The sequence below is a fragment of the Natator depressus genome, chromosome 4, assembly GCF_965152275.1.
Source record: "Natator depressus isolate rNatDep1 chromosome 4, rNatDep2.hap1, whole genome shotgun sequence".
NCBI classification, from domain to species: Eukaryota; Metazoa; Chordata; order Testudines; family Cheloniidae; genus Natator; species Natator depressus.
In genome coordinates, this window is record NC_134237.1 from 83518704 (window position 1) to 83590792 (window position 72089).

A 72089-nucleotide genomic window follows, 5' to 3' on the forward strand; every position below is an offset into this window, starting at 1 on the left:
AGTGTGGCTGATGTGATTAGGCCCTGTGATGGTGTCCCCTGAATAGATATGTGGGCACAGTTGGCAACGGGCTTTGTTGCAAGGATAGGTTCCTGGGTTAGTGGTTCTGTTGTGTGGTGTGTGGTTGCTGGTGAGTATTTGCTTCAGGTTGGGGGGGCTGTCTGTAGGCAAGGACTGGCCTGTCTCCCAAGATTTGAGAGAGTGTTGGGTCATCCTTCAGGATAGGTTGTAAATCCTTAATAATGCGTTGGAGGGATTTTAGTTGGAGGCTGAAGGAGACGGCTAGTGGCATTCTGTTATTTTCTTTGTTAGGCCTGTCCTGTAGTAGGTGACTTCTGGTGAAAGTAACTTTTTCACACTGACTCATTTGAAATCAGTCGAAAGGAAATGACTGACAGCTGAAACCATCTTATGCAAGCTGGATGCTCCAGAAGTGATATAGATATATATATGCCTTTCTTAGTGCACAAGTCAAGTTTCACATTGACTGGCAAGATACTGTAAGCAGTGGAGGGAAAACGTTAATAAAAACTTCTATTTTCATTTCTTAATCCCCTGCTCTTCTGTACGCTGAAAAAAGATAAATGAAAAGGGTAAACACAAATCTTTCACTAATTTAGGAAGCCTGTATTATAAGGAGATTTTTTAATGAAGAACACTTCAGTTTTACACTGTTAATTGTATGTTATCATGCTGTATTGTAGCAAAACTTTCTGAGTTATGCCATATGGGGTCTCTAATTATATGGATTCTCTGGCCCTACCACCTTAAGTTGCACATCCCTGGCCTAGAGTATGGAACACACATAAGTAGTTAACACATTCCATTTAAAAAAAATTGTGCTTTAATAAGACATTTGTTGAAAGTAGACAAAAGCAAACCAAGTACTGCACTATTAATTTAATTTTACAGGACTCAAAACAGCACCAGACTCCTCACAATTCAAATAAATAGCACATGCTCCCTGCCCTAAAAAGTTTACAATCTAAATTATATGTGATGCTATATAAAATCCCATCCTCTCCCCTTAGATCAGAGGTGGGCAAACTATGGCCCACGGGCCACATCTGGCCCGTGGGCCCCTCCTGCCCGGCCCCTGAGCTCCTGGCCCAAGATGCTAGCCCCTTCCCCACTTCTCCCCCTCCCCCACAGCCTCAGATCACTGTGCCACCGGCGCAATGCTCTGGGTGGCGGGGCTGCGAGCTCTTGCCAGGCAGGGCAGCTGCAGAGCCATGGCCTGACCCAGTGCTCTATGCTGTGCAGTGGTGTGGCTGGCTCCAGCCAGGCAGCACGGCTGCCTGTCCTGGTGCTCTGGGCAGCGCCGCCAGCCACCGGTGCTCCAGGCAGCGCGGTAAGGAGGCAGGGATGGTTGGATAGAGGGCAGAGGATTTTGGGGTGGTGGTCAGGGGTGTTGATAGGGGTTGGGGCAGTCAGAAGATGGGGAACAGGGGGGTTGGATGGGGCAGGGATCCCAGGGGGGCAGTCAGGAATGAGAGGAGGGGTTGTATGGGGTGGCGGGGGCAGTCAGGGTCTGGGGGTAGTCAGGGGACGGGGGGGTTGGATGGGGCAGGAGTCCCAGGGGGACCGTCAGGAGGCAAGAAGCGGGAGGGGGGTCAGATACAGGGTGGGGACTGGGCCACGCCTGGCTGTTGGGGAGGCACAGCCTCCCCTAACTGGCCCTCCATACAATTTCAGAAACTTGATGTCGCCCTCAGGCCAAAAAGTTTACCTGCTCCTGCCTTAGAGGCTTAGCACCTTTCTATTTCCTACACTGCTAACTGAGGAGAACTTGCTTCGTCGGTGAGGACAAAAGCTCAAGGGAAAAACTCCACAAGCCAGATTCTGATCTCACAGCAGTATGACAGATGAGACTTTCTTCCCCATGTGAGTTCTCCTGAATGGAGTTCTATTTTTCTGGTCCTGGTCTGTGGTTCTGGCTTCCTTGGGTTTCCATTTTTTGTTGTTGTTGCTGCTGCTGTTGTTGTTGTTATGCACTTTTGGTGTGTCACTTCTGGTGTGGCAAGGATAGCCCCATTCATTCAGTTAACAAATACCCAATATGAACAGCATATTCCCTACCATCCTAATTAGCATGGCACAATACTCTTCAGGAGACAGGAGTACTTTACAACATTCTAGAACTCAAAGACGCTAAATAGCTGGTGAGGACTTGTGGATATTTATACAAATTGCATGGCATTCAGGACTCAAATTTGACCACGCGGAACAGATGGGAAGAAAATAGGGGCACCTATTTTAGTGCCACTGAAATAAATAGGACTGATGTTTCCAAATGACAGAATCGGAAAATGTTTCTCTCTTGAGAGAAACAGGTTTTGGATTCATGCTTTTGTATTGCTTGATGGTTGACTTCATTGTGGAAGGGGACAGAAAATACTGTTAAATAATTCTGGTGCTTAGGAAAGTTAAAAGCACATGTAAATAATGTACTGGCTAGAAGACACTGTGGGAGCCGGAGGAGTGCAAAGACCCCTCTTCTCTGCTGATGTATTTGAATGACATGCACCAAAACCTTTGCTATTCCAGACCTGCAGCTCTCTCCTAATTAGAGACAGCAAATCGTACTGTCCACTACCAAATTGTTCATTTGTGATCTGGCTTTGTGGATACATGCCCACTAATATGCCAACTTATTTGGATATTGATTAAATCTGGATTTAAACTAGAGATGGCGAAGTTCAGGTCTAGATTCTAGCTTCTTTAATGTCAAGGGATTTTCAGACCCAGGATTTTGGTTCAGCCCATTATCCAGATGGAAAGTTCAGTTCTGAACAGGATCCAAATGGGGAGGAGGGGAGCACAGGGGGACAGGGATAGGAGAGGGAGGGCTGGATCCAGGGTTTGGGGTTCAGGCCATTGCTAATTTAAACCGGTGAATGGTAAGTGGTTAGAATGTTAATGCACTACATTTTTTAGCCTGTTTTTGAATGGTTTTATTTAAAATGTATGCTTTAAAGTGTGTTTCAGGTGTGGTGGTGGTGGTGATGGAAATGGACCCAAGGTTCTTAAAATAGCGTGTGAGAAAATGCAACCTTCAAAATACATTATTTTTCCTGTCTCAGTCTTACTGCTGTACTGTTTAAAACCAAAATTACTGAACCTCTAAACACCGTGAAGTCTCATTAAGTCACTTTTGTATCTTCGGGGCATTCAAATATCCTCATTACTGTTTAAAGGCCACATTCAAATAAATATGGATTTTTAAAGAGCTGCTTACCTACTTCCATTTTACTCACTTCTGAAAGGCTGTTTAAGTTAAAAATGAACTAATTAGAAAGCAAAATTAGACGTCAATGATTGTAGGTGGCAATTATACCCCATTACCCTGCTAAATGCTAAGGTGAAACCAATTAAATTAAGGGTGACTTAATTCCTTTTTATCACTATTCATTTTATGTGTTTTGTGTTGTTTTAATTAATGCTTACAAACTGTGTAGAGGATGAAAGGAAGGTAGTCTCAACACATTCACAAAATGTAAAATTTCGTTTTAGGGCCTGATATGCTAATTGTGTACTGCTGTTTTTAAAAAAAACTTTTAACCCTGTAATTACTTACACTCACGGACTGAAAAAAGACTATCTGCAAGAAGTCAAACCCTTTGCAATGCCACAGCTGGACATCAGAGATATGAGGGTAACTGGAGTCCAGATTCTCAGAGGTACTTAGGCTCCTACATTCAATGGCCTACAATGTACAGACCATACTGTTGTTCTCACATATATTATAAAATGAAGTATGGAAGGGCAAGCACCTCTTGGATAAATTTTATAAATTTCTGTAAGGCTTTTGGCAGTGTACACAGAGACAGTCTTTGGGAAATCATGGCATATTATGGAATACCAGAAAAAAATAAATTAGAGTCATCGGAGATGTGATCATGCTGAATGTGCAGTCAGACAGTGACAGACAATGGTCTGCAGTGACAACTGGAGTAAGGTAAGAGCGTATTATGTCCCCACAGTTGTTTGGATTGGTCTTTGACTATGTCACAAGGAAAAGTAACTGCAGAAGGCATTTTATGGACAAATGACAAAGCACACTTGGATGACCTTGTTTTTGTTGTTGACATTGGCCTCCTTAGTTCCACTAAGTGATGTGTTAAAGAAGAAACCCAGCTTTTGGCAGACACAGCAAAACAAGTTGGTTTGTTTATCCACAAAGGGAAGACAAAATATATGGCTATCAATGTCCCCAAAACAAGTCGAATAACACCAGAAGTCACTTTACCACTCCAGGGAGCGTGATGTGTAATGATGACACCCTACTAGAGGTCAAGCAACAAGTATCAAAAGCAGCAAACAACTTTCATAAACTCGAAAAGGTTTGGAAGAGTAGCATGATAAAAATTTGTATTTTTGTGTCAGTATCTAACACCCGCATCATGTCTATCCTCCTTTATGGAGCATGGAGATTATGGAAATCTACAACAGAAATCGATAAGTTCAGCTCATTCCAAAGTAAATATCTGCAGATCTTCTGAGTTCATTAGAAAAAAAAAGTGTTTCTTGCAAGACCAGAAATTCTAAAGAAAGTAAAGACATCTAATGTGTCCAACATGGTAAGATGATGACCATGAACATATGTAGGACACACTATAGGATGCCACCAACACTACTTCCACATCAAATGAGAATACGGACACTTGCTAGGAAGAGAAAGAAAGGGTGACCTCGAGAAACATTACACAGAACAGAGAAAGAAGCCAGATCCATCAGCAAACCACTCAGGAGACTAAACAGACCGGCACAAGACCAAAAGAAAATGGCAGAAACTGATAGTTGCCCCTGTGGACCTGTAACTGGGAATTGCCCCTGTGGACCAGTAACTGGGGTCCAGATCCTCAGAGATACTTAAACTTCTAATTTCAATGACCTACAATGTTCAGACCATGCTATTGTTCTCACATATATTATAGAATGAAATGTGGAGAAATAAATTTTACTTGTTGGCATATTTCATGCTGCTTCCGTGTTCTATTATGGCTACTAAATATGTTGGGTCAAACACACCCCTTAACATTAGTCAATGGAGTTACCCTGGAAATTTTAACCCTTTTACCTCATTTTGTAATAGTGATGAGAATGGTTTCATGCTTTGTGTTCTGCTTATTTTTAAAACACAACATAAAATAAGTGTGACCATATCCCAGAATTGTCCTTATTAGTAGGTCCCTACCAAATTCACAGCCATGAAAAATCTGGTCTTGTGTGCTTTTACCCTATATTGTATAGATTTCATGGGGAGACCAGCATTTTTCAAATTGGGGGTCCTGACCTAGAAGGAAATTGCAGGGGGATTGCAAGGTTATCTGGGGAGGGGCGTGTTATGGTATTGCCACCCTTACTTCTGCGCTGCCTTCATAGCTGGGCGGCCAGAGAGTGGCAGCTGTTGGCCCGGCGCCCAGCTCTGAAGGCAGCACCCCATCAGCAGCAGCACAGAAGTAAGGGTGGCAATGCCACACCATGTCATCCTTACTTCTGTGCTGCTGCTAACAGCAGCTCTGCCTCGAGTTGGGCTCCTAGCTAGCAGCTGCCACTCCCCAGCTCGGAAGGCGGCACAGCCCCCAGCAGCAGTACAGAATTCAGGGTAGCAGTACCACAGCCCCCACCCCCTACAATAACCTTGTGATCCCCTTGCGACTTCCCACAACTCCTTTTTGGGTCAGGACCCCTACAATTACAACACTGTGAAGTTTTAGATTTAAATAGCTGAAATCATGAAATTTACGATTTTTAAAAATCCTATCACTGTGAAATTGACCAAAATGGACCATGAATTTGGCAGGGCCCTACTTATAAGACTCTGATAATTGGGACAACTGCTGTAATTGTCACATTTCTGTTTCTACTGGTGTATCACATTATCTATCTAATGTATATTTTGCTCAAGAACAAATATGGCAACCACCAGTTTCTGCATACTGAAAAATACTCTTACCAAACAAACAAAAAAGAATATTAGGACATGAGAGAGAGAGCTAGAAGATTGCATGAGCTACTGTAATTAATTTTGACAGCTACAAAATACACCTAAAGCATATTCCCAAACTAGGTCCACTCTGCTAATCACGGAATAAAAAAATAGAAACTGGATCCTGCAGCCCTTACTTACGTTGGGCAGCATTTGTTGTACAAATGGTTCCATTCAAGTGAAGTACTACTCAACAAAGTAAGAGTTGCAGAATCTAGCCCATAATAATTTATACATTTCAGGCGACAAGAGCACCATTCAGTGAGCATTCTAGATAGCAGGCAAACCTATATTCATGAAATATACCCTAAAGTCAAAGTCAAGGCTATTAATTTGTGCAATGGACAGTCCTATTGGAGCATTACAAAGCTCACACTTTAGAGGATTACTACAGGATTAGCTGTTTTTTCAAAAGTCAGTCTTTAGGCCACGAAGGCACTAAGGCTGTAAATCTGACAAGGTACATAGCACATTTACAGTCAGTTAATTCTCAGCTGAGAGACCGAGTCAGCTATCAATTTAGCATGTTATATCAGAGAGAAATGTGTAATCATGCTTTTTGTTATTTCCTTCTGGAAGCCCTCCTCAAAAAAAGATAATTCTTGCATCTAGAACGTTTCTTTATTAGCCTTGATCCAACCCACTAGAACTGCAGCATTGATGTGCAATGTAATTCAAAGCACCCAGGTTAACACTCTGGGCTTTGGAACAATAGAGGTCTGGCTGTACTGGAAAGGCAGCGTACTCATTCTAGAGAGAACATTCATTAGCTGGCAGAGTTAATGAATGACTAAAACAACATTGGCAGCAGCTCACAAGACAATTTATCTGCAGGATCATGGTGGTGCAGATGAAGAGGGGAAGGAAAGACTACATAGTACCCATCCGGAACTATTCTCTATTCCTAAACAGCTACGACAAAATATAAACAGGAGCATTCAAGCTGTGCAGTACTAACATGGTTTGCTTTAGTACAAACATGCCAAACAATAACTCCACATGGTGGAAGAAGAGAATTCATCTATAATAAAGCAAGACCGGGATTTAAAACAGTAGAATCTCTTGCAGGAAAGCATAGGTTCCAGGACCTTGCTATGGAGCAATTTCCAGTTATGTAAAAGTACACCCAAACATTCAATGCTGGAGGATGTCAAGAAAAACTATAATGTTGAATTTGTGTGTCAGATTTCTTAACATATCAGTTAGGGAGGCTGTATGACCTTGACATGGGAACAACAAAAATGTTTGTGAAATCTATAGACACGCTGAAAAGACCGCCTCAGAGAAATATGTCAATCATGTAGTCAAGGTTGCTCTAAGACACCCAAAAAAAACTAATTTTTAAAAAAGGTCATCCTGAAAGGGTGATTAAATATGGATGTCTTTTCTCAGCTTCTCGTTAGCACTTCAGAAAGTTTGCAAAAGATACATTTTACTTTGAGTCTAAAAAAGTTACCAATAAACATTATTAAAATACTTCGCACTTCTATAGCACTTTGAGGATCTCAGAGCACTTACAGCAACTAATCAATTTTAGCCTAGCAACATCCCTGTGAAGTAGGCAAGCATGATTATGTCCCTCTTATAGATGGAGGCCGAAGGTTCTGAGATTCACAAATTTAACAAGCTCACACAAGTGTGGAAGAGCTTCAAGTAGAATCCAAGACTGACTCATAAGGCCACCCCTCTCAGAGGGCCATGCCATTTCCTCTGAGTGGTCTCTTCCAGGGGCAGCTTTAACTACAGTCCATGAGTTAAATTGTACCCACAGAACTCAGGCCAAATTTGAGTGGTCTTGTGACCTGGCACTACTCAAATTTCATGGTGAACTATCACAAATGGAAGGGATAAAATATTAGCAGCATCACATAATATAAGTAACAGATTCTATCTACTTCGTTTTTCAATATTTAAAATGAGCCCATTATTCCCACCGGGTGCATGTGCAAATATTTCAGTTAGAGTCACAAAATCCAAAAGTTCCTGGAATAATTTAAAGGAATAGATCATAAGTAACTGGAGATGAAAAACCTCTTTGTTCAATAAAGCAGTGTCCCCTTCATTCCTAAATAAAATTTGGACATACACTGGGAAGGGGTATGTTGGCGTCAAAATTCATTGAATCATCTATGCTGGATTAGCAGTCACCAGATAATAGCGTTCATACTTAGACTTCAAACGAACTGGGAGTATAAGTGACAGCCCCTTAGGAGGAAGGGATTGGAAAAAAAAGTCTCACCGACAGTTATGACCTCAGGCACTGGGATATAAGGATAAGGAGTAGTTTCTTATTTACCAGGGTTGTAACTATGAGGTTTACTTTACCTACCTTGGCTGTTGCCTAAGCTATGTACTAGATACAATGTTATAGAAACTTTAAGGTATCTATCTTGGCCCATGTCCAACTATGCTGGGACAGTCACCATGGACCATTCTTGAACACACAATTCTAATCTCTGGTAAAATAAGAGCAGGTTAAGAGGTACCTGACCTGCAGCATTCACACCAAGGCAAACAGCAAAAGACCATCGCATCCCCAAGAAGCTGCAGACTCTGACTGCAGTCAGTAAGAAGCAAGGGGAAAGACTAATGATAAAGTGGAGCAGGGAAGTCACAGTTACATAGTGTACATATGAAGCAAGATTTTTCCCCCCCTCAAAGATTTTGGATTCTTTTCCTGGCAGAGGAAATTGGCCACCATACTTTGCAATATCATCATGGCTTCCAAATGGTCAGGAAGATGTGGACTCCAAGTGTGAACTATTTACTTGTTTGGGGAGAAATCAGTGATAGTAAGTAAAGATGAGGCTAGATTTCAATATTAGATTACAACTCAAAATCATGTCCAAGATTATATTGGATTCCTTTTGGAAGCAAAAAGTTCTTGAGGATGTTCTACAAACTGTTAACCATCCTAAGAACAGTTTAACACAATGAACAAGCATGAGAAGGAAACATTCCAGAGACATTGACTGCTTCAATTCCTTCAATCACTTCACAAGCTTCAACTCTCTTTCTGTGTGACCTATCTGCTGGTAAGGATGAGAATACTACATCAACTGATACTTCAGAATAGATCATAAGATGACCAGTAAAGTGAAATATTTTAATCCAGCAATGTACAAAAATTTCCCTTTCATTGAATATTCAGTCCAGGCTGGTGCTATCTTCCGTTTGTTGGGGGCACTTCACTCTGTACACAATAAATAAGGTACCTGGTAGAAATTACAACTGGAATTGATAAATTCAAAAAAAAGCATACAGATATATGCAACGGCATGATCTTTCTCCTGCTCATAAAGAGCCTTTTCAGCAGTGGACGGACTGTCTCTCATGGAAAAGCAGAGACAGTGTTACCAACCATAACAAATCAGGGTGGAAAGCACAAATTGAACAAAACGGATTCTTCTTCCAGCACATTGCTGACTGCGCCCCCACTGCAAAAAGGACCTCTGTGTAACTCGAAAGTTTGTCTCTCTCAACAACAGAAGCTGTCGCAGGCAGAGATATTACCTCCCCCACCTGGTCTCTCTAGTGCTCACAATAGACTGTTAAACTTATGGAAAATGACATTCTGTAGGAGGACAAAGGAGGAGTGGCCTGTCTCCATACCTCCCCTCTCAGAAGGCTATGGGGAAGAAGTTTTCTTTAACAGGAGTCCAAGTTTCTGGCACCTTTGGAGGCGAGGGGGGCATGTTCCAATAACAAACAAAAACAAACTACCCCAAGTCATTCACAGAATTCCAAACACCTGAATAAAGGCCTCTCTCTTACCTCAGAGCCTGGGTGAGCAAAAGGGTTCCTTCAGAGTCCTTTTATTAGTTCCTATGAGTTGACCTGCTTTGGGGTTTAGCTTGCAGCTGCCCTGGACAGAACTGGCTCCCTTACAGACTTTCCAGAGTCAGCCACCCCCAGAACTACTTCTGGCTCTTTATATCAAGAATCAGCTGCTTAAGGCACCTACCACTTCCCTTTGCCAGGTGTCTCTGGCTGGCTCATTTAGGAAGCCTACACCAGGCTTCAAGACAAGGCAAGGCAAGGCAGCTTCCTCACTCCCTCTCATTTGCTTGCTCTCCCACTCAGAAAAAAAAAGCCATGAAAATGGAGTATTCATTGCATTATTATGCATCATAATTGTTACTATAAGCAGAGTATCATAAGATTAAGTTTGTTGAAATATGAAATGATCATGCTCTTTGTATTTATTTTTGGTTTTCATACCACAATTACACCGCCAGGGACTTTCCCTGAACAAGCGGCGTCCCAAGTTTGGGAAACACTGCACTAGAGTTTGGTATAGTGCACGCATTGAATTAGGAGGCTGTATCCACTCCTGATCACTTCTACTTCACACCATGGAAACCCCTTTACAGGGTTCAGGCTCCACCTGAAACGAAAAGAGGAAGATAGAAATAGCAACAGTTGTTCCAGCCCCACCTCTTCTATCTACACCATCATACATTACCCATACCACAGAACTTCTACAAGTAAATTCAAGCTTATCAGCATTGATTTACCTGGGCTCCTTCTCAACGCACTGCTATTCATGGGACAGAAGGAGCTGGTAGGCACCATGCTGACAGAGGATCATAGGCAGGGCTGGGAGACAGTGCAGAAAGACAGAGCCTCTGCATGGATGCTTCTGGCCTGTGCAGAATTCTACTGGTTTGAGGCACTGAACTACCTGAGCCACTACTTCTGGTGGGCTACCTTCACACTGACAGAAAAATGCATTGGAAACTTCAAATCCAACTCATAGGGCTGTCCTGCATTGGGAAAAATTTCTCTTCAATTCAACTGGCTGTAAAGCCAAGCCTGTTCAATTCAGTAGATTTTAAACCGGTTTAGATCTAGGGTACATTGCATTCCAGGCATCACAAACCAATTTTACTGAGTACGTTTCAGAACGACCATCATCAGGTTTTGAAACTCATTCAGGCTGCCTGGAGCCTGGGCTACATGATGACTCTCCCAGTTTTGACATTGGTTTAGCTGAACGAGTTTTAAAACTGGGTAGAATTTGGATCATTAATTTCTCCTGAGTAGCAGAAGCCATAAAGTTTCCTGTCATCTACATTGTTGTATCCAGTATAGAGAATTATATGGCCCAGAGCATTGAGAAAAACTAATGTAGATTCCTCAGCACAAGGATTCATAGAGGTGGCAGCTTTAAAATGTCAACCATATTTTGCAATATATATCAGGAGCTCGACTTGCTAATATCTTGTGCTCATCAATTGCCACGACTGCATTATCACCACACGTTTGGGAATGATGGTAGGCCAGAAATAAGTTCATAAAATATCAAGGCTATAAAATGTTCAGAGTATCTCCCTGCATGCATCAGGAAGAATAGATCAGAGTAGTGCTTTGACTGTTTAGTTGAATGTATTCACATTTGCTTCCAAGCTCTTACTAATTGCAAATGAAGAAAGCTGACAGACTGATCCTAATTTTTCAGTATTCAGATCCCAAAAGGGCATTGTTAAATTAAAAATTGCATTTCTGCCTGAAAATTTTGCACCAACAATAATTAGATGACTATAATTCTAAAAATGTAACTAACAATGTATTTCCCAGCTCCCCGTCTCCCATAGGGTTTGATCCAACTCCCATTAAAGGTAATAGGAATCTTTCCACTGAGTTCAACAGCCATTGGATTGGGCCCTTTGCATATTGTCATTCAAGCCCAGATCCTCAAAGGTATTTAGACTCCTAACACCCATTGAACATCAATGAAAATTAGGAGCCTACATACCTTTGAGGATCTGGGCCCCAGGGCTAGATTTTCAGAGGTATTTCTGTGCCTAAAGATGGAGAAAAAAGCACTAGGTGCCTAACAGCTTAAGCACCAAAGTTCTGTTGAAGTCAGTGGGAGTGAGGTGCCTCCCCTGTTTAGGCACTTCTGAAAAAATCCCATTAGGCACCTATCTGAATGTTTAGGCACCTAAATTTGGCCTTCTTTGGGGTAGTCAGGCCCTCATCCTGCATGATGATCCACGATGAAGGGATCCTGCACAGGCATGTAGCCCCTTTGGCTTCCATGAGCTCCACAATGGGTCAGCCTTGCATGATCACCATGTAGGATTGAGGTCTTAGTTTTTCCATTCCTTATAAACAGACAAGGAAAGAAGGGGAAAAAAGCTATATAAACTTTTTTCAATTACTTCTTTTTATTTACACACAAATTCACTACATGCTATTTAAAGGGTGCTCGATTACAAACTGGATTTCTTATGTAAATATACAACAAAAAAATCAAATTGACAGTGTCCTTTTCAAATTAAAAAGTTTAGAGGCGTGGATGATAGTGTCAGTGTAAAACTATCCTCAATTCCCATTCCCAGACTGTATGCAGATACAAGGAGCTTTGGTCAGGTGACATGGTTTTCTCATGGGACTTTAGGAGCATGCCCTGCAGGTTGATTTAATGGAGAAGTTGTAAAATGCAATGGCAAATTATCTATCAGAGTCTTCCTGTAACTGTTCAATTTAGTAATGCAATTCCCCATTTGCTGGCAAAGTTTATGCTTTTAAAAAAAGATGAGACACTTCACCTTATCACTTAATTGTGTACAGGTATTGCAGTGAAAATGTACATTTTTTAATGCTAAGTATAAAGTATTAAAATGCATTTGACTTACATTATTACATAGGGCAACTCTTCCACCTATCCAATATGCTATATGTACATGTCATGACATTATTCTCTACTGGTCACTGTTAACGATCATTTCATTCAATATATTTTATTACAGTAAGTATATTTTGGGTTTTAATTGATTTTTGTTCAGATTTTCATTAATTTATAATATGTTTCCATTTTTGTTTAATCTAATAACTGTCTGATTCACTGTAGCTGCCTTCAATAATTCAATTACTTTAAAAAAGATTTTGTTCCCTTTTACCTCAAATTAATATCCATCAAAGTTAGTCCTGAATAGTAATAAGTTATAGTAAAACAAATAGTTTTCTGTAGAAAGAACAGGAGGACTTGTGGCACTTTAGAGACTAACAAATTTATTAGAGCATAAGCTTACAGTAGGATTCAGTAGGTTTCCATTCAATAATTGGACACTCCCATTCAAATCAGTAAGGCTAACATGACACTGGTCATAGTTCAGTAGCTACAGTACCTCCCAGTAGTTGGTATTAATATCAATCAACTTTATATTAATGAACGCTTTTGTCCACGGTAAAAGAGCAGTTCAGTGGTGAAGCTAGAAACAGAACCCTCCTCTCCTGACTCGCAGCCCAATGCTCTATTTGTTAGATTATTCAGGGACATATTCTGGCCTCAGTTACATAATTATAACATGAGTTGACATCAAGAGGGCTGATCAGTTGTAAATGAGAAGCAAATTCAGTCCAGTACCATGGCGCGGGGCCTAAATTAACAATGATGTGATTCCACTGATTTTGATTGGTTTGCACCAGAGATGAATTTGGAATTTTATGTTTGTATTGAAAATTACAGGCCAGATTGTGGCTTTAAAACAGAGCCTGCTGGTAGGGAGGAGCATGACAGTGAGTGTTTCAGGGAAGAGAGCTTCAATTCACCCCAGGGCCCATGTAGAGCCTTGCATGTTAAATAAGGGGAGGCAACTTGCATTGTTCCTATACTGGTACTACAGAGGACTAGTTCAGTTTCCAACAAAGGTTTGCCCTGGCCAGTGTCATCTCCTCTTTGCTTGGGACACCCTTTTCTAGTTGGTCAATAGCTGAAACTAGGGCAAAGTTATGCAGCCTTCATCGCTCTCAATAGAAGGCAAAGATTAGTTCAAGTGGGTCTGGGCATCAGCCTTCCTTTCATTCTGCTTCCCTAAATTATTCGTATTATTGTAACATCAAAGAGACTCCTCTGACTGATTCAGCTGGAACCACTGTCTACTGGAGCTAGCTTCCTTGCAAGTCTCCAGACAAGAAAGTGTGTGTGTGTAACACACACACACACACGCCCCTTGTTAATGACTATCCAGGTACAAATGCTATCACTGTAAATAGCCCTTATGGGACCCTTATGATAGCTTTTTTGTTTAACCCTTTCTATGGCGAGTTTACAATCAAGTATTTGCATATCAATAATTCATATCATGCATTTTCCATAACCAACACGACCCTGCAAATCATGGTGCACAGAACTCGGCATTGCTGTCCACAAAAATATTCACAAATTAGTTGTTCTTCCTATGTGATCAGCTGTCCTGAAAATACATTCAGTGTTCCAAACAACTCGATGTTTGTTTTAAATGAACTTATGCATATTCAGAATCTGTCTTGAATTCCAACTTGCCACTGTAAAACAAGAGGAATGTTCAGCTATAAACCCTAAGGCAATATATGATTAATCATACTGCAGTCTTATTGGGCACTGAATGTCACCATGGCTTTACACAAATATTGTGCCACTGAGAGTGCAATTATCAGGCTGCAGATAAAGCAAGACATAAAAAGAGAAATCTCACATTTGGCAGCACGTTGTCAAACATGCCCTATTAGGGGAAGGAAATAAAATGTTTATGAACTAATTTATTCAGAACCTGTTTGCAAGTTTCTATCGTTAGCATTGTTCGATCCCAGTAAAGGTTAGATTGATTTGAATAAGAAAGACACAAAGCCTCAAAGACTACATCAAAAATATTACCTGCAGTCAAATCAAATAAATTCATTGTTTTCTAGTGGCCATAAGAAACTCACTGTTTCTCTGCTGATATCATTCAAATAACTGTTGTGTATACTACCTCCCTGTCTTTCTTGGTGTCAAATAATAGTACTGCCAGATAATCCATTGGGTTTGGTTTGTTTATTTAAATCAGTGTTTATGCTTATGATCACGTCATCAACCTAAACCTAAAGACCTTGCAAAGCTGCACAACATAGGAATGAAAAACTAGGATGACTATAAATAATATACCATCTGAATGGTATTACTGCCCATATTTGACAGAAGCTGTTGGAAGACATCAGACTTAGTAACATCAAGTAATAAAAAAAAAAAGTGCCTAAAACAGCTGCTGAAGTTTAAAGTCATAATGTCGACAGCCACAGAGATGCAAGTCTGGATAATAATAGGGGTAATATACATCTGAACATCCTCTATAAACTGCATCTGACCTCTTTATGAAAAATAAAATGGAGAAGCTAATACTCCCAGTTTAAGTGACAGTCCATTACTTTTGAAAAAGCAATCATGCCTCCCCCACAGTAATTAAAGTTTCTTTCCTCTCCCCGAGTCTGCACAGCTGCCACTGTGTACATCTGATGCTAAGGAGACAGAGCAGGTTTTAAACCATAAGGGCTGCAGGACTAGAGCTACCCAGCAGCTCCAGAAAATATCTTCATTTTACAGGTTATTAAATTAATTATATTCCAGGAAGGATAAGGACACTTTGAGGCTGATCCTGCTCTCACTTGTGCTGGTTTTACACAAGCATAACTCCACTGGAGTCAATGGAGATTAACAAGTGTAAAACCAGTGCAAGTGAGATCTGAAAGAAGTGCACCTCTGATCACAGAGGTGCAGGAACACGTGGCAATAGAATGGGGTATGGTGTCTGGGATGGGCATTTAAAACAATAGACGTTTAGGGCTAAAGTCTGCTCTCAGTTACTGCAATGTAAGTTGGCTTCCATGGCATTACTCAGCATTTACACTGATGTAAACCAGAACAGAATTACACTAGCATATGAAGGAGCAATAAAACATTTTACCAGTATTCTGAGTGAGAAGCAAGCCAAATTAGTAGGGAAGATATCCCTACTAAACCAAAAGCCTTCAATACATTTGAGTAGGGATGTATCTCCCAATTTCTCTTTGCAAGTATTTGCATAAGAAAATAGTTTACACAAGAATTTCTGAACTTTATGCGAGGTTAAAATTTCACCATTTCTACCAATGAACAGCCATTTGGGGCAAAACTGGAGCATTTCCATTCTGGGAAAACTCCATAATTTGATCTAGAGAGATTTGCCACCATTTTCTGCCTTTCTTCAGAAAAATAGCTGCTCTGTTGGCAAAAACTACCTTTTATTGTTCTGCCAATTTGCAAAATATTTGAATTGAGACCAGAACACAGATTCTTACCATGAAATAATTGTTTTTCTTGTATGCAATGAAGCTGTGGCATGTTGGTTCCAGAATATTAGAAAGACAAGGTGTGTGAGGTAATATCTTTTATTGGACCAACTTCTGTTGATGAGAGAAACAACGGGAGTTGGTCCAATAAAAGATATTACCTCACTATCTTGTCTCTCTATTTCTTTTCTTGGTGATTAACTTTTTCCTCTGAAGGGGCAGCTCATTATATTTTTGAGGTCTCCCATTCTTCACTTTCAAAATATTGATATCGCATATGAAAAAATATTAACAGTTTAATTTAGCCCAAATGGAACCACCAGACACATCCAATTTTATTTCCAGAGGGTTCAGGCTCACTTGTACAGGCCATTGTAGCATTCAAGTTTCTTTTATAGGAACTTGCTCATTGTTTCACAGCAGATTAAACACAGAACATCATGGTGGCACAGTAATCACTGCTAGATCATTTAAAAGTATATTTCAAATACTGAAAAATACTATCTTTTTAGATACCCTGTTCTAATTGCAACAGGCTGCTTTTATTCCAGGCTCCAGCACCCATAGCTATTGAGTTATAAGCCAGATATGTGAGATTACATTCCACTCAGATCACACAACTCCCATTGCAGTGAGTTATCAGGTGGAAAAGAGCCCTCAGCGGTGGGGAATATTGCTTAAACAGGACATACATTATCTCCAAAGCAGAAATGATTTCCCAGGATACCTAGTGAAAATTGACGAACTGCATTATCTTCTAGCTCAGTGACATGCTCCTCCACTCAAAAGAGTAGTAAATGGATATGGTCAGGAAGTTTGGCATTGGAAATGAAGTTCCAAAAGCAATTGAGACTAAAGAGAAAAATCAGGAGCCTGAGGAAGAGAGAATTATATAGGAGGAGAGAGACTGTGTGATTAGGGAAAGATATTGGGATCTGCAGATAAGAAATTAGAACTAAATAAAGATATGAGAAAGCATACTGCTTCTAACAGAAGGATATTTTTTAAAGAAAGTAGGCTTGAGGGGGGAAGAGGAGAAAAATCTTAAGTATTTTCTGCTGTAATAACTCCCATTTGAGACCAAAACAGCAACATTTTTATTGGCATGCTACTATAGAATCTCTCACTGGACATTTTATGTGGCCTTTGATTATTTGACAGCTTGCGTTTTCAGCAAATGTGATGGCTTTCCCTTATTTCCTGAGTGATTGGCATACTAAGCCTTCCTTTGCAGAATACCCATCCCTATATTACCTGTTCTTCATATACAAAGGGGTTCGAGCTCACCTAACATTCTACACAGAGTTTGGCTATTTATTCTGGGCCTGCGCCTGCAAGAACTCTATTCCTGAAATTCCCACCATCTTGAAATGTGAGCAAGCCATTTGTTGAAGAATTGGGACTTTCGTTGGAAGATCTTCCATCCTTTTTTAAACAATTTTTACAACACTGGCCTCTTCCAAACAGCAAGGCAAAATGATGCTTAGAAAGATGTTCACAGTCAATTATTTATACACTATGATTAATGAAAGTACATGGGTAAAACTTTAAGCAGGTGAGTAATCCTGTTGACTTCAATGAACTACTCAAGCACTTAAAATTACATAAAAGTTTAGGTACCTGCTGAATCAAGACCTTTACAACTAGTGCTTATCTGCACTTAAACATACGTGCTGGACAAAGTCAGGTTCAACTACTGCAAAATGTAAACAGAGGAAAGTGAAAGTGTGTGTGTGTGTAGGAACACAGGCCCCATCCTGAAAGCTCTCCACTTGTGGAACTTCAGCTGTACTCAGTGCAAGTTCTTCACACAGACAGCTTGCAAGATTAGTATAAATAATGGCAGCAAGCTATAAGCCACATCAATAAAACTCACTGTGGAATGTTAGAAGAGATGGAATTCTATTATTAATCAGGATAAGCCAAATGGGTTAAAGCTCATTTATGCCATTTCCATATTCTCTGTTAAAATGCTGTTTTACAAAAAAAAGTGAAAGAAAATCTTTCACACTGTATACCCTTTTCTTTTCTGCAGGTACAAAGATTGCAAGAGAGAATTAGGTCACAAATTAAATGTCATTTTTAAAAAAACTGTGCCTAAAATTAATGGTTCGAAACAATCTACCCAGTTTCATTGAAATTAAGTTCTTTTTGGATGGTGTGTGAATTACTAATGTATAATACAGAATTCACCTCATAATGCTTAACATCAGAATCACCCCTCTTTCTTTTAAGCTCTTCTCATACTTAGTTATGATATATAAAAGAAAAATGACTTTCCATTTACTATTCCCACACTTTAAAATGTAGGGACATAGACACAGCACATTAACTACTAATTGTCAGCTTTTAAACTCAGACATAAGGTGCACATGTACACATTTTGAAAATTCCACTAATGCAATGGTGAATATAACTATGGTAAGAAATGTGGAGTTGATAAATGTACAAAAAGAAGTTAGTTACACCTTAGTGAGACAAAGGCAACAATTCTCATTGACTTCAGTAGCAGCAAGATCAGACCCATCTGAGCTGGCTAGATTCAGCGCTTCTGCACATGAGCACAACTGTTGACATCACTGGAAGTTGCACCCACTTTGGCTGGGTCTCAGTTTGGTCTCCACTCTATACTCACTCTCTAGTCTCTCCCCATCTTTCTGATCTCCTCCTGCTGCTGCTAGACCATGAGCAGTATAATATTATGTGAACAAAGGGCTTGATTCTCCTCTCAGTGATTTTACTGTGTAACTCTTGAGTTAAACTGGTATACATGGGAGGAGAATCGGGTCCAAGAGTTTTTATACTAATAATAAAGGACACATACTGTGTAGCCTGTTAACATACTTGGTGAAGGTGAGCCCACCAATTCCAACAGCACTATTGTAGTTCTGCACTATAAGTCGCTGATCCTGTAAGCTGATCTGCCCAGACAGACCCTTCGATAGGGCTCCACATACGCATAAGGGTCTACCTAACACAGATCGAGGACTAAATATCTTACAACTGTGGATGTCATTTTAGATAAAAAAAAATGTAAATACAATTGAGGTAATAATTAAATTAAATATTTATTGGCTTCTCTGAGTGGGCACAGTCCTGTGGACAGAACTAAGTATTAGCAGCAAAGGCAACCTGGGATATTTTGTTCATGGGCACTGTGGCAGAAAACATGGCAACAAAGAGGAATTGAGGACACTTGCCTTTTTGGTAGCTTTCCTAACTCAATGTCTAGGGGCCAGTAAAGATTTTGTTTGTTTTTAATGTGGTAGTAGAAATCACTGCAGATGGGACCTAACAAATATATCATGATGTCAAAATGAATTTAGTCATTCCTATAGCTGCTGAATCTCCGTAAACAGCATGTAATGCATTAATGTCATTTTATCTTTCCAAAAGATCCATCTGGCATTGACTCTTTAATAAAGACATTTAGAAGTACATTTATATATATTTTGTAGGATGCTAGCACCCTTTTTATGGGACCAAATTTTCCAGATACTTTCAAGATATAGAGCACCTACCTTTTCATGACAAGGAGCCTCAAGATACCCGACAGAAGATATACAAAAATAAGTTGTAATCAGCAATGCCAAGCTAACAATTAACAGCAAAAGGGAAAAATAGAAGTGTTATTGGATTTGATTTTAAAAGAGTTGCAGCAAATGTAAGGAGGAGAGCAGATATTGGGATTCATCCAATTTAAAATAATCCTTGTTTAGGACTTCATCTGCAGACAACTATGCACAGATATACAGGCTCCAATTTCAATGAAGCACCTACATACGTAAAATCAACGCAACCTAAGCACATGCTTAAGTGCTTTGCTGAATCAAGACCATGATTACTTCCGCACAGGGCTGGATTAACTCTCCTGTGGGCCCGGGGCTACTAGATTTTGTGGGGCCCCTGTATACAAGTCTTTTTCCTGGGAGGGAGTTTGATGCAGGGATGGTGCTGGGGGCAGCGGCAGCGCATGGAGCTGACTCCCCCCTACCAGGGGCTGCAGAGACGTGCTAGCAGACAGCTGATTCCAGGAGCGGCGTGGGGTCACATCATGTAGGCAGCCTGCCTGAGCGCCCTGCTGTGCTGCAGGACTCTTAGGGGCCTGGAGTTGGAGATTGCTGCCTGTGATTTATTTTTGTGGGGTCCCCCTTGAGCCGGGGCCCTGGGCTGCAGCCCCTTAAGCCCCTACCTTAATCCATCCCTGCTTCTGTAGGGGAGGTCTTTACAGAACACCTAATATCATGACAAATAAAATAAAAGACACATATATATTCCTGACCAGGACCTGGGAAAAACTGTAGAAGATACCACTCGAAAGGAAGCTAAGCCAAATTTTACAATAAATCCAGTGCATGCTAGAACAGAGCTTTGGGCTAAATCCTGGTTACTATACAAAGGCCAGCTAAAATTGGAGAATTTCTTTGTTCTTAGCCCAAGGCTGGAGCAAATGGAATTCTCTCCCTGAGGCTGCTCGGCAGTAGTGGAGCCACACAGCAGTCATTGTAGAAACCCTGGGACTGCAGTAGACAGTCTGCAGACAAAATCATTCAAACTCACCATTCAACAAGACTGATTTTGAGTACTTTTTGTATTCTGTGAATCTGATCAGTTTATACAGGACTCATGGGTACAAGGCATACGATTAAACAAAGTTCTACACAGTATAATTTAAAGTAAAGGCATACTATGTTTGGGGAAGCCCTGTTTGACCACCATCTCTAGGATGGTCCTCCACTGTCAGGAGAGAAGGAGAAGTCCAGTGTCTTACTGTACATAAGTGATGTGTCAGACAATGAATCCTACTTAGTCTACGTTGTCAACAAGACACAAAGGGCCAGGTCCTCAGCTGAGGTAAGTCAGTGTATCTCTACTGGCTTCAATGAAGCTCTGGCGAGTTTTAACCAGATCCTTGGCTGTTGTAAAAGAGCAGTATTGATACTCTGTTCTGTGCTGATTGGCTGTTTGCTCCAACACTCCTCCTCCCTCATAATCTCTTCCCCTCTGCTTCACTCCACACCTGTCCCTTCTACTCCCCCCATCTATCTTCCCTTCCATTTTTATTTTGCTTTAGCTGATCCCTTCCTAAGTAGCCCTTCCCCCAAAATGAAATAAATCATGGAACTAACATGCCATTTGCTGCCATCACATTGTTCACACTGCTTGTCTGTTCTATCTCTTCTCTTATAATCTAAATAGACAAGTCAGACACAGGGTAATTTCTTCAGGGCAGGGACTGTCTGCTACTCTGTTTATACAGTGCCTAGCACAATGGATCCCATTCTTGCTTGGTCCTTAACTACTAACACAATATAATCATGATTAATAAACTATTATATTCACAAAGAGCCCGTCATTTAAGAGCAAAGCACTATATAAACATTTATCCATATAAGAATCATTTACTCATCAGTGAAATTAAACAAGAGGCAGCATTCCTCATAGGGGATAATGGAAAATTAGTGTTCAACAGTGTAGCTCAACTGTCTTCAGGAGCCATGTTGTGATCACTTAGCTTCTGCATTCTGCTTATAAAGTGTACTGGTGATCTCTGAAGTTTCCACGTTTGAGCAAAATCTTTTAAAATGTTCTCTTTGTTTTATACTTTTGAGTAACAAACAGAGCTCCTTTCAGGTAAGGCCACATCTCCATCATTTTTCTAATTAGGTTTTGAGTCACTGTGAATCACAACTTTCCCATGAAATTCTTGCAACATTTTGATATCAACTGTTTATGTAATTTAACTAAACTTTAATACTTAACTATGTTCCAATAGGACAAAATGTGAGTGCATATCTAACCGTATCTCCAGTATCGCTTTTCTCAGCCCCTGCACAGAATGGACAAAATACCAGTTGTAAATGTGGGACTATGAAACATTGACAGAGTTCACTAGCTTGTTAGTAATTTTACCTAGCTAATGATAGAGTTGGGAGAAGTGGGTGTGAACTGGCATAGCTCCACTGCCAGTTTAGACCAGATGAGGAGGTGGCCCAACAGTTGTGAGTTTACCAAAAATCTAACTTTCTATATTATTGAAAGATAATGGGGTTTTTCCTGCAATATTAATATGGTTGATCATGCTTTTCTGTTTTAACACAGAGATGTAAAAGTAATATGTGCAATGACAAGAGTAAGTTACTGTAGAACAGAGCTATTTGCATAAATAAGCAGTCTAATAAGTCTAATAAATAAGTCTAATAAGACTAATTTTTTCCCATAGCAAGCAAAATAATTTGTGTATTACACTCTGACACATCTTCTTATCAACCCCACCCCCAACTACCAGCCCCTGTTACAACAGATTGGAGAAGCATTTAACCTGCAAGAAAGAAGTTAATCTTCTGACCCCACAGCTCAATTTTCTCTCAGATGAGAGGAAAGGATGGTAATGCTCTCAGGTGAGGAAGTGCTACATTCTGCCCAATCCTTCTAGTAAGATGCCAGTTATTGGTAATGACTGTATTATTACCACTTTCACATCACATCCCTGAGGCAAAATAAGTGATGACTGTATGGATTGAACTATCTCAGTAGTCCTGGGGAGTTGAATTGATAGACTCTCCTCCATGACCACTTACTTAATTCACAGGGTCTAATCATCTTCTCACTTACATCAATTTAAAATCAGGAATTAAATCCACTAAATCAAAGGAGAATTGGGCCCTCAGACTGCAGTTCAGATTTCAAGATTGTATGGTGCCAAAAATCCACAGCAAGCAACATTCTGTGACTTTTTTTTATTTTGAAAGAGGACTATAGAACATGTTGTATCCATACTAGGTTTCATTTGTTACTCAAATTTATATGGATCCATAGCTGAAATTCTCCCATTAATCTCTCCAGCACTTAATGCCTCTTTCGGCAGGTGACATTCAATTTGTCTCTTGTGAAGCTCTTTCCAACATTGCTGCATTTTCTCCTATCCAATAATTCAACAGTTTCCCCAACTTCTATTACTTGGAATGTTCTGTGAAGTGACAGGAGACAGTCTATCTAAATCCAATACAGCCTGAAACGGGAAAAGCTGAAGGGAGAGGAATCATTTTATGTCTCTTACACCACCAATTCTTCCTTGTGTATGGCAGTGGGAGAAGTTCCACCTAAAGGGAAAGCTCAGGTTGCCAGATAACAATTTTGATGCTGAAGTGGTTTAGTTTTGAAATATACAGAACTGCAAGAATACAAAGTTACCAACACACACAGTTTGTCTTTCAGAGATAAACTATATTAGAAACTCTAATTTGAGAGATATGATTGACCTGAAAATACTTCTGTTATTTGTGTATTTGACAACTTTTTGTATTTAATCACTTTCACTATCTCCCTGCATGTTCAGTCAGTTTGTCCCTTGCTTATCCCTTATAAAATACTGAAGGGAACAGAAAAAATGTAACACATTTTTGAAATTTCAGGACATTTTCATAAAGCACCCTTTTAACCACATTGACTAAATTCAGAAAATTAGTCAAAAGAAAAGGAAAGAAGCTGACATCTTTAAAGGTTTCAGCCTACTTCCCTTCAGAATAAGAATAGTTTTGATACACATGTTGGCTGGAGTCACTGCTTAGGATCCACTGGTAATAGCCCACAGGACCCATGCAATGAGTCCCATGTAATATTAGTGGATACAGTCCAGAGGGTGGGCAAAGTAGTTCAATCCATCCACAACCCCATTCCACCATGGACTTCAGTACTAGATGGTACAATCCAAGAACTGAGTAGGTGTATACAGGTCAGTCATCACCAACATCTGTCTTATAAACTCTTAAAGCAGTTCACTTGACAGAACCCCCCAACAAAGAATAGTGGTTATTCTACCTTCCTTGCTCTGGAATCCTTCCTCAGGTGCAGCAGACTCCTTCTGTCCAAAAGAGCCTAGTCAAGTCCATTGCTGAGAGCACTATGTTCACGGAGAGACAGTGGCTAGGCATGTAAAGGAGAGTCTCAACTTTAATTTTTCGAAAGTAAAGGCAAAGTTAGATATCCAAAAGAATGATCTGATTTTTAAAAGCTACTGAGCAATGACAATTTCTCTGAGTTCAGTGAAGTTTGGGTGTGTTTAGTGCCTCTTCAAAACTGTTTAATTATTGCGCCTTCATTGTGGCAGATATGGCTAATTAGACTCTGCCCCATATACACAGGAGGTAGGAGCAGCTCTCTGCAGAGGGAGATAGGACTTGGGACAGGTATTTTCTTAGGGAAGGAACCGTAGGAGCAACCAGGGCTGGAATTCATGTGTTGTTTAAAAATTAGTTTTTTGCTAATAAAAACAGAACTTATCTGACTTCACAAGTGTATGGCTTTTTGATTGGACCAGTTTACAGAGTCCCACAAATAGTAAAACTGTGACCCTGATGGAGTCTGCTATCTTCTTCCTCCATCAGTCACTATACAAAGAGTGGAAACATTCACTATACACTGCAGAACCAACCGATTGAATTCCGCAAGAGCGATAAGAAACCTTTCTGCAGAATTACTTGCAGAAATAAAATTTTATGTTTTACTATAAATAAAGTGCAACCATATACTTTGCGTCAAGTTATTAAACAAGAAACAAAAAGTAAAGAATCTCTATGAAAGAGCACAGTGCGGCATGCCAAAAGGAAAGGCATCTCAGTTGTATACTCTATGCACCTCAGATTCAGACGGAAAGAAGTTACAAAACAGGGTGTTATAAATTATTAATTCAATACAGCACTTTGCAGGAGGACAAAATTGACTTGCAAAAATATATATAATGGAAAGCAAATCTAATGAGAATAGGAAATTAGAAACCAGTGATTCAAGAGACAGGTAGCGAGGAATTGATCATCTGGGAAACAAAAACCACATTTTTGCAGTTCAGTTTATAAAAGGCCTTGTTTTGACATCACAGGAGAAAACACTGATATTTCTACAATTTTCATAAAGTGGACTTCTGGACAAGAGGAATAATTTTACAGTAATGTAGCCATTGTCTCATTGCTGCATAACAGACAACTACCTTACAGTTTGGAGAATATGCCCATAAAATTGTGTTACAAATACTTTTTACAGGAGGAAGGGATTTAAATGTCTGAAAAATTAGCACTTTACTTGAAACTTAAAGTTTGTGTTTTACCTGGATTTGAACAGCCTCATGGAACCACATGATCTGCATCTTTCTCCACATAGGGTGAGAGAGTTGGAACAACATATTTAATTGACCTTGTTTGGTCAAAATAATTGTAACAGAGAACATTGAGTTGCTACCCTGGTCAGATGATTATTACTGGAATTGGATGCATCAGCACTGAAACAAAATCAGCACAGAGCAAGCTGCAGGAAAGGCCATTAGAAATTTGTCTCAGCTGATGAAAAAAAGCCAATGGCCAATTAGCTTAGGGTGCTTTCCGCACCTTTTGAGCTACAGCTGTTAGATTGTACATTCCTTGTCATGTGAGCTGGTCTACAGAATAGTAGTTTCATATTCTGCAGGCTGGTATTCCTCATTCGCTGATACACTGAGTTTGAGAGAGATCAAGCACAGACATGTATTAAACTAGAATTGGCATAGATAAGCTAACGAGCTCCATCCTACTTTTTTCTGAAAAATCAATCAGAATCTTGTCAGAATATAATTGCATTTTCGTTTGATTCCAGCTGTGTACAGAAGGTGAATGTGCAGGTGCTAGGACTAGACACATCTCTGATTATGCTGGTAAGCACATTAACAGAAACTTGACAGCAGCACCCACCACATTATCTCCTGCTGCTGCTCCTGTCACACACCCCATTAGGACCAAATCCTAAAGGGACAGAGTGCTGACTGTGATGTGAGTTGTGACTCATGGTGAACATGAAATGGTTCTCCCAGGAGTCACCAGATGCTACTATATAGTGTCTGACATTTGTGTCTCATTTTAGTGAGTCAGCCAGAGAACCTCTTAGTACAAAAGCAGTGCATTTTAAACTCTGAACACATTTTCCAAATGCTTCAGCGGACACTCAAACATTGACTACTGAGAAGGAACAGTGCCCAACATACACACCTTTGCAATTCACAAGTAGTCTCCTCTTACAGAAACTATTCTATGGCATATTTTTTTACAAAAGTATTCGTTGGAAGGCTGATGCCTTTGAGTGCTCTAATACATATACTGTGTAATTTATAGATCCAAAATTGATTGTTTTTCTCTTGGAAAGTAGGTCTGTTGCCTACACTTTCTTTATTTCAGCAAAGTTCTAACAGATACATGTTGCCTTGGAATCAATATTCTACTCTTTTAATGTTGGGAGTAATTAATATTAACTCCTTCTGCACCTCACAATGTGCATCTGTCATCAAGGAATTCATTTCTTCTTGTGACAAGCACCGTATTTCTGCCACTCTGCTCTGCTACATCCCCACAGAAAAAGAATAGCTTACTTTTAAAAGGTCTGGCACAGGCATTGGGACAATGTGGAGCTATGGTCCAGAACAAAACCATTTTGTTACTTTGGTTAAAAGATATTGTTTTAGGTGTACAAGAATGGTCTTAAATTTGAGCTGGTTGAACAACATTTGTCAATAATTTGACTAATTTTCCCATCACTGTTGAACAAATTGCTTTCATTGGAACTCCATAGCATGAAAATATTACTCAAGTTATTCCATTATCTTAAAGATGCTGGTGAAAAGATAAATTAACTATCACTTTAATTTTTCCCCCTCAGAGAGAGAGAGTTGCACTACAGATTTCCCTTCTCAGCTGATGCTCATAATGCAAGTATTTTATTTGCAGACTCCTCAAAGAATATGATTATTTTTCAGCTGTACAGGATACAACTACAGTGCAATTATTGTACTGAATTCTACAAATGCTTTCTGAAAGATCTACTATATATTAACAAAAGGCGTTACTAGTAACACTTCCTTGCTATTCACAGCATTATACATTTAACTCTTCTACACAAAAGTATGGCCATTCCAAAGATATTTAATTCCCAATCTAAAATATTGTAACAAATCCATGGCCTTTTAACACTTCGTGGTTATCATTATTCTGAGCACCACAGAGGACTTCGTAGCCAAATAGTAAGGATAGAACTCAACTCATGAGCCAGAAGCAGATACCTTGACCTACTTGAGCTAAAAGAGAATCTTTATTAGCTATCATAGTTCAATGACTATGACACAAAGTTGAGCAGTTTAGATTACATCCAACTGAGGTAGCAGTACATGCGCGCGTACACACACATTACATATGGATGAAACTTAGCTCAATGAGAGTCAATGGAAGTTTTGCCAATTATTTCAGTGGGCCAGGATTTCATGTATACTTTTCTAGCAGGGCAAAGCTCATCTGGGTTGACAGGAGTTTAAATTTTGCACCTAACACCAATGTAATAAATCCCTGGACATCTAGGATTCTATTTTAAACTATGCTGTAAGTCATAGCCACTCAGAATGCAAGGGCTAGCAGGGTTTTGGGAGGGAGCACATTTCTACCACTTTAGCTAAAAGAGAATCTCTCTTAGCAGTATTAGGCCTATGACACACAATTGAGCAGTTCTGATTCCATCTACTAGAGAGCAATGGTATGTGCCCACATTAATATATACAGAGAGAGAATACTCAGTTAATTGTATTACATAAATAATTCCAATTTTCAGAAAACAAATGGTATTCCTTAAGGACGTAAATCAAAAATACTTCACTATGAGAGCAGGACAGCCCTCATGATTAATTTGAGCATAACAAACCCATGCCATTTAATTAAGTCACAGATGCACCCTCCCTAGGTAAACATGGAAAAAAGCAGCAGAAGAAATATAAGTGAGAAGTCAGTGATCATAGAATTTTCAAAGCTATTAACTTTTTCAACTAGCGCGCTCAGGAGATTTGTTTATATTTTAGATATTTTTCTTGTCAGCTAACATTTGAAAACATATGTATCCTGATGAATCAATTCATTGCATTAGTCTATGGCCAGACATTTTGCCAACAGACTCTGACCTAGCCTTCCATAATTTGCTAAATTCATAAACTCTACACATTCTTTTACTGATCATAAATTTGTGTCCTGACATACTGTGTACTGACATACAGCTGGGTGTGGCCCTACATCTGGGTGTACTGACATACAGCTGGGTGTGGCCCTATGTGCGTGTGCATGCACTGCAAGAGGCCAGAGAGCTTACTTCAGCAAAACAGGGAGTGGGAACCCAGGCTGATGGAGCAGGAGAGGCTCAGTGAAATCCCAGTACATCAGGTGGCATCCCAGAAGGGAGATCCAAACCGTCACACTATGTTGTAGGGTTTAACTTGAAATATAATTTGGCTCACGGGCACTTATGTCAGCATAAACCAAATTCCAATGAAGTCAATAGATTTACAGTCATAAAACTGGTGTGAGCAAGACAAGAATTAAGTTCTATGTATCTATATGAACATGTAGATATATAATATATGCCAGGTTGTGCTGATTCGGGGGTATCTAAAATTTATGAATTATGAACTCTCTTTATATCTCTTTATCAATCTGCAAACTCCAGTTTGTTTGTAAGGATGGTCTTTGCCTTTCCACTGTCCTTTTATTTCCATCTTGAACTAAAATTCCTAGGGTTTGTGGCACAGGACTAACAACAAGGAATAAGTAAACTTAATGACAGCTCTGACTGAATTGGTATGCTAAAGAGGGTTGCCTGGGAGGGAAACCAGTTCCACCAAGTTATCTACAGGGGGCTGGGTTTAGAGAGTGGACAATCCCCAAACAGAACAAAGAAACCAGGTATTATAAACTCAAGGGATCTCAGAAGACTCAGACAAAAGCAGCTTGGGAAAATAGGGGCATGCTTTTGCAGAAGAGAGGTCTTGTTCAACTGCAGGACCAAAGTTGACATGGAGGAGAAACTCTGAATTCTCACTGTCTGAGCTTTTGAAAGCCCTTCTGAGTCCTCAGTCCTGAGTCCCCCTCTTGAGTCCTCCCCGTGGCCTGCTCTAGTTGCAAATTTCTTCTTCTGTACTGCCGGGCGCTCAGTCTTTCCCATTGATTTTCCTGCACTTCCTTGGATATCAGCCCTCTTTTCTTTCATAAATTTGTGCTTCCCAGCGACCTGAGTGTGTGGTTTTTTTCCCCTTCAGAATCACCTCACCACTTTCCAATTTGCCTTTTCTTTCTCAAAGATCCACTGTCTCTCTTTCACTATCATGGAAGCTCTGTATCAGCATTCCTTTCTTAGTCTTACTAGAAGGGCATCATATCCAGAAAAGGTTTCCAGCACTTTAAATGCATATTTTCTAAGATTAGGTTGGTTTAAAGGGGGGACAACAGCATAGAAGTAGACAGAAATCAACAGCAAGAAACCTAAGTGCAGAGGTTTACCCAACCAAGAGGGGGCTGTGCTAATCACAAGTTTTTATTTTTGTGCCAGAAGATAAGATGTTTTCTTAGAGAAACATGGGAGGTTTTACTGCATCATGAATAGACAATGTTCCCCCCAAAAACTATTTTTTGTGAATCCTCCTGCAAATATTTCTAAAGACTCCACAAAATCCTTAGTCTTCCCTAGGCTCTTCTATCCCTAATAAAACTCTGGTGATCCCATTTATGGATCATGCACCATTCAGATGGTTTTGGCTTCTAATCCCATGAAATCTGAATTTTAATCTGCAAACAACTTTGTAATAGACACACATTTTGTACTTCGGTCACTAGAAGGGATGTTGCCCCATTAATCTCAAAGGATCGGCATAGCAATTTTATCACATTTACTAAAAAATCCATACAGATTTAAGGTTGAGTTCTGGATTTAATTGAAGTAACCTTTTGTACAATCTAGCTTTTAATGAAGTGCAATGAAGTTCAACTCCATGGGGGCCATTAATCTGAAACACTCCATTAAAAACAACTACAAGGGGAGTTTTTAATAAACAGTGTGAACTAATGCCCATGTGGAAAGGTAATTGAGAGGGAACTGGTGTCTGGGCCAGATTGTTATTAAATCCTGATCACAGGTAAAGCTGAAACCCCAAATGGCAAGCTGCCGTGTGATTTATAGAGCCCTTCTCTTCCCAGCCTTAAAGAAAAGACTAAGTTTAATAATAAAAAAAAATCTTGTGACTAAGCTATAAAATAACTGAGCAATTACTTAGAATAATTTATACAGCGCAATACACTGACCTTGCTCTAAGCATAAAATCTACAAAATAACTTCTGTAATAAAACTGCGAACTACTAAAAGGACTAAAGGTTTTAACCCTTTTTATTGTGCAGAGCCTGAGGGAACTATAAATACACATTACACTCTAATAGGCGGGCTTAAGAAAATTCATAATTTTTTTATCTTTAAAAAAAAAAGTCTCTCCGAAGTCTGATAGAGCTGGTCAAATTACAAAGCAGCAGTTCACATTGTCATATTTTAAAAGCTCTTAAAATGATACAAAGCTCCACGCTTTCTAAGATGATTTGTATTTAATGTCTGAACCCCTCTTGCCTCTGGTCTTATTCTTCCAGGGAACAATTAAAAATGGACAGAAAATTCTAATGTCAAAATCCATGACCAGTCTGGCTTGTATTTTTATAGATTATACTTTTAGGAATGAAGAAAATGGTACAATTAAGCTCTTGAAAGGTACAGTGGTGAAAGAGCATTAACTTAAGTTATCTAAGCAATTTCAGCTGGGCTAAGAATGGTTACATGTTATGTTTTTTGCTATAGCTGTAGCTTGTTGGCAAACTAGTACGACTATACAATGGTCATTTCACTATCTCTCAGACACCTGTCGTCAACTGTTAATGGTACATGGATCAGGGAGAAATAGATATGAGAGGGCTGGAAGTAGTAGGAGCTAAAAATCATGGGGTTGTTTCAATGCCTGTTGAAGTCAATAGGAGTTTTTCCATTGTTTTCAATGGATAATGAATCAGTCCCTAGGTCAGTGTCAGTTTGTCTCTGAATGTGTATCGATGGTTTTGTCTAAAATAGATTTTAAAGCCTTCCAACATCTACTATTATTTACATGACCCGTCAATGTGTATAATGATGTACAAATGGGAAGGAAAAAGTCTCTGCCCTAAAGATCCTAAATGACATGCTGAATAAGATGATTAACATAATAAATTATGAACGACAGTGAAGGGGAGGAGAATGGGAAGGAAAAGAGAGGAGACAACAGAAAAAGAAGAGGTAATCTGCTCCAGGGAGAATGTTATCACAAAGATGTCAGATTATTTCATTTGTTTTGCTTTCAGGCTTATCTTGACTCTAAGTTTATTAGGGTTTTTTTTTGTTTTGGGTTTTTTAATATTATAACGAGCCATGGGAAAGAGAGAAGATGGTGCTAAACTGAGATTAGTGGCAGGATGCTGGTCAAAGGACATATATTTTGGGAATGGATTTGGAGGAGGATAGGTAGGTCATTTGATACACAAGAAGAGGAAGCCTGTTCCATATCTTGGGAGCAATATTAAGAAATAAAGGCTTGAAGTCAACAATGAGAGAAGAAAAAAAGTGTTCAGGACAGAGGGTGGGCAGAGCACAGAGAAGGGCTGGGGGTGGGGCATTGCTTGCACTGTTTCAGGAGAAATGATCTTTGGATTCTAAACCCACAATTATGTTTTAAAAATGCTTCCAAACCATGACTTCCTGTGGAAATGGCGGTTTGAGATTACCTCAAATTGACATGACAAAGTGCACAACATTATACAGACAACAGTGCTTGCCAGGAGTAGAATCCAGGACCTCACTGACGGTGGGCATACATCGCTTCTATGCTATGGATTTATAAACTCTGTTCTAAACTAAAGGCAGTATTTTTGGAGTGTTCTGTGACTTGGCACACAGGAAGTAGAAGTTTGGAAAGGAGTGCAGCAATAGTGACCTTTTGTGAAAGCTTGCTCGAGTTAACCCTACCAAAAGGAGGGCAGTATAGCTCAGCAAAAAAAGAAAAGTAAACTCCTTTATTATCAATGTGGTGATAATTCAGTTTTACAGCAGATGCCATCCAGAAGGCTCTAGTCTGTATGCAGCATAAATGAAAGTCATAAATGATCAACCATTTTGCATTCAACAGAAGGACTGTATCTTGATACACACTAACTTGGAAGGGTGCCTAGGTGTATGTGACCCTCTGCTTGCATATCAACAACACTCTCCCTACCACTGTCGCCAGTCACTGCTTTTATAATCATACAGATGTGATGCCAAAAGAAAGAATTGTAATATGTCTGGTTACTATTTCAAAAAGGAAATATCATCCCAAAATAGGCTAATTATAGTATACCGACTAAGCTACTCAGAAAACCTATGCATGTCAGCACATTCGTAAGCACCAGTCATTTCAACTGCATACTTTTTAGTTTTCCCCCATATGTACACCTTCAGCTGTACACCATTATCATAAAAATGAAGGGCTGGAAGGGCCCTTGAAAAGTCATCCAGTCCAGCCCCTTGCACTGAGGCAGGACCAAGTAAATCTAAACTAACCTGTTCTTTCAAAACCTCCAGTGACAGGGATTCCACTACCTCCCTTGAAAGCCTATTCCAAAGCTTAACTATCCCTTATAGTTAACAAGTTTTTCCTAATATTGAACCTAAATCTCCCTTGCTGCAAATTAAGCCCATTACTTTTTGTCCTACCTTCAGTGGACATGGAGAAAAATTGATCAACAGTTCTCTTTATAACAGCCTTTAACATATTTGGAGACTGTCCCCCCTCACGTCTTCTTTTCTCATGCCCAGTTTTTTTAAAACTTTCCTTATAGGTCAGGTTTTCTAAACTTTTTGTCTTTTTTTACTAAATGGAGGTGGGGGGATGGTATCCTATAAGAAATAATTAATAGAAATAGAGGAACATTCTAAGACATCAGTAGACTATCCCAGAGTCCAAAGGAGAGCATTGTGAGGAATAGCACGCATTTCACTCAAATTTACCTTGTTACTATTGTATTGTACACACGTATATTCAAAACAATGTATGTAAATTTATGCAAACCTGTTCTCATTCTTTACTACAGGGATTTGTTGGCAACTGAAATATTCAGTCTTAAAACTGGAGTTTACTGGAAGTTTTATTCGTTTTTAAAAAGTGAGTTCTCATTGGTTTATGCAGTAAAAAAATAATCTGTAAAAAAGGGATAAACAATAAAGTGGCAAAGTTTGCAGATTATACAAAATTACTCAAGATAGTCTAAAGCAGACTGAAGAGATTCAAAGGGATCTTACAAAACTGGGTGACTGGGCAAGAAAATGGCAGATGAAATTTTAAAAGTTGATACATGCAAACTAATGGCCCTGCAGGTGTGGCTCGGTGGGGCCACTTGGGCCGACAGCTACTCCTTAACCCCTTGCTCACCACTGTGGGGTTTGTATACCCCATCACAAATTCACTATACGTACAAAGTGATGGTGTCCAAATTAGCTGTTACTACTCAGGAAAGAGATCTTGGAGTCATTGTGGATAGTTCACTGAAAACATCTGTTCAATGTGAAAATGTCATGCCACTATAGAAATCCATGGTATGTCCACACCTTGAATACTGAGAGAAGTTCTTGCTACCCCACCTCAAAAAAGACACATTAGAATTGAAAAATACAGAGAAGGGCACCAAAAACTTTTAGGGGTATGAAACAGCTTCCATATGAGGAGAGAAAAAAGATTAGGACTGTTCAGCTTGGAAAAGAGACAACTGAGCGAGGATATGATAGAGGACTATAAAAATCATGAATGATGTGGAGGAAATAACACATCACAGAACACAAGAATCAGGGGTTGCCCACTGAAATTAATAGGAAGCAAGTTTAAAACAAACAAAATGAAGCATTTCTTCATATCATGCACAGTCAACCTGTGGAACTCACTGCCAGGGGATGTTGTGAAGGCCAAAAGTATAACAGGTTCAAAAAATAATTACCTAAGTTGATGGAGTATAAGTCCATCAATGGCTATTAGCCAAAATGGTCTGGGATGCAATCCCATTCTCTTTTTGTCCCTAAATCTCAGACTGCTAGAAACTGATGGTGGAAAACAGGGGAGGGATCGCTTGGTAAATTACTCTGTTCGGTTCTCTCACTCTGAAGCACTGGGAACCGACCACCGTCAGACGACAGGATACTGCGCTAGATGGACCATTGGTCTGGCCCAGTATGGTCATTCTTGTGTTTTGTTTGTCCTTCATTTATAGTGCTTTGCCATTCATTTTTAAGATAGGATGTATATTGTACTTTTTGCTCTTAGTAGGACGGTCACTGTGTCATTCTAATAATAAACATATAACTAAGTCAAGAAAGTCCATTCCTGTTCAACAAAGCACTTAAGCATGTGCCTAAAGTTAAACATATGCTTAAGTACTTTGTTGTATAGGGATGGACCAAAACATAAATGCTTTGCTGAATTGTTTTTTCAGGTTCTGCCACATGACTTTTCCTTATGCTAAATTTTTCATGCAATGTAGCCATTCCATAAAGATTAACTGTGGTTCGCTGTATTGGCGCAGTTTCTCAGCTAATGGGTAGTGGTGTAAATTGACATTAATGGAACTATGCAAGTTTACATCAGCTAAGGAACTAGCCCAGTGTCTCTATATGGAAAGTACACTTGCTCTGTAAAGTCTATAGCAAAGGAGCTGATGATCCACTGATGTCTTTGAAAATGCATCTGTTGCTATTATTTCCTTAGGAAGAATCCTATAGGATACCATTCCCCGCCAAAAAAACCATTTGCCGTCCCTACTTCCCCACAATGATTTTCACAGTCTGTGTGTAAAACTGCCCCAACTTCAATCTATAAGAGACAAATGGGGCTTTCAGCAGGGCCCATCGACAAATCTTCAAGTTGTTGCCGAAAGAAATTGGTTGAGAACACCATGAGCCACTTCTTTCTCGCAGGTCCAGTGAGACCTGGTCTGCTACTGCCAGAAATGAAGTCAGACTCCTGAACTCAATTGCCTGCACAGGCAACGCATTGGTCTGCCACTGGAGCATCAGGTTAGCCCTTTTGCATCATTTTATAGATGAAAAGGCATTGATTAAGATGGTCTTCTTGCCAGATGTTACAATCAAAGTCAAGTTAGTATCCTGTCTTGGCCCGGATTTAGAAAAAAACCCTTATCTTTCATTATAATTTATATTTCAGGTTTACAAAGCTAAGCTAATTTGCAGAGTTAATTAAGTACTAGCCCATTGAGGAAATTCATACGAGATCTATACTCAGAAATGAACACAGAGTGTACATACAGTAAGAGGCATTTAGACATCAGCTATTCTATAAGTGCAATTCTCCCTTTTTCCTTCCTTTATATAAGATTCATTGCCCCTTAGCACAAGGAAAATTATCTAAGTTTTCCATTTAAACCTAACTGCCAGGCAACCCTCAAGACAAATGAATGGAAAAAGTATAAACCTCTTTCAGTCTTTTAAAATCCCCTTGGCCTTTTTCTGAAAGGAACTTGGCCTCTCTGGAATGGTTAAGACAAAGTATGAAAATAACATATTTCATTCCTTGGCAATCTACAAAATTATTACTTTAATCCATTTGCAGAACTAAATGTTGTTCTTATCTGATGCAGATAACCCAGCTGAAGCAAGGCTGGCTTGTGAGTTTCATTATCCACAAGAAGAAAAGGAGTACTTGTGGCACCTTAGAGACTAACAAATTTATTTGAGCATAAGCTTTCGTGAGCTACAGCTCACTTCATCAGATGCATTCAGTGGAAAATACAGTGGGGAGATTTATATACACAGAGAACATGAAACAATGGGTGTTACCATACACACTGTAATGAGAGTGATCAGTTAAGGTGAGCTATTACCAGCAGGAGAGCCGGGGGGAGGGGGGGGAGGGGAAACCTTTTGTAGTGATAATCAAGGTGGGCCATTTCCAGCAGTTGACAAGAACGTGTGAGGAACAGTAGCGGGGTGGGTGGGAATAAACATGGGGAAATAGTTTTGCTTTGTGTAATGACACATCCACTCCCAGTCGTTATCCCAGCCTAAGTTAATTGCATCCAGTTTGCAAATTAATTCCAATTCAGCAGTCTCTCGTTGGAGTCTGTTTTTGAAGTTTTTTTGTTGAAGAATTGCCACTTTTAGGTCTGTAATCGAGTGACCAAAGAGATTGAAGTGTTCTCCGACTGGTTTTTGAATGTTATAATTCTTGATGTCTGATTTGGGCCCATTTATTCTTTTACGTAGAGACTGTCTAGTTTGACCAATGTACATGGCAGAGGGGCATTGCTGGCACATGATGGCATATATCACATTAGTAGATGTGCAGGTGAACGAGCCTCTGATAGTGTGGCTGATGTGATTAGGCCCTATGATGGTGTCCCTTGAATAGATATGTGGACACAGTTGGCAACCGGCTTTGTTGCAAGGATAGGTTCCTGGGTTAGTGGTTCTGTTGTGTGGTGTGTGGTTGCTGGTGAGTATTTGCTTCAGGTTGGGGGGCTGTCTGTAGGTAAGGACTGGCCTGTCTCCCATGATCTGTGAGAGTGATGGGTCATCCTTCAGGATAGGTTGTAGATCCTTGATGATGCGTTGGAGAGGTTTTAGTTGGGGGCTGAAGGTGATCGCTTAGTGGCGTTCTGTTATTTTCTTTGTTGGGCCTGTCCTGTAGTAGGTAACTTCTGGGTACTCTTCTGGCTCTGTCCATCTGTTTCTTCACTTCAGCAGGTGGGTATTGTAGTTGTAAGAATGCTTGATAGAGATCTTGTAGGTGTTTGTCTCTGTCTGAGGGGTTGGAGCAAATGTGGTTGTATCGTAGAGCTTGGCTGTAGACAATGGATCCTGTGATGTGGTCTGGATGAAAGCTGGAGGCATGTAGGTAGGAATAGCGGTCAGTAGGTTTCCGGTATAGGGTGGTGTTTATGTGACCATTGCTTATTAGCACCGTAGTGTCCAGGAAGTGGATCTCTTGTGTGGACTGGTCCAGGCTGAGGTTGATGGTGGGATGGAAATTGTTGAAATCATGGTGGAATTCCTCAAGGGCTTCTTTTCCATGGGTCCAGATGATGAAGATGTCATCAATATAGCGCAAGTAGAGTAGGGGCATTAGGGGACGAGAGCTGAGGAAGAGTTGTTCTAAGTCAGCCATAAAAATGTTGGCATACTGTGGGGCCATGCAGGTACCCATAGCAGTACCGCTGATTTGAAGGTATACATTGTCCCCAAATGTGAAATAGTTATGGATGAGGACAAAGTCACAAAGTTCAGCCACCAGGTTTGCCGTGATGTTATCGGGGATACTGTTCCTGATGGCTTGTAGTCCATCTTTGTGTGGAATGTTAGTGTAGAGGGCTTCTACATCCATAGTGGCCAGGATGGTGTTTTCAGGAAGATCACCGATGGATTGTAGTTTCCTCAGGAAGTCAGTGGTGTCTCGAAGATAGCTGGGAGTGCTGGTAGCGTAGGGCCTGAGGAGGGAGTCTACATAGCCAGACAATCCTGCTGTCAGGGTGCAATGCCTGAGATGATGGGGTGTCCAGAATTTCCAGGTTTATGGATCATGGGTAGCAGATAGAAGACCCCTGGTCGGGGTTCCAGGTGTGTGTCTGTGCAGATTTGTTCTTATGCTTTTTCAGGGAGTTTCTTAAGCAAATTGTGTCGTTTCTTTTGGTAACTCTCAGTGGGATCAGAGGGTAATGGCTTGTAGAAAGTGGTGTTGGAAAGCTGCCTAGCAGCCTCTTGTTCATATTCCGACCTATTCATGATGACGACAGCACCTCCTTTGTCAGCCTTTTTTATTATGATGTCAGAGTTGTTTCTGAGGCTGTGGATGGCATTGTGTTCTGCACAGCTGAGGTTATGGGGCAAGTGATGCTGTTTTAATCCATCCGATGAAGTGAGCTGTAGCTCATGAAAGCTTATGCTCAAATAAATTTGTTAGTCTCTAAGGTGCCACAAGTTCTCCTTTTCTTTTTGCAGATACAGACTAACACAGCTGCTACTCTGAAACCTGTCATTATCCACAAGCTACTTTAAGTAAATGGGTGATGGACATGCCTTCCAATTCTCACCGTCATGTGAAGGAGTTAGATCTGTGGATAAATCTCAACAAAGGCTTTCATTGACCTGACAATACATTCTATGTGGCACAGTTCCAGAAATGTTTAATGCCTGTAAATATGTGCTGGCCGGTATTGCACTTTCAGAGAACAATGTACAATGAAGACAGTGAAAATGTAATAAAAAGAAAATCTTATCTTTACTGCCCCCTGCAGGCTATAGTGACTTTAGTTTTATGCAGCTGAACATACTCTATACTGCAATAATTTCTGACAGTCTTTGAGGTAAAACTTTTCTTTAAATTGTCTTTAATTTATGACAACTTCCTTTAAACAAAATTTATAAAGGAGCATGAATCTATTGAGTGTGAAATTCAGGTTGTAGTTTTGATGGCTTGATTAGTGAAATGCACAAATCACAGTTGCAAGTAACTGAAAGATACATAGTGAAACTATCTGCTAAGCATTATAGAATCACAAACTGTCCTATTCATATTAAACAGCTCTTTCATAATTTACAAAGCATTGTTTCTCATTTTGCAAAAGAGCCAAAATCTATCACTTAGTTATTGTGTCATTTTTCACCTCCCATTAAGTTAGTGTTTTATATTACTTTTGGCCAGTTAGTGTAATTTCATTTTTCCAAGCTAAATCTCATATTATTTTTGCCCATGTTTCTTACCCCTTATTTTTGTCTCAGTAGTATTTGCAATTCTTTACAATTTAGTATCATCTTCATATTTCTTAATGTGTTACTCCCTCTTCTATAGCTTGTATAAATGGTTAATTAACCTGGGCTTAGAACAGTCTCCAACGTGCCCACCAGACAATTCTCCCCATTTAATACACAGTCATTTATCATCTTCCTTTGTTTATATTCCTTCAGCCAGTTTTCACTTTGAATGACTATTCCTATCCAAGCAAATCTGAATTAATGTCTCGAGTAAGTTTTAATATGGTATAATATCACCTGATTTATTAAAATTCAAATATCTACTGTGTTCTCTTCATCCACTAATATTCTACTTCTATCAGATCAAGTTTGTCTGGCAAGATTTAGTCTTTATAATCTCACCATATTTATTACTCATTGTTCTATTAATTACTATCATTTTGGCGACGACCCTAAGTCTGATAGCACCTGCCTTTAAAATTTGGGACAAAAACACCCAGCAAGGAATACAGCAACAAAATCTGTAGAAGATCTTGAAACAAATAGATGTTCAGTGACTTATGGGATGGTAATTTCCAGAATACTTTTTTTTCCTTGAAAACCCCCTAGGCACTTAAGTTTTCTCTAGTTTTTCAGAATTCCACATTAAAAAACATGGCAAAGACCAACATTAACCATATAAACATAAAAGCAAAGCAGGTTGTATCTATCCTGTGTGTAAGAATGCTATTTACATCGTGCATACAAAAACATGGGGTGAAATCTTCATGTTTGCTATTAACCTCATTAAGGCAATGATTACATACCTGGTCCCTAAATTCTGACTGCCATAGCTGTGTACCCTCACATCCAATTCAAATTCTGAACTATATTCTATTGTTCTATTCTGGAACCAGATTTTAAATTTTATTTTAATTTTATGCTTCCCAAGTTCTCTGTTCCTTCCTTAATTCACTTTACTTTTTTCCTGGATTTTGCCCAGCCTTTCAAGAGCTCAGCTTCAGTTTCCCCTATAATTTATTTTTTCCCCCACCTTCCTCAGTCTAAGGTCTTGTCTACATAGATGCAATGAGCACTACAGTGGCATGATTTCCAGAGTGCACTAATGTGGTGCATATTAATTGGTCCATATAGACCCACCTGGTGTGCACTAAAAGTTCCCTACTGCACTTTAACTTAGTGCTGTTTAAACAGTACCATATTAAAGCATACTAGAGTACTTTATTGCACACCTCACAGTCTACAGGGACCACTTAATGAGCAACTTTAGAATTCACAGTCCTGTAGCACACATTACCCTACCATGTAGACAAGCTCTAAATCTCTCCTCCGTCCCCTCCATTCTCCTCCTCTTTCAGTGCTCCCTCTGTCATATTCCCTTTCATTCTTCTTCTCTGTCCCACAATATATTTTGGATATCTCGCCATGATTATCACTTATGCAGGGTTTGATCCTGCTCTTTATCTCATTGAAGAATGTTGTATGACTTGTTTGTTGTGCATATAAATTACACATCATGTATTTTACTAATGTAGACATAATATTGAAATATGACAAGTGGGAGAGACAGAGAAACACAGTATGGTAGCCAAAAAACACAAAACTACTATTGGGCTAAGTTTTGGACAGCTGAGTTCATTACTAGTGGTAATCTCAAACAAGTCCAAATAAAACCTTTATAGCACCATGAACTATCATGTATTTTGCTTACGGCACGGTATAGAGAAAATTCATTATTTACGTTCTAAAATTGTTTGCATTATATTTTAATCCCTCCACCTCAAAAGACAAGTTATCCTAGAGCCTGATCCAGCAAAACATGTGCTTAACTTTAAGCATGTGAGCAGTTCCAGTTAAATGGGACTTAAAATTAGGCCCATGCTTAAGTGTTTTGCTGGACAAAGGCCTTAGTTACCATTCATAGCCCTTGGACTGTTGGAAATATTAGAACAATTACACTTCAAGGGAAGTACAATGTAACTGTATATGATTAGGCTTCCTGAGTCAAATAATTTGGAAAGCTAAACATAGTAACTTCAGAAATAGATTTGTAGGTGAAGGTAAAGCAGTTAAACTGCATTTATTCTGCCCCTTTATCATGTTTGCTCAGCTTATGACATGGTTACAGAAAGAAAGGAATGTATCGCACGCATGGATATTACCACATATGCCAGAAAATTAGGTCTGATTTTATAAATATTTCATAGATCTGGATATTGCATTTTTTCCCCACTGTTCTGATCCAGTTTTTAAGATGTGCCGGACAGAAAGATACAAATAGGACCTTGTTTGATCTGATTAGGCTGGAATGGAAAGTTTGATTCCTCTCCAAAGTATTCTAATGGGTAACTAGAAATGTGTCAAAAGAGTTTCCATCTCTTTTGTTTCTATCGAGCTGTCCCAATTTTCAGATTTCAATGGGCCTGTCATAAATAGAAAGGGAAGGGTAAACCCCTTTAAAATCCCTCCTGGCCAGAGGAAATCTCCTCTCACCTGTAAAGGGTTAAGAAGCTAAAGGTAACCTCGCTGGCACCTGACCAAAATGACCAATGAGGAGACAAGATACTTTCAAAAGCTGGTAGGAGGGAGAGAAACAAAGGGTTTGTGTGTCTGTCTACATTTTGTCTTTGCCGGGGATAGATCAGGAATGAAGCCTTAGGACTTTTAGTAAGTAATCTAGCTAGGTATGTGTTAGATTATGATTTCTTTAAATGGCTGAGAAAAGAATTGTGCTGAATAGAATAACTATTTCTGTCTGTGTATCTTTTTTGTAACTTAAGGTTTTTGCCTGGAGGGGTTCTCTATGTTTTGAATCTAATTACCCTGTAAGGTATTTACCATCCTGATTTTACAGGGGGGATTTCTTATTTCTAATTCTATTTTTATTAAAAGTCTTCTTGTAAGAAAACTGAATGCTTTTTCATTGTTCTCAGATCCAGGGGTTTGGGTCTGTGGTCACCTATGCAAATTGGTGAGGCTTTTTATCCAACATTTCCCAGGAAAGGGAGGGTGCAAGTGTTGGGAGGATTGTTCATTGTTCTTAAGATCCAAGGGTCTGGGTCTGTAGTCACCTAGGCAAATTGGTGAGGCTTTTTACCAAACCTTGTCCAGGAAGTAGGGTGCAAGGTTTTTGGGAAGTATTTTGGGGGGAAAGACGTGTCCAAACAGCTCTTCCCCAGTAACCAGTATTTGTTTGGTGGTGGTAGCGGCCAATCCAAGGACAAAAGGGTGGAATATTTTGTACCTTGGGGAAGTTTTGACCTAAGCTGGTAAAGATAAGCTTAGGAGGTTTTTCATGCAGGTCCCCACATCTGTACCCTAGAGTTCAGAGTGGGGGAGGAACCTTGACATGGTGGCATAGCGGTGGGATTAACCTGAAATCATTTTGAGATCCAGTTGAGATTTTTTTGAACTAGAAATACAGATTTTAAAAAAAAGGAAGTCCAGAAGCAGCTGAAACTGAAAGCAGCTTGTTTTTCTCTGCTTTGTGGCCAAGCAGAGACAAAAGGGGATTATCTTTGTGAATTGCAGGTTTTCTTTGCCTGGAGGCAGGGTACTTAACTCCTGCAGGGAAGTTAAGGGAAGTTAAGTCTTCCAACCCAGAGTTTTTTGTTTCCCTAAAAGTAAATAGAAGGAGGGGTGTTCTACCCATTTGCCTGGAGACAAAAGTGGCAGGGGTTTTTTTTTTTTGGATTTTGATTTTTTACAAGGAGCACAAGTTTAAAAAGGAAACTTGTTTTTTCTTTGGGCTGGGTAAACAGGTTTCCAAGTAGTTGGAAGTTTTTGCTTTGATTTGGGCCCAGAGCAGAGACAAGGGAATTGTCTTTTTCTGTAGGCTGACAATCACTATCAGAGAATAGGTATTCTATTCCAGCACAGCAAAATTTTACAGCCAAGTTTTGTTTGTTTATTTCTAAACCTCGGGTGTAAAGTTAATTAAAAACAGAGAGGTTAGAATGACAAAATCTGCGGCTAGACTACAGCTGGAATTAGCCAAATTTCAGGCTGAGGAAAAACAAAGGGAACATGAAAGACAGATAGAACTCATGCGGCTGGAGAAGGAGGTACAGGAGGCTGCCCACAAGAGGGAAATGGAGGCAAGGAAGCATGTGGAGGAGGAGAAGGAAAAAGAGAGGAAGCATGTGGAGGAGGTAGAGAAGATAAAGGCTCAGCAGAATATACCAACAAACCCTAGCAATCCTTCTCCAGGTACCACTTCCCATCCCAGAAAGTTCCCCACCTACAAGGCAGGTGATGATACTGAGGCCTTCTTAGAAAACTTCGAAAGGGCCTGCCTTGGGTACAGCATCTCTACCGACCAATACATGGTAGAGCTGAGGCCACAGCTCAGTGGACCCTTAGCTGAGGTGGCGGCTGAAATGCCTAGAGAACACATGAATGAGTATGAACTGTTTAAATCCAAGGCGAGAGTCAGAATGGGGATAACACCCGAGCATTCTCATCGGAGGTTCAGAGCCCTAAGGTGGAAACCAGACGTGTCATTTACCCGACATGCCTACCACATTGTGAAACATTGGGATGCCTGGATATCAGGAGCAAGTGTTGAATCTCCAGTAGATGTGCCCTTCCTAATGCAAATGGAACAGTTCTTAGAGGGTGTTCCTGAGGAAATAGAAAGATACATCCTAGATGGGAAGCCCAAAACTGTAATCGAGGCAGGAGAGATTGGAGCCAGATGGGTGGAGGTGGCAGAGAAGAAAAAAACTGGTCGCAGTTGGAGCGAAGACCAGAAGGGACAACCCCAGACCACACCCTATTACCGGGGGCCGCCCAAAGCCCCACCTACCTCCCAAAGAACCCTCCAGACCCCTTATCGTCCCACCACCCCGTTCTCCAGCAACCCTCCTCGCCCCAGTGACCCATCAGCTGGACGATGTTTTAAATGTAACGAGCTGGGGCATGTAAAGGCCAACTGCCCCAAGAACCCCAACAGATTACAGTTCATTGCACCGGAATCACACCAGAGGTCCACAGGCCCAGATACCTCCCAGATACCCTTGGAGCGGAGGGAAACTGTGAATGTGGGCGGGAAGAAGGTCACCGCGTGGAGGGACACCAGAGCACAAGTGTCAGCTATCCATGCTTCCTTAGTGGACCCCAATTTAATCAACCCAGAGATCCAAGTGACGATTCAACCCTTCAAGTCCAACTCTTTCGATTTGCCTACAGCCAAGTTGCCTGTCCAGTACAAGGGCTGGTCAGGAATGTGGACTTTTGCAGTCTATGATGATTATCCCATCCCCATGCTGTTGGGGGAAGACTTGGCCAATCATGTGAAGCAGGCCAAGAGGGTGGGAACGGTCACCCGCAGCCAGGCTAAACAAGCCGTGAGGCCTAGCTCTGTTCCGAAAACTTCTATCAGGACCCGGTCAGAGGTGATGGACCCGGACCCCAGACCAATGTCTGCAACAGCAGTAGTGGATCCAGTCCCAGAGACCCAGACGGAACCAGTCCCAGAACCGGAACCAGCCGAACAACCAACACCAGACCCATTGCCAGCACTGAATCCAGTACTTGCAACCTCAACACCAGAGGGCCCCACCGACCCTGAACTGGCAGCAGCCGATAACCCGACACAAGAGGCTCAGCCGGAGCCTGAACCCCAACATAGTGCACCAGCGGAGAGCGGTTCACAGTCAACAGAAACAGCTCCATCCCCTATATCGCTTCCAGAGGGACCAAGCCTAGGTCCACAATCCAATGAGGAACTGATGTCTCCAGCATCAAGGGAACAGTTCCAGACCGAACAGGAAGCAGATGAAAGCCTCCAGAGAGCTTGGACGGCGGCACGGAGCAACCCACCACCTCTCAGCTCTTCTAATCGATCCAGGTTTGTTGTAGAAAGAGGACTTTTATACAAGGAAACTCTTTCTGGTGGACACCAGGAAGACTGGCATCCTCAGAGACAGTTGGTAGTTCCAACTAAATACCGGGCCAAGCTCTTGAGCTTAGCCCATGATCACCCTAGTGGCCATGCTGGGGTGAACAGGACCAAAGACCGTTTGGGGGGGTCATTCCACTGGGAGGGAATGGGCAAGGATGTTTCTACCTATGTCCAGTCTTGTGAGGTGTGCCAAAGAGTGGGAAAGCCCCAAGACCAGGTCAAAGCCCCTCTCCAGCCACTCCCCATCATTGAAGTTCCATTTCAGCGAGTAGCTGTGGATATTCCGGGTCCTTTTCCGAAAAAGACACCCAGAGGAAAGCAGTACATACTGACTTTCATGGATTTTGCCACCCGATGGCCGGAAGCAGTAGCTCTAAGCAACACCAGGGCTAACAGTGTGTGCCAGGCACTAGCAGACATTTTTGCCAGGGTAGGTTGGCCCTCCGACATCATAGAATAGAATATCAGGGTTGGAAGGGACCCCAGAAGGTCATCTAGTCCAACCCCCTGCTTGAAGCAGGACCAATTCCCAGTTAAATCATCCCATCCTCACAGATGCAGGGACTAATTTCCTGGCAGGAACTATGAAAAACCTTTGGGAAGCTCATGGGGTAAATCACTTGGTTGCCACTCCTTACCACCATCAAACAAATGGCATGGTGGAGAAGTTTAATGGAACTTTGGGGGCCATGATACGTAAATGAGCACTCCAATGATTGGGACCTAGTGTTGCAGCAGTTGCTCTTTGCCTACAGAGCTGTACCACCCCCCAGTTTAGGGTTTTCCCCATTTGAACTTGTATATGGCCGTGAGGTTAAGGGGCCATTGCAGTTGGTGAAGCAGCAATGGGAGGGATTTACACCTTCACCAGGAACTAACATTCTGGACTTTGTAACCAACCTACAAAACACCCTCCGAACCTCTTTAGCCCTTGCTAAAGAAAACTTACAGGATGCTCAAAAAGAGCAAAAAGCCTGGTATGATAAACATGCCAGAGAGCGTTCCTTCAAAGTAGGGGACCAGGTCATGGTCTTAAAGGCGCTCCAGGCCCATAAAATGGAAGCATCGTGGGAAGGGCCGTTCACGGTCCAGGAGCGCCTGGGAGCTGTTAATTATCTCATAGCATTCCCCACCTCCAACCAAAAGCCTAAGGTGTACCATATTAATTCTCTAAAGCCCTTTTATTCCAGAGAATTAAAGGGTTGTCAGTTTACAGCCCAGGGAGGAGACGACGCTGAGTGGCCTGAAGGTGTCTACTACGAAGGGAAATGTGCTGGTGGTGTGGAAGAGGTGAACCTCTCCATGACCCTTGGGCGTATGCAGCGACAGCAGATCCAGGAGCTGTGCACTAGCTACGCGCCAACGTTCTCAGCCACCCCAGGACTGACTGAACGGGCATATCACTCCATTGACACAGGTAATGCTCGCCCAATTAGAGTCCAACCTTACCGGGTGTCTCCTCAAGCTAGAACTGCTATAGAACGGGAGATCCGGGATATGTTACAGATGGGTGTAATCCGCCCCTCTGAAAGTGCATGGGCATCTCCAGTGGTTCTAGTTCCCAAACCAGATGGGGAAATACGTTTTTGCATGGACTACCGTAAGCTAAATGCTGTAACTCGCCCAGACAACTATCCAATGCCACGCACAGATGAACTATTAGAGAAACTGGGACGGGCCCAGTTCATCTCTACCTTGGACTTAACCAAGAGGTACTGGCAGGTACCGCTAGATGAATCTGCCAAGGAAAGGTCAGCCTTCACCACACATCTCGGGCTGTATGAATTTAATGTACTCCCTTTCGGGCTGCGAAATGCACCCGCCACCTTCCAAAGACTTGTAGATGGTCTCCTAGCGGGATTAGGAGAATATGCAGTCGCCTACCTTGACGATGTGGCCATATTTTCGGATTCCTGGGCAGACCACCTGGAACATCTACAAAAAGTCCTTGAGCGCATAAGGGAGGCAGGACTAACTGTTAAGGCTAAGAAGTGTCAAATAGGCCTAAACAGAGTGACTTACCTTGGACACCAGGTGGGTCAAGGAACTATCAGCCCCCTACAGGCCAAAGTGGATGCTATCCAAAGGTGGCCTGTCCCAAAGTCAAAGAAACAGGTTCAATCCTTCTTAGGCTTGGCCGGTTATTACAGACGATTTGTACCGCACTACAGCCAAATCGCCGCCCCACTGACAGACCTAACCAAAAAGAAACAGCCAAATGCTGTTCAGTGGACCGAAAAGTGTCAGAAGGCCTTTAACAAGCTAAAAGCGACCCTCATGTCTGACCCTGTACTAAGGGCCCCAGACTTTGACAAACCGTTCCTAGTAACCACAGATGCGTCCGAGCGTGGTGTGGGAGCAGTTTTAATGCAGAAAGGACCTGATCAAGAATTCCACCCTGTAGTGTTCCTCAGCAAAAAACTGTCTGAGAGGGAAAGCAACTGGTCAATCACTGAAAAAGAATGTTACGCCATTGTCTACACTCTGGAAAAGCTACGCCCATATGTTTGGGGACGGCGGTTCCACCTGCAAACCGACCATGATGCACTGAAGTGGCTTCACACCGTCAAAGAAAATAACAAAAAACTTCTTCGGTGGAGTTTAGCTCTCCAAGATTTTGATTTCGACATCCAACACATCTCAGGAGCTTCTAACAAAGTGGCTGAGGCACTCTCACGTGAAAGTTTCCCAGACTCAACTGGTTAAAATCGTCCTTGAGATGTGGAAAATATTGTTAGTCTTTATGTACTTGGTAGCATATTTAGAGATGCATGTGTCTTATTAACTCTGTTTTCCTAGAGCTCCAGGAAGAAATCCCAGCCAGTGTTTCACCCTAGCTGAGATTTGGGGGGCGTGTCATAAATAGAAAGGGAAGGGTAAACCCCTTTAAAATCCCTCCTGGCCAGAGGAAATCTCCTCTCACCTGTAAAGGGTTAAGAAGCTAAAGGTAACCTCTCTGGCACCTGACCAAAATGACCAATGAGGAGACAAGATACTTTCAAAAGCTGGTAGGAGGGAGAGAAACAAAGGGTTTGTGTGTCTGTCTACATTTTGTCTTTGCCGGGGATAGACCAGGAATGAAGCCTTAGAACTTTTAGTAAGTAATCTAGCTAGGTATGTGTTAGATTATGATTTCTTTAAATGGCTGAGAAAAGAATTGTGCTGAATAGAATAACTATTTCTGTCTGTGTATCTTTTTTGTAACTTAAGGTTTTTGCCTAGAGGGGTTCTCTATGTTTTGAATCTAATTACCCTGTAAGGTATTTACCATCCTGATTTTACAGGGGGGATTTCTTACAAGAAGACTTTTAATAAAAATAGAATTAGAAATAAGAAAACTGAATGCTTTTTCATTGTTCTCAGATCCAGGGGTTTGGGTCTGTGGTCACCTATGCAAATTGGTGAGGCTTTTTATCCAACATTTCCCAGGAAAGGGAGGGTGCAAGTGTTAGGAGGATTGTTCATTGTTCTTAAGATCCAAGGGTCTGGGTCTGTAGTCACCTAGGCAAATTGGTGAGGCTTTTTACCAAACCTTGTCCAGGAAGTAGGGTGCAAGGTTTTTGGGAAGTATTTTGGGGGGAAAGACGTGTCCAAACAGCTCTTCCCCAGTAACCAGTATTTGTTTGGTGGTGGTAGCGGCCAATCCAAGGACAAAAGGGTGGAATATTTTGTACCTTGGGGAAGTTTTGACCTAAGCTGGTAAAAATAAGCTTAGGAGGTTTTTCATGCAGGTCCCCACATCTGTACTCTAGAGTTCAGAGTGGGGGAGGAACCTTGACAGGGCCCCCTAATTACCCTGTCTTTGAAGATTGTTTGTTTGTTGTTTTGAATGATTACTTGAATGATTAGCAGATTTCCAGCCTCAAGAGTGGTTTCCCATTTGGGTATGAACTGGTAGGGCTGATTGATATACATGTCCATGCAGGAGCAGAAGCATTAGGCTACAATATAAGCATAGAGAAAATCACTGGGATTACAGCTTTAGCATTTTACATTACAGCAAATCTATAACCACAGCCTTAATTAATATTCTGGCAACTCTACTGGTCACTATGTCTATGCATCTAGTACAATTAGAAACTTAATAAGGAGGTATTTATAACAGGAATTATTTTTCAGCATAGTTTCATCAAGGCATAGTCAGCACTCTCATAGTAAAAGATTGCACCGAACTGATTATAGCATACTGGGGATTAGAAAGTAGCGAACAGCACAGCAGCTAACAGAAGGAGTTTACCTGGGATCTGCCTGAGAGGAGGTACGCTAAGGGCTGCATTAAGGAGGCTGTGTTGGTGAGTATCTGAGTGTTTGTTTGTTGTGAGGACAGTTTGACCGTGTGCTTGATTGGTTGTTTGAAAAGGGCGGGAACTGGGAGTGCTTTGTTCCAGGTGAGCCTTAAGTGGGCCTGACTGTATAAAAAGCCAGTCAGCTGTGAACCAGCTGAGCAGTAAACAGCACAGCAGCTAATGGAAGGAGTCTGCCTGGGGAGAGCCCACTGAGGCTTACATCTTGTCGAAGTCTCTGAGTAATTACTACAACTCCTGAGGAAGCTCGTAGAAGGAAGGGAATATGGATGGGGGGTGTTCAGCTGTTGTGACCTCCATTGGATGTGCTATGTTTGTCTTTCTTCCACAGGACAGAAGCAACTTTGTCTGTACAAAGTGCAAGCTGGTCACCATATTGGAAGAGAAGGTTCAAGGTCTGGAGCAACAGGTATCGACCCTGCGTTGCATAAGAGAAACTGAAGATTTCCTGGACAGACGTCAGGATATGCTTCTACGGGCACAAGGTTCTGAAGATTCAGAGCAGGCTGCACATAGGGGACAGGAGGATGGTGAAGAAATTTGGCATCATGTGACCTCCAGAAGAAAAAAGGGGAACATCCATGTACCAGCAACGCAGATACAGGTAAGTAACCATTTTCATGTTCTCTCCACAGGTACTAATGCGGAGAGTGGACCAGATGATACGTCTGCGGGAAGGGAGCAGGAGACTCCGCCAGTTGGAAGGCATGAGATGCACTGTCCTAGGGTTGGGGGTTCCACGACCACCACTCCCAAGAGAAGGAGGCGGGTCGTGGTGGTCGGGGACTCTCTCCTCAGGGGGACTGAGTCATCTATCTGCCGCCCCGACCGGGAAAACCGAGAAGTCTGCTGCTTGCCAGGAGCTAAGATTCGCGATGTGACGGAGAGACTGCCGAGACTCATCAAGCCCTCGGATCACTACCCCTTCCTGCTTCTCCACGTGGGCACCAATGATACTGCCAAGAATGACCCTGAACGGATCACTGCAGACTACGTGGCTCTGGGAAGAAGGATAAAGGAGTTTGAGGCGCAAGTGGTGTTCTCGTCCATCCTCTCCGTGGAAGGAAAAGGCCTGGGTAGAGACCGTCGAATCGTGGAAGTCAACAAATGGTTACGCAGCTGGTGTCGGAGAGAAGGCTTTGGATTCTTTGACCATAGGATGGTGTTCCAAGAAGGAGGAGTGCTAGGCAGAGGCGAGCTCCACCTAACAAAGAGAAGGAAGAGCATCTTCGCAAGCAGGCTGGCTAATCTAGTGAGGAGGGCTTTAAACTAGGTTCACCGGGGGAAGGAGACCAAAGCCCTGAGGTAAGTGGGGAAGTGGGATACCAGGAGGAAGCACGAGCAGGAACACGTGAGAGGGGAGGGCTCCTGCCTCATACTGAGAAAGAGGGGCGATCAGCAGGTTATCTCAGTGCCTATACACAAATGCATGAAGCCTGGGAAACAAGCAGGGAGAACTGGAAGTCCTGGCACAGTCAAGAAATTTTGATGTGATTGGAATAACAGAGACTTGGTGGGATAACTCACATGACTGGAGTACTGTCATGGATGAATATAAGCTGTTCAGGAGAAGCTGGATATGAGTCAACAGTGTGCCCTTGTTGCCAAGAAGGCCAATGGCATTTTGGGCTGTATAAGTAGGGGATTGCCAGCAGATCGAGGGACGTGATCGTTCCCCTCTATTCGACACTGGTGAGGCCTCATCTGGAGTACTGTGTCCAGTTTTGGGCCCCACACTACAAGAAGGATGTGGAAAAATTGGAGAGAGGCCAGCGGAGGGCAACAAAAATGATTAGGGGACTGGAACACATAAGTTATGAGGAGAGGCTGAGGGAACTGGGGATGTTTAGTCTACAAAGAGAAGAATGAGGCGGGATTTGATAGCTGCTTTCAACTACCTGAAAGGGGGTTCCAAAGAGGATGGCTCTAGACTGTTCTCAGTGGTAGCAGATGACAGAACAAGGAGTAATGGTCTCAAGTTGCAGTGGGGGAGATTTAGGTTGGATATTAGGAAAAAATTTTTCACTAGGAGGGTGGTGAAACACTGGAATGCGTTACCTAGGGAGGTGGTCGAATCTCCTTCTGTCAAGGTTCCTCCCCCACTCTGAACTCTAGGGTACAGATGTGGGGACCTGCATGAAAAACCTCCTAAGCTTATCTTTACCAGCTTAGGTCAAAACTTCCCCAAGGTACAAAATATTCCACCCTTTGTCCTTGGATTGGCCGCTACCACCACCAAATAAATACTGGTTACTGGGGAAGAGCTGTTTGGACACGTCTTTCCCCCCAAAATACTTCCCAAAACCTTGCACCCCACTTCCTGGACAAGGTTTGGTAAAAAGCCTCACCAATTTGCCTAGGTGACTACAGACCCAGACCCTTGGATCTGAGAACAATGAAAAAGCATTCAGTTTTCTTACAAAAAGACTTTTAATAGAAATTGTCATAAATATAAAGGGAAGGGTAAAACCCTTTAAAATCCCTCCTGGCCAGAGGAAATCTCCTCTCACCTGTAAAGGGTTAAGAAGCTAAAGGTAACCTCGCTGGCACCTGACCAAAATGACCAATGAGGAGACAAGATACTTTCAAAAGCTGGGAGGAGGGAGAGAAACAAAGGGTATGTGTGTCTGTCTATATTTTGTCTTTGCCGGGGATAGACCAGGAATGAAGCCTTAGAATTTTTAGTAAGTAATCTAGCTAGGTACGTGTTAGATTATGATTTCTTTAAATGGCTGAGAAAAGAATTGTGCTGAATAGAATAACTATTTCTGTCTGTGTATCTTTTTTGTAACTTAAGGTTTTTGCCTAGAGGGGTTCTCTATGTTTTGAATCTAATTACCCTGTAAGGTATTTACCATCCTGATTTTACAGGGGGGAATTTTTTTTTTATTTCTATTTACTTCTATTTCTATTAAGTCTTTTTGTAAGAAAACTGAATGCTTTTTCATTGTTCTCAGATCCAAGGGTCTGGGTCTGTGGTCACCTCGGCAAATTGGTGAGGCTTTTTATCCAACCTTGCCCAGGAAGTGGGGTGCAAGGTTTTGGGAAGTATTTTGGGGGGAAAGACGTGTCCAAACAGCTCTTCCCCAGTAACCAGTATTTGTTTGGTGGTGGTAGCGGCCAATCCAAGGACAGAAGGGTGGAATATTTTGTACCTTGGGGAAGTTTTGACCTAAGCTGGTAAAGATAAGCTTAGGAGGTTTTTCATGCAGGTCCCCACATCTGTACCCTAGAGTTCAGAGTGGGGGAGGAACCTTGACAGAAATAGAAGTAAATAGAAATGAAAAAAAATCCCCCCTGTAAAATCAGGATGGTAGATACCTTACAGGGTAATTAGATTCAAAACATAGAGAACCCCTCTAGGCAAAAACCTTAAGTTACAAAAAAGATACACAGACAGAAATAGTTATTCTATTCAGCACAATTCTTTTCTCAGCCATTTAAAGAAATCATAATCTAACACATACCTAGCTAGATTACTTACTAAAAGTTCTAAGGCTTCATTCCTGGTCTATCCCCGGCAAAGACAAAATATAGACAGACACATACCCTTTGTTTCTCTCCCTCCTACCAGCTTTTGAAAGTATCTTGTCTCCTCATTGGTCATTTTGGTCAGGTGCCAGTGAGGTTACGTTTAGCTTCTTAACCCTTTACAGGTGAGAGGAGATTTCCTCTGGCCAGGAGGGATTTTAAAGGGGTTTACCCTTCCCTTTATATTTGACACCTTCCTTAGAAGTTTTTAAGGTCAGGCTTGACAAGCCCCTGGCTGGGATGATTTAATTGGGGATCGGTCCTGCTTTGAGCAGGGGGTTGGACTGGATGACCTCCTGAGGTCCCTTCCAACCCTGATATTCTATGATTCTATGAAAGTTTACCATAACATTCAGAGGACAGCCACATGTGTTGTTAAATCTTGACCCATTCTTCCTCTTTTTTTTTAAAGAAATATGTAATTTACAACTGGTACCACTTTATCTTCCTTATTGTTCGGAGAGACTTATTGATGTTCACTTTAAACAGCAACAAGCAAAAAAAACCAAAAATCACACACACACTCACCTTAGTTCCTCTCCCCATTATACTCACTCAGTCATCAGTCTTGGCTCACAGAGACATATCTGAATAGAAGATGTAAAATGTGTTTTCAAAACCCAAAACTGATTTTAAACTTTTCTAGGGAGATGTGAGGGGGGCACAAGTTTTTTATCATATCAGCCAGTAACAATGTGGTTTATGACCAAAACAAGGGGTTTGAACTTTGAGAAGGTGCCCTGTGGAACAGCACATAGCACACGACTTATGCCAGGCCACACCGTAATTCATTTAAAGGCAAGTCCCATCTTTAACACCAAGCCTGAGTATCATAGGCTGAGCAGGTGGTCTGTGAGAATGGAATTTTCTCTCAGGACAATTCACAATGGCTACTGCAGTCTCAGTGCTGCGGTAACATCTGCTAGTGTTTGTCCCCCTCTGTGGGACAGATGGCCAGTGAATCTGTGTGGCTCCTACCTCTATCTGCCTCAATATCTTTTTGCATTAGGGGGTGTAAAAAACCCACAGAACTGGATTCTATGATACACCGAAGCTTCCAGACCCCACTCCCCTTCCTCTTCTCTCTCTCTCTATAAATAGATTGACAGAAGGAGTTTTGATGATGGCACATAGCTCCAGAATGACACAAATGTAAACATGCCACAAATTCTATTGAGATTGTTTTCAAATTAGGAAGCTTGACATACACCAGATATAAAGTCTGAATTTTTCAGTTAATCCTATATCTCCTCACACTATATCTACACTTGGATGGTTAGATTTTTATCAGTAAATGTTGATAATCAATTTCAATGTGCACACAAATTAACAAAAAATTATTTCCCTCAATAATCAAAATGTACAGATAGGCAAAGTAAGAAAAATGCTGCTTGATAGCTTAGTTTGATTTAAGGTTATTTACTGTGTATATTTTGACATGAGATGTTGACAATTTGTGTTTTGATTGTTATAAAGCTTTAACTTTTTGGATCTTAACATCTACTGTCATTAAATAATTGTCATCTGACTGCCCTATTGTATGACCCCCTCCCATAATTCCCCTGAGAAAGTTTAAATCAATAAAAAAATTAAGTACTTACAAATAAAAAGAATCTGTCAAAATTATTTTTAAAAAGTAATCAAATTCTGCCAAGCCTAAACCTCTTGATAAGAAGTAGTAATTCTATCATTGGCAGTCTCTGAAAGAGAAAAAGTCACCACCTCTGCTGATATCTCCATCAGCTAAGAGAACCAAGCCTGGTTTTGATGACCTATTTACAAGTGAAATCACATATACAATAGCAGCAAATGTTGCAAGCACAGGAATTTTTGAGTGTAACTTGCCCCCTAATGTCAACAAACATGCTAGTATTCAACTTTGAGCAGTGTGATTTATTCCTTTTGAACCCTATGTGAGTCCAGAGTACAAAACAGTGTCTCTAACATGAAAATGAGAACGAATTTCCCCCACTGTGTTAGTAATGACATTGAGAGTCTTTCAGCAACAATCCCTGCATTATTGGTCAGTCATCTCCCTTAGGAAGGAAAAGATTGAATGTTTACCTCTGCATTATTTACATCCATTCCAAATCCAATAGCATTGGCTTCATCATAGATATAATTAACATCCACAGCTATTCTCCCTTATTGCAAAAATTACTATAGTGTTCAATAGTAATATTCCAACCCACTGTGGAATCTTTATTGCAAACTGCAGAGTTTTGGACCAAATATTGCAAGCTTTTGTGAGAAGGATTGAGTTTGACTCCTGGAAAAAAAAACATTTTTGTGGTGAAAACTCCAGGTTTTTAAATGAAGATGTGGCAGGGCACACTCACCCTGCACCAGATGGGAAGGGGTTAACACTGAGACAGCCACACCCCCTTCTCCCTACTGGGCATGCTCCAGGTGTACCAGTATGAAAGAGAACAGCCCAGCTCAGTCAGGGAGAGATGCCAGCAGGGAAGGACATGCACCAGGAGCCCCTGCTGAGGATGGCCTCTAGCCTGCCCCAGAGGGGAGTGGAGATGTGGACCACAGCCTCAGACCCCAGCAGCCCCCAGAGCGGCTGGTGCTGGGGAACTAAGCGATCCCAACGCCTCCTGGAATACAATGCCTGAGACAGTGGTAGGAAGTGACCTGGGGCGGTGTTGGAGTGGGACCTCCCACTGAGGTAAGCTCAGCGTGTTTCGGTGGGATTCCCCACTAAGCTGGTAGCTGGTTGTTCCACCACTACTAGGGCCCTGGGTTGGGGCCTCCTACCTGGGCTGCTGGCAGCCCCTGTGAACTCTGGCCATTGGGCCACACTACCCTGGTAGTAGGGGCTTGTTTCATGGACTCTGGGCACAAGGCTGTACTACTCCTGAATGAGCAGGGTGTTTGCATAGACTCTGGCCATTGGGCCACAATGCCCTGGCAGTAGGGATGTGTTTCATGGACTGTGCAATACTAGGCCACAGTACCCCTGAAAGAGGACAACGTGGTCCAGAGAGCAATGCATCTCCCAGTGGTGGAGACAATACAGCCAAGCAGACAATGGGCATGACACCACCTGCTGAGGGTGCTCTGAAGCTGAATGAGCTAATTTCCAGAGCAGCCAGCAGGAGGTGCCATGGTGGTGAGCACAACCTGTTACAGAGGGCAAATGCATTATGTGTTTTACTCTCACCTCTAACCCAGTTACATGCCCATGGGACTATATCCCTTCCCATCTCATGACTTACTACAATCCCTTTTTCCTTCTCATCTGACACTTTTCATTCTGCCTGTAATCATACTAGTGTTTCTTCTACTTTAATAAAATAAAGAACACCCTCAATTCTTCCTACATCTCTACCTATCACCCCATTTCATGCCTTCTGTTTTCTTCCATCCCTCTTGGGCTTGCTATTGATACACTCAAATTCCTCTCCTCTAATTCTCATTTGGATTCCCTGCCCTCTTGCTCTGATTTGTACCACTCCTAGGCTAGAACTCTTATAATCTGCTTCTGTTGACTCCCGCAGGCATCTTCTCCAATCTGATCCTCCATGATCTGGTCACTGCCTTTGACAGTCAGCCACTATTAGAAAGGTCAAAAAAAAATTAACGAGCATTTTTTTCAATTAACATTTCTCAGGTCCAGGATGGAATTTTTAATTGGGGAGTATGACCAGGTGCTCAACTCACCACTAGGGTGGCACTTCCTCCTGGCCATTCTGGGGATTTGCTTCACAAGGTTGACACCCCTTCCTACAGATGAGCACCATCACCCTGCGGCCCAGTCTCTCTCTCTCTCTCTCCGGATCTGCGGCCCAGTCTCTCTCTCTCTCTCCGGATCTGCGGCCCTCTCTCTCTCTCTCTCTCCGGATCTGCGGCCCAGTCTCTCTCTCTCTCTCTCTCTCTCTCTCTCCGGATCTGCGGCCCAGTCTCTCTATGCATTTTTCCCCTTCCAGGGTATCAGTCTTTCTTCAGGAATCTTAGGCAGTCCTCCCATTCACTGCCTTAGTGACCCACAGTGTCTCATCCTCAGTGACTGGCAGGAGAACCCAGGCGTGCATGCACACACACACACCCTCTCTGCTTCCAATTTCCTGGCTTTATAAACCCAGCCCAGCTCCTTCCTCCTCTGCTGGGCTTCCTCACACAGTCAGGGAATTACTCAGCCACCTGATTCCCCTTATCTGTGGCCTGTTGGGTTAATTAGCCCCATCTCAATCTGCATTAACCCTTTCAGGGCAAGGGTGGGGTAAACACCCCAGGGAGAAGGAGACCCCAGAATAGCCAGGTGGATAGGGCACTCCCCTGGAATGTGGGAGACCCAGATTCATTTAGAGCAAGTACCTGAACCTGCTTCTCCCATATCCAAGGTGAGTGCCCTAAGCACCAGGCTATTGACTATTTTCTCTTTAAAAAAAACCAGAAAATATTCCAAAGATCTCATTTTCCTTCCAGTGTAGAAGAAAACAAATTTTGAAACCTCAACTTTTTTTTGCAACATAGAATTCTTGTTTTCCAGCCAACTCTAGTCACTATATATCAGCATACCCTTCCCTGGGCTTATGGGTTTCTTTGCTCAGAGTTCTTCTAACTCTCTGATCATTGGTCCTTCAACATCTCACTTGGTGGTGCCGCCTCTTCCCTGCTCCCATATTCTGTGTCCCTCATGTCTCTGTCCTTGGACCCCTTCTCTTCTCCCGTTAAACCCAATCCACTCACATGGCTTCATATAATATGTCTACAGTGATGACTCCCAAATGGACCTTTGTAACCCCAGACTCCATTCACTCATGCTTCTGCAGCTGCCTGTGGTGGAATTGGAGCTGCTCAATTTATGAATATTGTATACTGGTTATTGGAATGTTTACTGCATGAATATATTGCACTAGTTTAATAGAGGGAGTTAATGGTCAAAACCACAAGAGATCATAAAAACCATAGTAGAACTTAAAAAGGAATTCTCTTGAGAGAAGTATGTTGTTCAGGGGAACCAAACTGTCACAGGAACCTGCTGGGGTGTCTGAAGTAGTTAGGCCTGCCTACGTTACAATCAGGGGATGGCAAGCATTTAGATAAAATGGACACACATGTAGACTATTATCTTAAACCCATTTTCTCTAAATACCTTGTTCCCACTGTGTGGGGAAAACAATACTTTGTTTTAACAAGGCTGTTTTGTCATTATATGCCACTGGTCACAGATTCCCCAATGGAAGAACTGCAGGTATTTGAACTCAGTTGGATCTTCTGGGTAAGCACAGTTGCTACACTGGGGGGTGTAGCTCAGGGCTTGGTTTAAGAGTGGGAGAATTTCAGAATTCCACCGCGGGAGAGTTCTGACTAGGACCCCTATGCACTATGGGAATATAACAAATATAAATAACAATAGACATGCCTGCCACCTGAGGGGATGCATTCAGAGACACCAGAGGGACAGAGGTGAAGCAACTCCTAAATGTGATAGGACCACTCTGAAGTGTCCTCCTGGATATCCAACTTCCAAACAAAGAGAGGCTAACAAGTATACTTAGCATTACACAAACCACAGAAACTTCCAGTGTGTTAATCCTCCTTGTCCCAGAACCCCATCTCCTTTTGTTTGTTTTCCTGTCATGGGATGAAGGGCCTGCACTGTAGCACCCCCTACTCACCTACTGTGACACTGCAGGCACTCCATGCTTCAGTTTCCCTTCTCCCAGGGCCCCTTAAGAAATCTACACTATATCTAAAAGAGTATAAGACAAACTTTCCCAGGAGGAGTTTTGCTTTAATAAGTTCAAATAAACTTGAGCTAAAATATCTCTCATCAGGCTCAGGGATGCACAGCCCTCTTCTAGCTCTCAGACCTGGGAGGACAGGACAGTAGTCTCTCCCCTTGGCTCAAGGGTTGCAGACCTCCTCAAGTCTCTAGGAGCTCACCTCCCTTAGAGTCTGTGTATCTCACTCAGCACCTCCCCTTCAGCTGAGCACAGATAGCCTTTTATCAGCCTCAGGTGCTCATTATTCCATTAACTGCCTCATTCCCCTTAAATGAGCTTAACACAGCTTACCTGAGACTGGACTCCCTTTAAAGGGGCTAGCAGCCCTGTGATACTTCCACTGTTGTATTAAACATCCCTCTTGATATTAAAATAAAGAACCAGTCCCTGCCAAAGGAATTTTGTCTGTAAAGTTCCATACACTCATGTAAAGTTATGTGAATTTTTTTAAATTAAATGAGTTTAATATGTAATTGTATTATATTCAAAGGCATCACTGATACCCTTTATTTTTTTCCTTCAGAAGGGAGCACTGAATGCCAGGTATGATAGCAGTTGGATACTATACTGTAAGCATGTTACTTTAAATGGCAGACAATAAAAGCTACACATTCTTTGCCTTTAATTTACTTTTATTCTCATACTTGGAGGCTATTGCTTTGGGGTTTGGATGTTGCTGATACCTATGTTGGACTATTGTATCTTAGTAATATAGACATGTTACATCCTAAAATAAAGGAGGGTAGCACAAACACTTTAGCAAATGATCCAACCCTAAAGGTAAAAAAAGGAAAAGCCATCTAACATTTTCAAATTAATAATTGATCTGGATATTGATTATTTCAGCCTATCAAATTCTTCAACATTTTGAATAAGATAGAAATGTCATGATATAAATACAGGTCTTTTCTGCTATTAAAAAGATAACCATGTGGGCATGTATATTATGCAGTCAGTACTTGCCTGATCTATGCAAATCTCCAATATGCAAAATTGGTCTCTATCTCACAACAATTCTTCTTATGAGATTTCTGGTGCTTCCTGCTTCCAGTCAGATGGAAATGATATAGGAACATGTTCTTTTGGGGCATTTTCAGTGCCCCCACCTCCAGCACCAGCCATAATCAGGAAATGCAGAAAATCAGATAATTACCTACATATTTTTAAAGTTTTATACACCATTTTTGAGCTTCAAATACCTTGAAGCTCAAAGAGAGGCTCACTTTGGGTTCACACTAAATGAACCCAGCCAGGCAATTCTTAGAAGCACAGAGAACCTCAAACATGCTGCTACTCAACATCTGCATTATGAGTAACCCAGTTTTTTATACACATAATTATATATGGTTTAGTCATTTAGATTTAAAATACCCCAAAAATACCTCTAACAAAGGCTTTCAGCACCCTAACATCACAATAAAATCCCAGCAGCATTAGTCATTTCACAGAAATTCAGCTAGATACCTACAGCGATCCCTTGCCACCCCTGTATCACTCATACCCTCAGCTGTCTCCAAAAACCCTGTGAAACAGATGTATTTTGAAGAGTAGCTAAAAGTCACCAAATTTTGGACCAAGTCAGGGAATGAATTCCACGTACTGGAGCCCTCACAGAGCATGCTCTGCCAGCCACCCCATCTCTTTCATAACTGAATCATTTCACTTCATTTCTCAAGCACATCAAGTTCAAGCTACTTCTCACCTTTCAGGTCCTCCTCATTCTTCCCTCCTTGGATTAGCTAACTTTATTTCTTTTTGTGCCACACCTTGTCCCCTGTGCCCTACAGATGACCTCAGCTTGCATGCCCCATTTGTCTGCTTTTTTTCAAATCTGTTCACGCTTTCTTGCATGCCCAGAAAGTTTCCTGAGCTGATTTGTGCAAGGCCCTCATTCATTCAACTCTTAAGACCATGTCTGCCATGATGCGTATGCTAAATTAGACAACTGAGGGTATATCTACACTGGAGGTGTAATTTTCAGCTCAGATAGACATACCTGCACTAGCTCTGATTGAGCTAAGATGTTAAAAATCACAATCTAGCCATGGTGACACAAGCAGCCTTGAGTATGATTCGGTCTGAAACCCTAGTACATCCTCAGGCAGCTAGCCCATCCTACCACTTGCAAACTCCTGGCTATACTTCTATTTTTAGCATGCAAAATCAGTCACAGCTAGTGCAGGTATATCTATCCAAACTGGAAATTCTACATCCTGCTCTAGTGTAGATGTACCCTAAAACATTCATTTAGACCTAAACAGAAGAAAAATATCTTCTGTGCTCCACCATGTCGTACACCAGCCACCACGTAATCTTCTTGATGCTACTGAACCTGTCCTTTCCAAGCCCATCCCTACTGTCATTATTATGTCCTATCTAATTTAGTTGTCTGATACCTGCCCCAAAGGAGCTTACCAATCTTTCTGTTTTGAAAGCCACCTAGAAAGCCTTAAGACATAAATAATAATAAATAGCAGTCCTTATCGAGCAACACATGAACTGTCATGCACTGCCTGCCTGAATTTTAAGGTAATGAATTTAGAGGCACTGTAATGCTATTGTACTCCATAACCATTCTATTATTGTAGGATCTAAATAAAGGGAAGCTATTTATTTCTATATATCTGGCTGGTCTGGAGATTATCATTGTTATGAGTGTTTGCTCCCTTCACATCACAATTGGGTACTGCTTTTGTAAGGATAGGAACCTGAAAGGGAACAAATTTCCGTCACACATGTAAGATTTTATTGCTAGCAACCTGGCACAAAAGAAGGTCAGCAACTCAGTACAAACATCGTTATATTGCATGGGTAACACAGCAAGAACTATGAATGAAATATCCTTAAAGGCTTAGGGTGAATTTTTCAAAGCTGCCTTAAGTATTCAGATGTAAATCCTGTTCATCTGAATTAACAGAATTAACATTTTTAATTTGAAAGGCATCCAAATCCCTTGTGTCTTAGAAAACCTCACCTGAGTGCTGGGCTAAGGCTCTTAAAACCAAAACAAGGGAAGGGAGAGGAGACAAAGAGGCATGGCACAGACCTGCACATGCTAAATGTTCTTTAGCAGTGATAACTGAAAAATTTCAGTTGATTGAATTTAAGAAAATTCATTATTTTTGCCATGTTTGCAGGGGAAAAAATGTATTTAGCAGGAGTAATGGCTCATTTTAAAGAATTTTGCGGGAATGCATAGGTTTCCCACTTGAATACTCAAAGCAAAAACTGGTTGTTTTGCATAGCTCTGCAGACCAAGAAATATCATGGAACTGTTCTGGATGTAACTGACATCAGTGGGACTTGTATGCACATAGAATTGTAACCCTTCTGCCCATCAGAGCTGGCAGCAACAAGGGCCGGGTTCAATATCTAGGGGATCCATTCCAATAACACAATGCAAACCGGCTCGAGCCCCCACCCAGTGACCTGGGACAAATATATACCACCCCCGCTGGGCGCCTTCAAGAGGCAATACTTCCCCTCTCGCAAGCACATAGTCTGAGTGTAGCAAAAAGCCTTTTAATAACAGAGAGAAACAATGTGGCATTATGTTGGGGAGACACCACCAACAGGATTCATAACACAATCCATGAGCAAAAAAAACCCACCCCAAGCAAATTGGGGCATGCCCCTTTCCCTCGGGTTCTTGAGTCCCAGCACCCAAGCGTCTCTTGAGTCCAGCAATCCACAAATCACCCAAAGTCTAAAAAGTCCAGCCCCAGAGTTCAAAAGTTCATCTGCATAGTGTTACTCCCCAGTCTGGCTAAAATGTGCCTGTGTGTGGGGGAAAGGGGTAAGGGGCACCTTACGTGTCCTGAAGCTGGCTGCCCCACAGGGCTCTGTTCCACCATGACCGGCTCAGCTCTGCTCAGCTTGCCGTCTCACGAACGGCTCCGCTCCACCACGACCGGCTCTGCTCTGCACAGCTCGCTGTCTCACGAACAGCTCTGCTCAGCTCACTGTCTCATGAACGGCTCCGCTCTGCACAGCTCGCCGTCTCACGAACGGCTCTGCTCCACCACAACCGGCTCTGCTCTGCTCAGCTCGCCGTCTCACGAACATGCCGCTGTCTCACGAACAGCTCCGCTCTGCCAGCCTATCCGCGAACAGCACCACTGCACTCTAGATCTTCCGGCTCCCCACTACTTGACATAGTGCTCAGTGATTTCAGCTCTTAGTGATTTCAGCTCATAGTAGTGGGGGCCTTAGTGCTGGTGCACCATAAGGCCAAAGTGAATGCAACACAGTACCTGTAGCAAGACTCTTAATAGACCCAAAATTAGCTCTGACATTCCACAGTGGAGAGAGACAGAGGTGCAATTGGTGCTTCAGGCCCACACCACCAGGTACTAATACCTGTCTCTCCCCCTTCACAGAGTTTTGGAACCCATGTCCCTTGCCTAGCGAGTGCCACTCAGTTGATGGTGAGTCCCTCCATCATAACAAAAGGCCAAGTACAGTTCCAAGCACAGTTCCCATAATCAGGGTAATAACAATTTACTCTTCCCGCCCCAATAACAAAGACACTGGGGATCCCACAACAGCCAAAGTGACCATTTGGGCAGTTATGGCCTCATTCTAGGCAAGGTGGGTGTGCCTATGCAAATTGAGATCAGCCCCTGAAGTTCTTTTCCACTACTTGCCACACCTCACCACCAGATGTCAGGGTGGAGCCCATCCTGACTCTGCTTACAGAATCATAGAATATCAGGGTTGGAAGGGACCTCAGGAGGTCATCTAGTCCAACCCCCTAGTCAAAGCAGGACAAATCCCCAACTAAATCATCCCAGCCAGGGCTTTGTCAAGCCTGATCTTAAACTTCTAAGGAAAGAGATTCCACCACCTCCCTAGGTAACGCATTCCAGTGTTTGAGGGCAGAACTTGGTTAAGCACACTTGTGATATGATGAGACCTGCCGATCACTAGGGCATGCAAAGTGCTGCTAAATCACAGCCCTTAGACAACTGGAGTACTGCTGTGTGGTGTAGTGCCAATAAAGGACTCCTGAGACTTTTAGACTGAAATGCAGCTACTCACACCAAAACCCTATATTTTCAAAGACCAGCACAGAATTGTGGTTATACAACTAAATCTCCATACATCTCTTCACATTTAGGAGAAAATGTTACTATTGGATTAAATATTTAATACTGCTGTTTGGACCAAGAGACTCAAATACATCTAGGGAGCTACTGGTTGCTGATAGAAATCTTCCATGCAGCATTGGACTTCTGGAAGCCTAACTTGAGGTACTTTAAAGGGCAGGAGCCCGGCATTTCTGAAAATCAAGCCCTTTTAACTAATGGTCATTGTGTATTCTCCATCACTATTTTTAAATCAAGATTGGATGTTCTTCTCAAAGATATGCTCTAGGAATTATTTTGGGGAAGTTCTATGGCCTGTTACGCAGGAGGTCAGACTATATGATCACAGTGGTCCCTTCTGACCTTGGAATCTATGAATCTATAAATGTTTCAAGCTGAACACCCAGGAATTTCTGAAAACTTGGGCCTATTAGTTTTTGCATGAGACTTGTAAACTATCATACATAACTTTATTTCATCTTAACTTCCAGCTGTGATCCCTCAGTGTTTGCAACTGAAACCAAATGATGCATGTCAATTTCTCACTAGGTTTCTTAATCATGTTTGTCACCCCCAGAGAAATAGTTTACTTTTTCTTAAAGCAGTGGGTTGCTTTTAAGATCATGGAGCTAGCAACATTTCATGTGGCTTAGCCAAATTCTGTTTATAACATTCACAAAGGCTCATTTCTGAATCCCATGTTTAGTCAATAAAACTCCTGCTTTTGAGGACAACAGGAGTTCTGTCTGAATAAAGAGCACAGAGTAGCCCCGGGTCTTAGTCAGATTGACTAAATCCTAAAATAATCAGTGGCATATATGACTTGTGTCTTACAGAGCACATTCAGCTCCACATTAAGCTTGTCAGTTATGAAAGCTGACTTTTATTAATCAGTTGTCCATTTTTGAAGCTAAAACTAAACTTCTCGATGGTTTTTTTTTTGTTTGTTTTTTTAAAATATCTAATGTCCTACTTTGAACCAGATTCTTCACACAACACCCTCAGGTGCTTTGAGGAAGTGTGCTTTATAAATATACAGCAGATCGATTAATGGAAGACTTGATGGCTGGTTTATGTCATGACCTTTACTTTCACTCATGATCTATCACTCATGAAGCAAAAGGTCAAAATAGGACTCAGCCATTATGTATTCTCACTCCCTCACTCAAGATAGTTATATTCATAGATATATGAAGGCTGACATAAATGGGCTCACCTCTGTGCTTTCCCATTTTTATCCATTTCTTTTCTCATCATAGGTGAGTGCCAAATGTCAGCACACACATCCAGCTTGTCCCATATTCTTTTCCATTGTTTTTTACATTCCCATTGACAGGTATAACATGCAATCAAAAATGGCTCCCATAAGAATTGCCCTTTTTGATTTTCTTTTTAATCTTATTTTTGCTGACAAGACTCCTTCAGTGACCGAAAGGAAACTGGCAGGATGAACAGAGTTTGTGAATGATAGCTGCTTTTATTGAGAGGAATGGATCCGTGCAAAACTCAGCGGCTGTTCTATGGAAAGGTTTGTGTAGATATATTTATTGGCTTCAGACTGCTTAGGTTGGTATTCCTCTTTTTTTCTTTGAGTTTTGGATTTAACCTAACTCAAAATCTCAAAGCAAAACTTAATAAAAAAGCCACAAATTTCAAATGATACCCAGGCAAAGCCAGTAATCAAGTCAGGTTCACTCCATTAATGACCCAGGTTTGCTCAGATAGCTCAGGAACCTTTTGAGGAACACGGTCTGAGTTTCCAGATTGTAGCAAAACCCAAAGCCATGTGAGTTTTACTTGGTGCCAGATTTTATCTGGAGTATTTTACACAGCTGTGATGAGGTATTTGATGCAGCAGTCACATGAATCAGAAAACTACTAATCTGCACTGGGAAGCAGAGGTGGCCTTGATGGTCTGCAGTGGTCCTTTTGGGGGAGAAAAGAATAAGCAAATTATTGAAGTCAAATGATAAGAATGGTATTGGAAAAATAATGTCCTACAGATTGACATGAACAAAAGAGCTTTGCTTTCCGATTCCACACAAGGTGTGCTTTATCTACATGCCAAGAAATAAAGTAATAACAATAGCATGTAATAATAGATTAGAAGAATTTCAGTTTCAAGGCAAAGGAGTCATGTCTATACTAAAATAGCCTATCAGTTGAGATTCCATAGAGAATAAGTCTGAGCTGGAAATGTATGCTAATGAAATATGTAAAGGTAACATGGATGTCCCATTATCCAAAGAAGCAAAAAATGAACAAGCCCATGTATTCAGAAGATGGGACCTTTACTTTTAAATAGTCAGACTGTGACATCAATGAACAAGTACACTTTAGGGAGCATTCACAATTTTATAATTGACAAAATTCTGTTCACTTAATTATGTCTTCTCTAAATGATCACTTTAATTTTTCATGGTACCAGAGTCTGTTCAAAGAAGTTATTCATGCAGTGTTAAAGGCATAATGCTTCTCTGCAGCTTTGGGAAGCCTTTAAAAGGAATAGAATCCTGCTGGACCTCAGTGGAGATTCCAGGGGGTGTAAGCGCAATGACATTTTATCAATTTTAGATTATGCTGAATAGGTGTCTTATTGTAAAACCATTTCTACAGGTGCTGGGAGGAGATAACTCTTCACTTCAAGACAATTGTAATTCAGAGGTACAGCCACAGTTTACCAGCTGTCCCTTTCTGCAATGGTAGTGGCATCTCCCAGAAGAAACCCAATCTTTTAGATTAATTTACCGCATTATTGGGGTCTTGAATGTATCAAGGAAAAATCATTCTTACAAAGCCCAAACTGCAATATGCCCTAATAAATTGTTACGTTTTTTAAGGATGGCTTCAAAAGTAATTTTTTATCAAAACATTTTGGAAGGGAAATCCAACGTTTTCAGTTAAAAATCCTGCTTAATCGTTGTCTGAATGTACATAATGACAAAGGGAAGCATTTGCTGGCACACACAACCTGTTTTTCTCCCATGTAGCTGAGGGTGAAAATTAGGACCCTAGGGCCAAAGAATCATACGGTGAAATGCTGGCCCCATTTAAGTCAATTGAAGTTTTGCCATGGACTTTGAGGACAGGATTTCACTCACAGATTTTAAGGCCAGAAAGGACGGATATGATCATCTAATATGATACCCCAGCATGACACAGGCCATAGAATTTCATCAAGTGATTCCTGCATCAAATCCATACATACTTAAGGCTTTACTCGTTAAGGGCAACTCCTTAACAAACACATGCTAAGCATGGACATAGAGGGACATAGGCTATAAGGAGCCCATGTAGAAGGTACAAAGCTCATCAGAGTTCCCAACAAGAAGACAGGTATGGGACAGGGACAGTAGGTCTGCCATCATCCCAATCAGCTGGTCATTGTCCTACATGCAGCATGAGGTGCTGCTCTACCTCCACACAAAAACTTCCTACCTCAAAGCCCAGGTGCTCAGGCTGCATGTTTGGAGAAGGATTCACTCTCAACTGTATGTGACAATGTATCCTTGTGTCCACACCCTACATACTATTGTAATATTTGTACAAAGTATGTCTTGTGAAGTATCATCTGAAAACTCATAATTTGCTGCTCAATATGGTCTTGATAAAATGTGTGTGGCAACACTGTATGTGAAGTTATAACATTATGCAGGGAAATCTTAACACATGTTCCAAACCACAGGAGAAGTTGGCACACAGGTCTGTCTCTAACAAGGAATGTGTGCTCTATTTAATTTGCATTTTAGAAGTAAACAGAGTCATCAAGCAGGAAGGGTAGGCAAAGAAACACCAAACATGTGAGGAAAAGCTGCACGGAACATCCTTCTCCACAGACTTTGTCTCCAGAATCTCAGCTGGAAATGTTTTCCAACAGGGGGACCGACCCTATAAAAAGAAGGGGCAAACACCCCAAGGCACTCCCTTCTCCCTCTCTCTCTCTGTCAATTCCCGCACCAGAAGGGACAAAGAAAGCCGTCATTGAACTGGAGAAGGGGTCCAGAAGACTAAGAAGTTTGGTCGGTAAGATTGCTGAGAGCATGTGGTGAGAAAAACTTTGCTTTGAATTTAACATAGTTTGTTTAGTTAGGCACCTGTTGTGTTTTATCTTTATTGGTCTTGTAACCATTTCTGACTGCTATGCCTCATTACTTGTACTCAAGTTTATTAACTATGAAGAGAGAGTTTGTTTTGTTGTTTTATCAAATCCAGTGTGTTTAAATTGAAGTCTGTGAAATTCCATTTGGGGTAACAAGGTGTGTGCATATTATTTCTGTTAAAGAAATGCAGACTTTATATGAACTTGTATTGTCTAGGAGAGGGCTGGGCAATACACGACATCAATTTCTGGAGGGAAATCTAAGAGGACAGGGATTTATCTCCCATAAATGTAAACAAACTTGTTTGTCTTAGCAATTGGCTGAACAAGAAATAGGACTGAGTGGACTTGTAGGCTCTAAAGTTTTACTTTGTTTTCTCTTTGAGTGAAGTTATGTAACAAAAAAAATCTACATCTGTAAGTTGCATTTTCACCATAAAGAGATTGCTCTACAGTACTTGTATGAGGTGAATTGAAAAATACTACTTCTTTTGTTTGCCATTTTTACAGTGCAAATATTTGTAATAAAAAATAATCTAAAGCAAGCACTGTCTACTTTGTATACTGTGTAATTGAAATCAATATATTTGAAAATGTAGAAAAACATCCAAAAATATTTAATAAATCTCAATTGGTATTCTATTGTTTAACAGTGTGCTTAAAACTGTGATTAATCACAATTAATTTTTTTAACCGTGATTTTTTGAGTTAATCATGTGAGTTAACTGCAATTAATCCACAGCTCTAGCTATTAAGTTAGAGGATGGATGTCCTGACTGTTTTTAAAACTCACAAAGTGACCTTCTCAGAAAAATCTCATATATATGGGTATATAACCATTTCTGGTAACCAGAAATGGTTATATATAGGTAACCAGGATTGACTACTATGTCTCCACACCTTTGTCCTCACTGCATAGGGGTGAATATTGCCTCCCAAATCAATTGGTGCACTGTACTAAACTCTAGTGTAAGCGTAGTATGAAACAAAACCAAAAATAAATACAAGCATGATCATCATTTCTTTATTACTTCAACTTAATATTATTATACTTATATGATACTCAACTAGTAGCAACAAAATTATGTTGCATAATAATGCCATAAATATTCTATATACAGGACCTTTTCTTGGATGTCAATTTTCCATAACTTTAACAGCCTACTGCAATGTTCGTCATCTTGGATGCATTTGAGCAAATACATCTGTCCATCTTATCAAATCTATTTTATAAGACAGATCCATCTCAACTGCAGTCACAGCCAGGTGGTTAAACTTTTTCTGTGACATTGTTGAGCAGAGAGAGTTCTTGATTCTCTTCACTGTGGAGAATGATCCCTCAACCAAGAGCACATGGGGAAGGTCATGGCCATCTTAAGGAACTCACACTTAAGGAACTCCTCTATCGCTCAGTTTTTGATTGCTTGTGACATCATCAGAGATGATCATGCACGTAAGCATTTAGCATGTGTAAACTGGAGCTATTGGGATTCCTACGGATTTTCTTTATAGCATCAGTTGGGGAGTCACTATATTCATATTAAGCGGACCCAGTGCAGATATAGCCAAGATGATGTCACGATTGTCTGTAAAGTTCTTGTTGAGTTCACTGACTGATAAGACAGTTGGCTCAAACATGATTTTGCGATAGTATAACTGCACATCTTCTCACCTTCCTAGTGATTCAGACATTCCATAGCTGGAATTAAGTCAGCTTGATACTGTTTCTGTTGTCATGGTGCTTTTCTCCCATACATCAGCCTTATGTGCCATACTGGTAACATCAATCCAAACCTCACCTAATCACATTTTCACAAGGTTCACCAAGACAATTTCCACATGCAGCAATGATCTATCAAGTGTGATGTCCTTCTTCGGTAGGCTCTCAGAGAGTGGTTGTGTTTCTTTCAAGAGGTATAGTAAGGTGATGTAAAAGGATGAAATCTCTGCTAGCAGCCCATCTGCATCTTGATCAGTAATTGAATGGTCCAGCATTCATTCACACTGACTCAGTCTCTCCAGTATCTAAAGGATGCAATCAAATTGATTCACAAACACATATAGGCAGATCCAATGTGTGTCACATTGGACTGCATCTCCCATTTGGGTATTCCATGAAGTTCTTGGACCTTCATGAATACATCATCATCATGTTTTGCAGAGATGCTGAAAAAGGAGTCAACCTTCTCCATAAATCTAAACATTTTGTTGATCTGAGGGATCCCTCTTGCTAGGACAACAACCACCAGATTCAACCTATGTGCCATGTAGTAAATGTAAGGGTATGGCTTCTGGCTGGCTTTTCTTTTAATAGTTTGGATCCCATTCATTGTTCCAGACATGATGTTGAAATCATCATAACTTTGTGCCATGCAATTTTTGATCAAGAGACTGGCCTAATTAATTTAATCCAATGTTGTTTTTGCTACAGAAAATGCATCATATTTCTGTATGGTGACAAAACACAGGAACCTTTCCTTGACTTTGCTGGAACTGACAACTATGTAGCAAAAAGAAATAAAAAGCCGTTCAATATTTGAGATGCCCCTAGATTCATTGGCTCTGTGATGGGGTATACAAACCCTGCACCAGTAAGGAATGTGTTAAGCAGCTGCTCTGGGCCCAGGCAGCCCACCCCAACCCCCCCACACACACACACACACACACACACACACACACCTGCAAAGTGTACATGGCTTGGAGGAGAAGCTCAAAAGGGGAACAGGGAGCTCAGTAAAACACCAGATTGTGGAGGTGAGCTGACCTATAATCCTAGGAAGGAGCTCCACAGGAGTTCCTGAGGCCTGACACCTAACTGAGGGAAGAGACTTGAGATCTGTAGAAGGTCTGAGACTTTATCTTTGATTTCCACTTATTTGATGTCTTTACTTTACCTGTTGGAAAAGAGGGGTGGGGTAGGAAGTGATCCAGAGAGACAGCAGTATAGCACTTTGGCAGTGCAGGATGTAGTTGCTTACACTGGGCCCTGAATCAGAATCCAGTGGCAAGAGTGGGCCGTGGTTCCCCTACCAGCCCCTAAGTGGTGCCAAAGGCAGAAGCAGACCCCTGATACAAGGAGTCTATGGGAAAGAAGGCTCTGAAGCCTGAAGGCCAACACCCTTGGACCTCAGCCCAGAGAGCAACCCAGAGATCCTCCCTTAAACCAGGAGGCTACCTATTGTTGGGCTCTTTATATACCCCAAAAGGGGTAGACATGAAACACATGACCTAGCCAGAGGTCAGAGTCACAAAAGGGCCAGATCACTACAGGACCAGAACGACTATCAACAAGGGTGCCAGGAGAGAAGAATCATAGAATCATAGAATATCAGGGTTGGAAGGGACCCCAGAAGGTCATCTAGTCCAACCCCCTGCTCGAAGCAGGACCAATTCCCAGTTAAATCATCCCAGCCAGGGCTTTGTCAAGCCTGACCTTAAAAACCTCTAAGGAAGGAGATTCTACCACCTCCCTAGGTAACGCATTCCAGTGTTTCACCACCCTCTTAGTGAAAAAGTTTTTCCTAATATCCAATCTAAACCTCCCCCATTGCAACTTGAGACCATTACTCCTCGTTCTGTCATCTGCTACCATTGAGAACAGTCTAGAGCCATCCTCTTTGGAACCCCCTTTCAGGTAGTTGAAAGCAGCTATCAAATCCCCCCTCATTCTTCTCTTCTGCAGACTAAACAATCCCAGCTCCCTCAGCCTCTCTTCATAAGTCATGTGCTCTAGACCCCTAATCATTTTTGTTGCCCTTCGCTGGACTCTCTCCAATTTATCCACATCCCTCCTGTAGTGTGGGGCCCAAAACTGGACACAGTACTCCAGATGAGGCCTCACCAGTGTCGAATAGAGGGGAACGATCACATCCCTCGATCTGCTCGCTATGCCCCTACTTATACATCCCAAAATGCCATTGGCCTTCTTGGCAACAAGGGCACACTGTTGACTCATATCCAGCTTCTCGTCCACTGTCACCCCTAGGTCCTTTTCCGCAGAACTGCTGCCTAGCCATTCGGTCCCTAGTCTGTAGCGGTGCATTGGATTCTTCCATCCTAAGTGCAGGACCCTGCACTTATCCTTATTGAACCTCATCAGATTTCTTTTGGCCCAATCCTCCAATTTGTCTAGGTCCTTCTGTATCCTATCCCTCCCCTCCAGCGTATCTACCACTCCTCCCAGTTTAGTATCATCTGCAAATTTGCTGAGAGTGCAATCCACACCATCCTCCAGATCATTTATGAAGATATTGAACAAAACCGGCCCCAGGACCGACCCCTGGGGCACTCCACTTGACACCGGCTGCCAACTAGACATGGAGCCATTGATCACTACCCGTTGAGCCCGACAATCTAGCCAGCTTTCTACCCACCTTATAGTGCATTCATCTAGCCCATACTTCCTTAACTTGCTGACAAGAATACTGTGGGAGACCGTGTCAAAAGCTTTGCTAAAGTCAAGAAACAATACATCCACTGCTTTCCCTTCATCCACAGAACCAGTAATCTCATCATAAAAGGCGATTAGATTAGTCAGGCATGACCTTCCCTTGGTGAATCCATGCCCTGCCACACCCTGCCTGATCACTGGGTGGTGCTTGTGGTGAGTAAACCCCTTCACAGGTTATCAGAGCATACCTATCCTGCCTGTAAGACTTTAGGATATCACTGACACAAGATGCAGCTGCCCCTAGTATCTCGCTTGGGATTGTTTTTGAAGTATACTTGGTATTTCTGTC

General features: G+C 41.5%; 1 protein-coding gene across 1 annotated transcript; it reads left to right on the forward strand.

The window, feature by feature from the left end:
- The first annotated feature begins 31134 nt into the window (after nucleotides 1-31134).
- LOC141986053 (uncharacterized) lies at nucleotides 31135-50341 on the forward strand. Its single transcript, XM_074950219.1, has 3 exons — nucleotides 31135-31198; nucleotides 49227-49304; nucleotides 49531-50341. The coding sequence occupies exons 1-3, from the start codon at nucleotides 31135-31137 to the stop codon at nucleotides 50166-50168; spliced, it is 780 nt and encodes a 259-aa protein (XP_074806320.1). The 3' UTR covers nucleotides 50169-50341.
- Nucleotides 50342-72089: the final 21748 nt, after the last annotated feature.

Excerpts from the sequence above, each read along its gene's own strand:
- LOC141986053 (XM_074950219.1), top strand. The coding sequence starts at position 31,135 with ATGAACGACAGTGAAGGGGAGGAGAATGGGAAGGAAAAGAGAGGAGAC. Across the intron at positions 31,199-49,226 it reads AGACAACAGAAAAAGAAGAG|GACAGAAGCAACTTTGTCTG; the intron begins GTAATCTGCTCC and ends TTTCTTCCACAG. Across the intron at positions 49,305-49,530 it reads TTCAAGGTCTGGAGCAACAG|GTACTAATGCGGAGAGTGGA; the intron begins GTATCGACCCTG and ends TTCTCTCCACAG.